The sequence below is a fragment of the Heloderma suspectum genome, chromosome 5 (assembly GCF_057233095.1).
Source record: "Heloderma suspectum isolate Gila_16-S chromosome 5, 16-S_ref, whole genome shotgun sequence".
Taxonomy (NCBI): Eukaryota; Metazoa; Chordata; class Lepidosauria; order Squamata; family Helodermatidae; genus Heloderma; species Heloderma suspectum.
Genome location: NC_139462.1, coordinates 221,420,904 through 221,481,851, shown reverse-complemented (window position 1 = coordinate 221,481,851; position 60,948 = coordinate 221,420,904). Strand labels below are relative to the sequence as shown.

Below are 60,948 nucleotides of genomic sequence, written 5' to 3'. Positions count from 1 at the left end.
AGCTGGAAAGAGGTTCATCCCCAGGTCAAGAAGCTCAGCTGACCAAGAAACAAGAAGTCTTCCAAAGCTTCATGCTAGACTCCTTCCTTCCTCCCTCTCTCTCTCGAGCAGGAAAGTGCTCCTCACAGCTGCCTCTCCACTTCCACCCCCACAAGCCCCATCTCAAAGCCCAGACCGTTCCTGGTCACTCTGCTGGGTTTGGACGCAGCTTAACCCTTATTTCAAACATTCCAGACAGTGCAATACTCGGCTGCAAAAGTTCATGTCTAGAGAAAAGGTTGGATCCAGACCACTTAGTTATGCATAGAGTAGACCCATTGAAATTAATGGGACAGTCAGTCATGACTAACCTAAGTCCCCATTGATTTTAATGGGGCTACTCAAAGTATGACTAAATCTGCATCCAACCCAAGGTCACAAGGGACATGTCCCTGATTCCTCTCCACCAAGGAAACTGCCTACATCCCTTCGACGTCTTCAGAAAGAGTTTAACTCTTTTATTTATAATAAAATAAACTAGTTTGGCCTTATTCAGAACAATCCAGCTTCTGCCTTTAACGGAAGTTTAAATCAGCCTGTGAAGCTTCTCATGGTCACAAGCTGGATGGGGCTCATAGACCAGTTGCTGCAGCTAAAACTGTTTAAGAGGCAACTAGAGGGGCCAGATCAGAACCTTGCAACCCGAGACCCTCCGCAATCTCGTCCTGCTTCAAACTCTTCCCCTCTTCTGGGCCTTCTCTCCAGCCTCTAACAGAGAGGTATTGTGGGAGGGGCTGGCATTCAAACACTCCCCCCACACACACTGGTGCAGACACCAGTAGAGGCTGGGGGCTCCGATGTCAGTGGGGCAGTGAATCCACTCCGGGTTTCAGTCAGAACCAGTCAGAACTCTAAAGGAGCTATCCAAGGTGCACCTTGGATAGCTCCTTTAGAGTTCTAACTGAAACCCGGAGCAGATTCCACTGACATCGGAGCCACCAGCCTCCACTGGCAGACAGACCTTTTATCCTGCTATTGAGACCGCTCACTCACAGAAGGTTGCAGTTCCTTTTCATGACATTGTCAGCCTCCAGGGCACATCCAGAGGTATTTCCTGGTTATTCCATCTCAAAAAGATCCGGAAATAATGAACTTTTATTTAAGCCAGATTGTTATGCCATTAAAACAGCCACTAGATGGCACCGTTTCATTGATCTCTATGGAACCTTGAAAATTAAAAATGTCCTCTCACAGCAATCATGTGGCGCTGTCTGGGAGCCTGCTGTAAATGCAGAAAGGCTCCACAACGGGGGGACTGCAGGTTTTTTCTTTAGTGTAAAGGCAGCCTACATCAGGATGGAAAGCACATCTGCACCCTATCAATGAAATGGTGGGAAGATCAAAAGCAAAAGGATACTGAGCCAGACAGGTTGCTGGGAGAAGAGCCTATAAGCAGCACTTCATTTGTAGGACGTGAAGAGCAGTTGCCCAGACCTGCCTAGATACCATGTTAGGCCTGAGCACACTCCAGGAGAGAGCGGAGGACAGGAAGGCCTGGCGTGCTATGGTCCATGGGGTCACGAAGAGTGGGACACGACTTAACGACTGAACAACAACAACAACAACTGCCCTTTGCTCCCAGATATGTGTAGCTCTGCTAATGAATGGAGAGGGAAGACACTTTAGACATGTTCAGAGGTACCTTTTAAGATCTCTTTTCACATTCTAGGGTAGAAACTTGTTGAAAATAGGTTCCAGCATCAAACCTCAAATTAAATTCTGAATTTAGGCCTGCTTTGAGAACAGGGCTGCATATTTGTTTGTGGTATTTGTTTTACAGCACACTGTGTCTGCTTCTTCTCTGGTGTCTGAAGTCCCAGACAAGACTCTTTGTCTTAGAGTAAACCCACTGGGTGCTTCACACACACACTCCTTCCTGTATTCAGGCCAATCTAGGGGGGAAAGAGATTAACCCCAGGCCACCAAGCTGAGAAAAATGGAATGGGGAGTCACTAGCCTGAAATGCAGCTTTCACTAGGCGTGTCCTGCTGATGAACTGTGCAATGCCAAGAGGGAGATGTTTGCTTACAGAAGGGGCTGGAAGGATCCCAGGTTCCCAGCTGAATGTGTGCCTAAAAATTGAGTGACAGTGCCAAGGAATTCAAAATATTTTTTAATCCCGCTGTAGGCCACGACCTAAAAATCTGAAGGTGGCACCTAGTGATTTTAGGGTCCATACTGACACACCTTGAAACAGCAGTCATGATGGTATTGTTGTCTCCTGCAGAATCTCACCACGCTTTCTCCAGCCTTCTGTGGGTTTCTCAACAGAGGTGGCTGTGCAAAGTGTTGATTGCTGGAAAGCTTTGATCCTTTCTGGGAGTAATAATATGTTTTGCATATGGATCCTGCTTTTATGGGGGGGGGGGTGTTTCAAAAGTGCCACATCAATGTTTATGCACATCTGTTCATTTAATTACCTGGTTTGCACCATTGCAGGATAGTTAACAAGCCATGGTGGCGTATGAACCACCCTGCGCGTGCCAGTCATGTGCTGGCTGGATTTACCTAATTAACAAAAACAGTCCACAGGTTCTGGGTGGTTTGTTAACCACCCCAACCACCCACCCTTGGTGGGTTTGAACGTCACAAGGCATGCTGACAAGGATAATTAATGACAAGCCACCTGCGATCGTGCAAACTGGCCCCACTTGCAAAACTCCATAAAATTGCTCTGAGAAGAGGGAGGAGGGATTACAGACTATTATCTCCTCAATGCTCTGCACAGCCACCCATCAGCCAATCAGGGTTTTGCACAGCAGGTTCTGCTGCAAAACCCACAGAAACAGTTTCCTGATGCTCAATCTTGGAAAGGAAATAAGTCAGGATTAATTCCAGTGCGTTGCAATTGATTTTTTCCCATGTGTGTGTCTGTATGCAGCCTGAAATACTTTCCCAATCTGGGCACGAAGCAATTTTGGGGGGGGACATACTGTTATCATATAACTCCGTTCCCCAAGACACCACTTGAGCACCACATCAGGCTCCCCAAACTTCACTGCGTGAGGCTCTGCCTTCCCCCACCCCAGCCCCGACATCTCAGTGGTCCCCTGCCTTTCTCTGCTGCTCCCACTGCTGCTGGCTCTGCAAGCCCAGACGCTACATTTGCTTAGAACATTGCAGATGTGCAGTAGCCAGGGTGCTGGTAGTTTCCTGGAGCAGACAGTGCAAAGGATGTCATGAATCAGCCCTGTGGGCAGCAAAGCAGGAAGCATTGTGCTTGGCCAACGGCACTGTAATGTTCCAGTTGGCTTACAAGATCTGAGATGCCTTCATTCAAGAGCGTGAAGAGTTACTGCCAGAGTTCGCTCCCAGAGGGCAGCAAGAAAGCCGATGCATCAGCATCTGTTGGCCCTATCTCAGGCCTCCGCAATTGGTGACCTACCATGCTGAATGCGGCCCACCAGCCATGCACAGTGGCCTGCCAGGTGCTTGATGATGCCATGCAGGCCCCAAAACACCAGGCTGGACTGAACGGATAGACATGCCCCTTTATACCAAGCTGTATATTGGCTGGGCAGGTCACAAATTGTTCAGGCATGTACGGTGTAAATGACAGAGAGCTTCCCGTCCTCTCGCCTCTGCCCAGTCGTCACACAAGCTCCACGGCCTCCTGCTCTCCTCCATTTTCCTGGTGTAACATGCAGCCCACTTTGTTGTTGAAGAGACGAGACAGGCTTCCCTTCTGAGCGCGCCTGCCCTGGAGAGTCCTGTCCTTCAAGCGACGCTTGTTCCGCTTGCAGATCTGCCGTATGTCCCAGATCCTTAGCGTGCCATCGTGGGAAGCGGTGTACAATAATTCATTGTGAATCTGGAACAACAGGGCCATACTTAAAGGCTGTAGCAGACAGATTGGCATCACAACAATCACAACGCAGCACAGAAGCAGAGGCCACTCTTTTTTTCTTGCTTTTGCTAAATGCTTTCGTAGAGAGGGGCTTTTCCCTCCCTCCTATACCCAATCCCAGATGTGTGTGTGGGCTGGTTAAAGTGATGGAGAGGTACTCTCTCCTGTAACCAAACACCCCAATATTCTGCTATTTTTTGACATGGAAAAGGAGGCCTCGTTCCAGCGTGGGAGAGCATAGGAGAAGTCTGTTGCCATCTTAAAAGCCAGGTCTAGCAATCAAAGCAGAACTGTGTATGTGACACAAGGCCATCACCCCTCTGGCATGCCTATGGGTCTCCAGACTGAATCCTTTAACCTGACCCTGGATACCCCTTCCAAAATTGCCGTTATGCTCCAGACACCAGCCCTAGAAGAGTCAACAGGTAAATGCATTCAGCAGCCTGTTAATGTCAACCTTTCTGCTTAAGCCAGAAGGAAGAATTGTCAGTCCAGTTTACCCCAAACTCACACCTTTTAAGCCATTCATCTTGGTTTCCGATGAGCCACCAGAGGCCAGATTTTCCCCACTGTTTGAATTTTAATACATAAACTCAGATTTGGGGCATATAAACAGCATCCTGTCAGTCCAATAGCTAGGACTCTTTTGACCAACGAAGCCTCATTCTCATCCACAAGAGGAATCTTGTAGAAACCTGCCTGCTTTTCCCTCTCCTTCATTTATTACATTAAAATACAATACAGTAATGTAATATAAAAAAACATTTCTATGTAATATAAAAAAACCATTCTATACTATATACAGATACAATTTTAACAATCAGTAGTTAAGAAATTCCGGGACCCATAAAAAACTGTCATATGGTGCCAAATGCCTTGGGGTAGAGGAAGGTCTTAGCCTGGTGCCAAAAAACAACAATGCTGGTGCCAGACAGACCTCGTTGGGGGGAGTGTTCTATAATTAGGGCCCATCACTTGTTGCCATCCCTCTCCCTTGTTGCCATCCTCCAAACCTCCCTCAGGGGAAGCACTTGGAGAAGGTGTTGCTGAAGAGAAACCACACTGCCTCCAACTTCATTGCACGCAAAACTGTGCAGATAAAGGACAAGCAGCCCCCACTTACTAAACTCTCCCCAGCAGCTTTTCCCTGCGCCTTCTTCTACCTTTTGCCAAGTTCCTGTGCGACCCCAGGGAGGTGAGCAGCTTGCTGGCTGCCTCTCTTTGCTGACAAGCTCAGCTAGGTCCATTGCTGATCTCTTTCCCTTCCCATGCAATTTCCCACATCCATCTCTCTCCTTCTCTTTGCTGCCAGGACCTCTTCCCCCCCCACCGCCCCCCACTGCCACATGCTAATCAGTTACACCAAACCATTGCCTTTTAACATGTCTGTCTTCATAATTTGAACAATCAGTCTGTATGAATGAATTTTAACCTTATAAATGCCTGTTGCCTTAATCTTCAGCCCGAGGACCAAATTCAGTTTCAGAGAAGCTGTGGAGGGGTGCATTCCAGTGGGGTGAGTGGGCAAAGGGATGAGGCCAAAACACCAGCATATTCTAGCTTCAAGGGTAACTAAGGATAAGAGGCATTTCAACCTTTTAGAATGATGGGGGGGAAGCAAATGTTGGGAAACCATCGAACACTCAGTAAGAATATAAGAAGAGCCCTGCTGGGTCAGACCAAGGGTCCATCTAGACCAGCATTCTGTTCACACAGTGGCCAACTAGTGCCAGGGTGGGAGGAGCAGGGATCGCCCGGTGATGTGGGGAAGGGGGCATGGCCATCTGGGAAACCCCAGGGGGCTGGATTGGGACCACAGGTGGGATGGATTGGGACTAAGGTTCAACGCTCCTGCTTTGGTCTGACGTTTGGAATGTATGTTTTAATTCCTTTCAATAAATTACTCCTTGGTTAAGCAACTGTGGCTTTCATTCCTAAAGGTGTCAAGGTTTGGGACGCTCAGTGCTCAACCTTTAAAAGATCCCTTCAGGGTTGTATGTGTCAGGTTCCTACGCCCTCTCCCTTCACAATCCCAGGAAACAAGGCTTCAGGCTAACTCTACTTTATTAGTTAATGACTCGCTTCTTTACAAATGCAGATTCTAGGAAACTCTCAGACTGCAAAAAACCTCCACACATCAACGAACATGAACAGAAAGTTAGAGAAATTGCCAGCAGTCTGGGCCAGACTTGCTTCGCAGGGATGCCCCTCCCTTAGGGTGGCTCCCTCCTATGCTGGCTTCCACGGAGTGGCTAATCTGGCCGAGCCCTGCTCCTAACTTTTCCCACTTCGCTCTGCAACAGACCCTAGCATCCCTCAAGTCACACCCGTCACCCTCCTCCTCCAAAACTTGAGTTCTCATGGTGGAGGAGTGGGGAAGTAGTTCAGGCTGGGCCACCTGTGTGTCAAGGTCTTGGGAAGAAAATCTCGCCGTATCTGGGCTCACTAAGGAGCATGCCTCCCCCTGTTCTTGCTGTTCCCATTCTGATTCCGAACTTGAGCTTCCAGACATCTCCACATGCTCAGACTCATTCCTGACAGTATGTCTGAAGGTGCACACTCAGGCGTACATCCATGTATCTGGTAACTATCCTGCACTGTTGCACGCCCTGAAGCCTGGTCTACTCATGAGGCACTATGAGGTGACAGTCCAGGAGTCCTTCCAGATGTGGCTTTCAATCATGCAGTCACCCTGCCTCAATCAGCAAATTTTACATGGGGTCCAAAGAATGTCATCTTCCTCTTGTAACCCTCACATGTCTTCCCACCACTTCTGCCTTTTTTCTTTCCACAAGAAATCCATTCAGGAGGAAAAGACAGAGTAGCTGCACAATGTCTTTGATTAGTAGTGCTAGGAGCCCTCTGTACGGAAGCCCCCCAGGTGATGGAGTGAACTGAATCACTTCAGACTTTGGCACGAGCGGGTGGCTCACCGTTTTCAGTGCTTACCTACATTAAAAAAAATGCTCCTTGCAAACTAAAACTTGCACAGCAGAGAGAGGACTGGGCTAGAACCTTTCTCCCTGGTGTGATGGGGTGTGTGTTTAATTATATGGAAGTCAGGGGTGGGGGTGTCTTTATTTTAACTTGGAGAGGATTCCAATATGGTATTCTCCCACCTGCAATCTGAAGTGATACTGTCCAACTTTCTCCTACCTTAGTCTCCTGCATGTATAGACTAGGCCTGAGTTCCAACACTGAAAACGAGTTCCATTGCTCAGGCCTGGCTCAAATTAAACCCTGTGGCCGCTCCACACACCCAGTCCTAGATAGGAATCAAGGCCAGGAATTCCAAGGCTTGGTGGGTTGCAAACAGCTGCTCTCTGCAAACTGAATGAGGCAAACTAAAGCTTTCAATACGATGGGGTGCTTTGTGGGTTTCCTTTCTTTCCTTTATCCTCCTCTTCTCATAACAAGCCCCCTGCACGCTTCCACACTTCTTCCCCATAAAAATAAAGGCAGCTTCTCTTCCCAGAGTATAATGAATGTATGGCACACAAACACTATGGTTTCACTCTCTTGCCAGTATTAATAGAGCTGAAATGTCTCTCTCACTTATACATGACTGGCTGACGAGACACCCACAAGGTGGTTGGTGGGCAAAGGATCTGTTCATGCAGAGACTAAGCACAAACTGTTCCTTCTATTCTCCCAGGTATGAAGCCATGAGAAGCACGGAATTAACACCGAGTGCACAATCCTATTGTGCACAATCCTATATATGTCTACTCAGAAGTAAACACTAAGCTCAGTGGGATTTACTCCTAAGCAAAGGTGTATAGGATTGCATCCTGAGTCGGTGAACCTGGCTTTAAAGCCAACAGCAACAGCAGATACAATCCTAATTTTATTTATACTGGGTTGAATCCAGACTTTGTCATGCTTAGACCCATTGAAATCAAAGGGACAGGTCAGTGCTAACCAACTCAAACCCCATTGATTTCAATGGGTCTACTCTGAGCATGATTAAATCTGGATCCAACCCACTAAAAACCTTCTGTCTAAGCTCAGAAATGCAAGCGTGTAATGGAATAATTCTGCCAATGCGTCATTGCCTGCTCGCTCTGATGGGAGCAGAGAACTAAAGAGCCCATGGCTAGCATTTCAGAGTCTGTAGTTGAGGTGCAAAATAAGGGGTTGTTGTTGTTCAGTTGTTAAGTCGTGTCTGACTCTTCGTGACCCCATGGACCACAGCACGCCAGGCCTTCCTGTCCTCCGCTCTCTCCCGGAATGTGCTCAAGTTCATATTCATTGCATCGGTGATGCTATCTAGCCATCTCATCCTCTGCCGTCCCCTTCTCCTTTTGCCTTCAATCTTTCCCAGCATCAGGGTCTTTTCCAGGGAGTTTCCTCTTCGCAGTAGGTGGCCAAAATATTTGAGCTTCAGCTTCAGTATCTGTTCTTCCAATGAGCACTCAGGGTTGATTTCCTTTAGGATTGACTGATTTGACCTCCTTGCAGTCCAGGGGACTCGTAAGAGTCTTCTCCAGCACCACAGTTCGAAAGCATCAATTCTTCGGCACTCAGCCTTCCTTATAGTCCAGCTCTCACAGCCATACGTCGCTACTGGGAAAACCATAGCTTTGATTATACGAATCTTTGTCGGCAAGGTGATGTCTCTGCTTCTTACTATGCTGTCTAGGTTTGCCATAGCTTTCCTCCCAAGGAGCAAGCGTCTTTTAATTTCATGGCTACAGTCACCGTCTGCGGTGATCTTGGAGCCCAAGAAAATAAAATCTGTCACTGCTTCCATTTCTTCCCCTTCTATATGCCAGGAAGTGATGGGGCCAGATGCCATGATCTTAATTTTTTTAATGTTGAGTTTCAAACCAGCTTTTGCACTCTCCACTTTCACCGTCAACAAGAGGCTCTTTAGATCCTCTTCGCTTTCTGCCATTAGGGTGGTATCGTCTGTGTATCTGAGGTTGTTAATTCTCCCGGCAGTCTTAATTCCGATCTGTGATTCATCTAACCCGGCGTTTCTCATGATGTACTCTGCATATAAGTTAAATAAGCAGGGCGACAGTATACAGCCTTGTCGTACTCCTTTCCCAATTTGGAACCAATCGGTTGTTCCATGTCCTGTCCTTACTGTTGCTTCTTGACCCTCGTACAGGTTTCTCAGGAGACAGGTAAGGTGGTCTGGTACTCCCATCTCTTTAAGAATTTGCCACAGTTTGTTGTGATCCACACAATCAAAGGCTTTAGCATAGTCAATGAAGCAGAAATATACGTTTTTCTGGAATTCTCTTGCTTTCTCCATGATCCAGCGAATGTTGGCGATTTGATCTCTAGTGCCTCTGCCTCTTCGAAACCCCGCTTGTACTTCCGGTAATTCTCGGTTCACATGCTGCTGAAGCCTAGCTTGTAGGATTTTGAGCATCACCTTGCTGGCATGTGAAGTGAGCGCAATTGTACGGTAGTTTGAACACTCTTTGGCATTGCCCTTCTTTGGAATTGGAATGTAAACTGACCTTTTCCAGTCTTGTGGCCACTGTGGAGTGTTCCAAATTTGTTGGCATATTGAGTGCAGCACTTTAACAGCATCATCTTTTAGGATTTTAAATAGCTCAGCTGGAATACTGTCATCTCCGCTAGCTTTGTTGTTACTAATGCTTCCTAAGGCCCACTTGACTTCACTCTCTAGGATGTCCAGCTCAAGTTCAGTAACCGCACTGTCATGGCTATCAGGGACATTAAGATCTTTCCTGTATAGTTCTTCTGTGTATTCTTTCCACCTCTTCTTAATCTCACCTGCTTCTGTTAGGTCCCTGCCTTCTTTGTCCTTTATCATGCCCGTCTTTGCATAAAATGTTCCCTTGAGATCTCCGATTTTCTTGAAGAGATCTCTAGTCTTTCCCATTCTATTGTTTTCCTTGATTTCTTTGCATTGTTCATTTAAGAAGGCCTTCTTGTCTCTCCTTGCTATTATCTGGAACTCTGCATTCAGCTGGATATATCTTCCCCTTTCTCCCAAGCTTTTCGCTTCCCTTCTTCCCTCAGCTACTTGTAAAGCCTCATCAGACAGCCACTTGGCTTTCTTGCATTTTCTTTTCTTTGGGATGGATTGAGTTGCTGCCTCCTGAACAATGTTACGGACCTCCGTCCATAGTTCCTCAGGCACTCTGTCTATCAGGTCTAATCCCTGAAATCTATTCCTCACCTCCATTGTATATTCAGAAGGGATATGATTTAGGTCATACCTGAATGGTTTAGTGGTTTTCCCTACGTTCTTCAAATTAAGCCAAAATTTTGCAACAAGAAGCTCATGATCTGAGCCACAGTCAGCTCCAGGTCTTGTTTTTACTGACTGTATGGAGCTTCTCCATCTTTGGCTGCAAAGGACATAATCAATCTGATTTCGATATTGACCGTCTGGTGATGTCCATGTGTAGAGTCGCCTCTTGTGCTGTTGGAAAAGAGTGTTTGCTATGATCAGCGTGTTCTCTAGGCAAACCTCTATTAGCCTTTGTCCTGCTTCATTTTGTAAACCAAGGCCATGCTTGCCTGTTATCCCGGTGATTTCTTGACTTCCTACTTTAGCATTCCAATCCCCTATGATGAAGAGGACATCTTTTTTTGCTGTAAGTTCTAGAAGGTGTTGTAGGTCTTCATAGAACCGATCAACCTCAGCTTCTTCGGCCTCAGTGGTTGGGGCATAGACTTGAATTACTGTGATGTTGAATGGTTTGCCTTGGATTCGTACTGAGATCATTCTGTCATTTTTGAGACTGTACCCCAGTACTGCTTTTCCCACCCTTTTGTTGACTATGAGTGCTACTCCATTTCTTCTAAGGGATTCTTGCCCACAGTAGTAGATATAATGGTCACCTGAATTAAATTCGCCCATGCTTGTCCATTTTAGTTCACTGATTCCCAAGATGTCGATGTTCAGTCTTGCCATCTCTTGTTTGACCACCTCCAGCTTACCTTGATTCACTGACCTTACATTCCAGGTTCCTAAACAATATTGTTCTTTACAGCATCACATTTTGTCAGAACTCTCCACCATGAACTGTCCATCTTGGGTGGCCCTGCTCGGCATAGCTTATGGCTTCACTGAGTTACTCAAGCCCCTTTGCCACAACAAGGCAGTGATTCATGAAGGGGGCAAAATAAGGGGAGGGCTCAGCAAAAGAGTATGTTTATGTTTACACCAGGGAAGGGTGAGAATTTCATTTCAATATGTGGGAGAAACCGAAACTGAAAGTTTTGTCCATCCAGACCCAAGGCTTTGAGTGTTTTGCCCTTAAAAGTCTGGGTTTGAATCCCTGTGTATTCAATCGCGTTACTATTTATTTATTGGATTTATTAGCCGCGCATCTGGCTGGCTACGCGGCCAGACCTCCTCTTGTCTCCCACAAAAAGTACTTCGGTTTTGTCAGGGTTCAGTTTCAGCGCAGTCCTTTCCATCCAGCCACTCACCGACTCCAGCCACCCGGACAGGGTTTCTACAGCCAGCCTCGGTGAGGATTTAAATGAGAGGTTCAGCTGTGTGTCATCCGCATATTGGTGACACTGCACCCCAAACCTGCTGAGGAGAAGCCCCAGCAGCTTCGCATAGGTGTTAAATAACACCGGGGAGAGAACAGAGCCCCGTGGCAGGCAGGCACATCATGGCCCTCTCCGCGCTGGGAACAGCTGCACCAGCTGCATTTGGCCACTGGAGATGGGTGAGCGTTTTGCTTCAGCTAATTTTGATAAGAATTCACCAAAATTCGCAAAGTTCTTTATATGCAGGAGAGAAAGAACTTGAGATTTAAAACATGTGAATGTGGGAGAAAGTGAAATTTACAGATTTGCCCATCTCTAGTTTGCACTGGGAAGGAAGGACGGAAAGCGCCTTTTGCCTATGCCTTAGCTCACTGAGGACTTATGGATTGGGGATTATAACGAACAGCCAGCTAGGAAGTCCCAGAGGGCTGGACTGAACTCCTAGACTGCCAGTTGCCCATTTCTAACCATTTGGCTGGTTATTGCGAATCAACCTAGGACTTAACTTCCACGGATGGGCCCTGTAGAGGTTGCTGGCTCCAATTTCAGTGGGGTGGTGAATCCATTCCAGGTTTCATTCAGAACTAGTCAGAACTCTAAAGAAGCTATCCAGGGTGCTCCGCACCTTGCCACTGGTTCTGACTGAAATCTGGAGCAGATTTACCTCCCCACTGACATTGGAGCCACCAGCCCCCACTAAATGGGCCTGAAACTTATTTTAAAGCCATCTAAGCAAATCAGCTTCTTCAGTTACTTTTTTCATCTACCACTTTCACTATTGCACAGCAATCTACCCTCAGTAGCTAACAGAGGGAGCCCCTTAGTAAAGTGCTTGTGATAGAAGTAGCATTCAACCATTCCTACCATTGCTGTAGCCAAATGCTTCCCATCTGCAGATGATGAAGTTCAAAAAGCAGGCGCTCACCTGGATGCAGTTAATAACCAGCTTATGTCCTCGAAACACTTTTTGAAGGATGCCGGACTTTGTATTAAAAGCTCGGGCACAGGCATCGCCACTTCCTGTAAACACTGTAACAAAAACAAGGTGGTGGTGGAACTTTTTCAGAATATCTTCTTTAATTTATTTATTAAAATATTTCTATACTGCCATTTTGAATCAAAAGGCTCTACCTGCCAGCTAAAAGAGAGAAATAGACAAGAAAAACAACAATGAACACTTATATGTAATTTAGTTCCCTTTTCAATCTATTGGAACATCAAGATTGGGGTCTTAAAAAATATTATTGGGAAGATCAGCAAGGATCCAAGTTGGACTTACAAGGGGAAAGGAAAGACCAGTGCAAGCGACTGGGGTGTTAAGTAATTTGGAATGATGCTCCTATGGGAAGTATTGTCAGTTGTTTAAACTGGCAATCCTTCCTTAGGGTAGAGCAGAATAGCGCTCTCAATAAAGAACAATACATTTCAGGCAAGCTATAATATATTCTTTTTCTTCTTTACCTTCACAGCAATCCTGTGAGGTAAGCTAAAACAGGCACTTTTATGAGGAGAGGAAACTAAACCTATGACATCCAAGCCCAAGCCCCTGCTAGGGGTGGCAAGTTGTGGCCCTCCAGATGTTTTGGCCTACAGCTCCCATGATCCCTCGCCATTGGCTATGCTGGCTAGAACTGATGAGAATTGTAGTCCAAAACATCTGGCAGGCCACAAGTTGCCCACTGATGTTCTATCCCCTGCACCACCCAACTTTTCACTTTTTAAATTTACAATGTTCACCGAATACCAAAAATACAAACATGCACATGCAAAATAAACCTTAGAATTATGACACAGATTATAAATCGATGGTGCAATCCTATACATGTCTACTCAGAAGCAAGCCCAACTGAGTTCAATAGGACTTACTTCCAGTTAGTGAGAATAGGATTGCAAGCTAGGTCAAAAATAAAGACAATATCTACCTACCTACCTACCTACCTACCTAATTCACTTTCCTATCTTTTAGGCACATAGAGCAAATATAGCACTGGATGTAACACAAATGATGAATCACTACTTCGCAAGCAGGATGATATTTCCTCTTCCGACCACAAGTTTAATTGTTTGGATAACAGAGCAAGTCATTTTTAATCTTAACGTCCTCCAAAAAGAGGCAATTGGAATGTTTTAGTTATTCTTTTTCGTTCAATGGACACAGGCCATTGTCTACATTGAAAAGCATTCTGTTACAGTGACCTAAAATTATTACAGGTGCACGTGACAAACATAACTGAGCTGTTCTTGCCTTTAGAATCCAAACAGCTGTAACCCCTCCCTACCCCGCCCCCGCCCCCACGCTTCCAAATAATTTGAAATGGTGCTATGCACATCAGATGTAAAACTGCCAAATCATTCCAAGTACTGATATCAGTAAACCATTAATTTATTTCCATCTTCTAATCTGGGTGTGGGAACTGAGTCACCCTTCGTAATCTCTCCAAGGCCATTTATCCAGAGCTGTAATATAACCACTCAGAGTTTTGGACTGGGTTTTGTTTTGTTTTGTTGTATCCAATTGATTTACCAAGCAGATGGCCAAAGTATTGGTTAAGTTTTATCCAATACTTAAAACTTCTCAATTGCGCTTAAATACATTTTTATGTATGTATTTAAATAGCATAGGAACATAGGAAGCTGCCTTATAGTGGGTCAGACCATTCATGCACTATCATTGTATGCATGTTTGGGGGGAATTACATTTAGAGTGGAGAAATACCTGGTGGGAAAGGGCTAAGGAGACACACACAAACACACAGCCCGCTGCTTCTTATCAATCCCTACCAAAGCACCCACCTAGAAAGTTCCAGGCTGCAGATAGGGGGCTCTGCAACTTCAGGGATGGATGGAACCCCCAGGAGCAACTGAGAAAGAACATTAGGGGTGAGTTATACATGTTTACATGTGGTATCTAATCCAGTGCATCCTTAAGCTCCTGTTTTCTGTCTTTGTAACTAAAAACTTAACACAGTGGGCTCAAGGCTCATTGCTCAGTGCTGCAAAAAGTCCCACGTATTTCCCTGGCATTTCCAGAAAAGTTTTGGAAAGACTCTTGTCTGAAACCCTGGAGAGCAGCTGCCAGTTAGTGTTGGGAGCACTGAGCTAGATGAACTGATGGTCCAACTCAGCATTAGGCAGTTTCCTATTTGTTTCCTACTAGCCACAATCTTTAGATGACAATACATGAAGAAGCCTATTACTGAAGAGGTCTAGAGCCAGTCAGCTTTACAGCCCAGCCTGTTAAGGGCAGACTCCTCTTTTTATTTATAGAGGACCCTCAGTCAGTCTTTGAGAGTGGTCACACCTCAGGATCACAAACACCATCTCTGCACTTCCAGATGCACATCCATGCGAGGTGGGAGGAAGGGGAGCTGTTGGTACAGGATGGACATCAGAACGAAAATGCAAATCATGTCAGTTGGGCTATATATTGCTGTGCATATAATGTGCATCCATTTTACAAGTAACCCATGGGTTTGTTAGAGTCAACGTAACCTGAAAGGTTATAAAATTGGGTATACAAAAAGAATATACCCGATTTTGAGAAGGAGAAACAAATAAGCCCCCTGAGAACGTTTATGCCTTTATGTTCAATTACTAAGGTGTGTGTTTTTTTCAGCCAGAAGGAAAACAGCCCAAGTTTGCCAACTGCTGGGATGATTTGGTACCATCTGGAAACATTTATTCCTTTAATGCAAAGGCCTTTGTCTGCTGCTACAGAAGAGGAGAGAGTGACTCTCTGCATGAACAACTGCCCATTCTGCCTTCTACCAAGGGCAAGTGCATTTCAAGGGCAAGGGGAAAACCCCCCAACCCCAAACACCTCTGCATTTATGGCCTGGGACTGCCTGAAAGTACCCTCAGCATTCACACTTAGTGAGGAGCGGGGGAAATAGTCAACAGCACAATTTGCGCTGTGGTTGTGTAGCTTAACATTTTGAACTGACACGGTAGAGAGTCCTGCCAGCAAGGGAAAAGCTCGGATCTGCCACTTGGCAGTGTAAGTGTACCAAGGGCATAGTCTGCCAACTACACCTGCAGTGGAAGCCCCATTGCAAAGAATGAGTCCATTTCCAAAGCAGAGGCACCTGAGCCTGCAGGCAGCAGGAGCTTGGGAAGAAGAAAGATGCTGGCAAGATTCCCTGAAACCACTACCCAAGATGCCTGTTACCTACCCCGCACCTGGCAGGGGTTCCATCCCTCTCTGCAGCCTAGAACCATGGGCCATCCGGATCCATTCCAGGGAGTTCATATCTGGGCAGGGGTTATCTGACCCCAAGGCAGCCCTCTGGGGCTGCAGTACTGGCAACGAGGCAACACCAAACTGGTCAGGTCTTTTGAGGGTAGTTATCCCTGACAGTGCCCCTTTGGAAGCTTCTCAAGGTGGGTAGTCCTTTCAAGAGTGGAATAAGGACAAGGGTCTCTGGTGGTCTTTTCCTAGCTCTGCTATTGTAGGACCATTTTATGAAAGTGAAAAGACATTCATGTCCAAGAATGTGGGCAATTAGATCTGTGCAGTGACTTTCCCACTATTATTGTATTGCTGGTTTACATTATATGTGATTGTTTCACCAAGTGTTTCTGTTACTGCAATGCCTTTTGGCATAAAGCAGTTCATTACTTCCGTACATGGATAATGGATGCTTGAAGGTTTTGTGGCAAAGGCACTGGGCAAGCAGGCAGATCTAAGATGAGGCCATAGCTTTGCCAGCCAACCTATCAGTCAGATGTAGACACGTGCCCACCTATCAGTCAGATGTGGATACCTGCCAACCTATCAGTCAGATGTAGATAAGGGCTTGTTCTGATATCATGGATTACTTTAAATGTAAAAAAAATCAATTTAATTATTCACGGGCCGTCTTGGGAGGTAGGATCCAACAGGAATGGGACCTTCCACGGAATGGGACCATCCCCACTAAGTTACAGGGATAACCCATTCTGATGCAACTCTCCCATGTGGATTTCCTCATCACACAAATGCCACGCTTCTGGTTCTTCTAGGTGGTGGGCTCCTAGCACTACAAATCAAAAGGCATTGTGCACCTATTCTGTCTTTTTCTCCTTAATGGATTTTTTCTAGTAAGAAAAAAAGACAGAAGAAGTGATGGAAAAACACAGGAGGGTTACTGAGGAAGACATCATCATTGGACTCCCCCTCCCCTGTAAAATTCCACGTTTGAGGCAGGATGATTGCAGAATGAAAGCTTCATCAGGAAGTACCCTTGGAAATGGCCACATGTTTTCTAGGGCAAAATTCTGCCATATTTCATGTTTCTACTAACACAAGTTCTGTATGTTACCATAATGTAAATCATAATCAAATGTATGATTTACAGAACCAGTTTTCTTCCAAGCACCACAACCACCACTACAAGTTCATTACATTTATTCCTCATCTCTTTGATCCCCATTTGGGATATTATGGGCTTGTGCACACCAGGCTTTTTATCCCACAACTTTACCAGGGCTCTTGCTTCTGGATTCTTTGCAGGATTAAGATTGGCTCCTTCACATACACTTCCTCCCCCGCTCCCCCAGATTGCCTTTATCTGCAAGCTCTATGTTTAATTATACAGCCACTAGATGGTGCTGTTGTTACACAGACAAATTCAAATCGCATTTTTTATTAGCTAATTATTTCTGTCTCAAGTAAAGCTGCGGAAATGGTTGGAAAGCATGGGAGAGGCCATGGAGGGTGACGACATTATGCAAAGGGCCTGCAAACTTCTGTGAGGAACCAATCTTGATCGCAGGATAAAAACCCTGTGTGAGGAAGCCCTATGTCTGTATATAAACAGATTATTTCTGCAGAGCAATGGGAGCAGCTTCCTTCTTGCCAGCACTGGCTCCTACCCCGAAAGGTGGCTAAGAAATATTTTAAATACATAAATGAATGAAAATAATTAGTAGCAATGGAGAAAGAGGGACAGGGAGAGCCACACTTCAAGGAGGGGGTCTTATTGCACTATGTTTTAAATTCCCAATTGTATCCTCTTTCCCAAGTCCTCCTTCCTCTTATCCTCTTTCCCAAGTCCTATGCAAGCAAACAGAAAAGTGAAATTTACTAAACCCCATTACAGTAGGTTCTGATATAATCAATTTCACTTTAAGCAGGGTGAGGAATTAAAGAAAATATTTTTAAATGGCAGGAACTTTTTGAAAGGGAGATGTAGACTTTTGTTTATGGATATGCACCCAAAATATTTTTAACACCCCCCCCCCAACTGCTCCAGGCATGCAGATGACAGGAGGAAAGGGTACTATCCAATAGGTGCTGCTGACAGTCACAACAAAATGTACATGCTTCTTTTGTGGCAGCATTTGACATGCTTCTTGGGGGTTGTTTTGGCTTTTCCACAATACAGCAATATAGCGTGAATGCCTGGAAAAGTGGTTTGACCATGGTGGGACACAAAAATGAAGTTGTAAAGCAATAACAGGAGATGTAATCTTTCCTTGTTTGACATATTTAACTACAGTATTAACTTTCAATATTTGGGGGTACACTTTTGTAACATATACAAGATCCATTCCACAGATTTGTCTTAATGTGTTTTCTACCTGGACGCAGGAAAAGCATGCCATGTGAGCAAAATGGTGAAGGGGATGGGAGGAGAGGAAGTGAAGGATCTGACAAAGGCGAAGTAGTGCCTTTACAAGAGCATTTACCTGGCTGTGTATTGCTGACTGGCTGTACAAAAGAAGAAGAGTAGCAAGAGATTCTTGTCTCCTTCACACTCAGGGTTTGTCACCATAACTCCGGGCCTCTCCAAACAATTTACAAAGCAATAAATGGACGCTTTTGACAAAATACTAGTCTGCTGTAAGGAGAATACACAAGATGGCCACTCCTGGATTAATGATTTATTCTTATTTAAGCTATTTTTATCCCCCCTTCAGCGCAAGTGCTCTCAGGACGGCTAACAAATCCTGGTGGTTCCACATGGACCTATGGCCCAATTGGAGTCCACCAAGGGAAGAGCCTTCAGTGTGGCAGCCCCCTTTCTTTGGAACTCCCTGCCCCTGGAGGTCAGTCAGGCACCAACACTGTGTTGTTTCCTGCGCCTCCTGAAAACAGCACTGTTCCAGGAGGCATGTCTTAATTGACCAGTTACGATTTTTTTGGCATTATGTTTTGTAAACAAGTATAATTTTAATGTGGTGTTTTAATCTTGTTATTCTTTTACTGTTTTTCTGTTGTGTTCACCACTCCAACAGTTCACACAATCACTGCAGCCTACTGTGATGGCTGGGGAATGCTGGAGTGGTATCTGTTCTGGATATCCATCTGTTCTGGATATGGAGCGGTATATAAATATTGTAAATAAAATGAATGAATGAATGAATGAATGAATGAATGACGAATCCAAAGACTCTTCCCCACCTCTTTTATTCTCACAACAACCGTGTGAGGTAGGTGAGGGTGACAGATAGCAACTTACCCAGTGAGCTTCATGGCTGAGTGGGGACTTGAACCAGGGTCTCCCCGGTCTTAGTCTCAGAGGAAGCACGATGGGGGTGCGGGGGAAATATTGGGGAATCTGTTGGAACTTACATATCCCAGCATGGTATTTCAAAGTGCTGACGCTGTGTTTGTGAGGCTTGTATGTCCTGACTCGCTCCCCAGTATCAGCCAACCAGCATTTCACCGTCCGGTCTGCACTCCCTGAATATAACCATCGATTCACAAGCTAAAAAGAGAAAAAAGAGCACTTTCGTGAGGGACTATCACGGGAAGCCACTGTCATCTTCAATCCCATCTTTCTTCTGGAAAAGAAGATGCAAACAATAATTCCAAGGTTGTAAGTTACACAGCCATCAGAGCTGTAATGCAAACCTCTAAACTTATGTTCCTCATGCAGCCAAGACTCCCAATGGGCCAACAAATGGCTCTGAGATGGCAAAGGGGAGCAGACATGCTCTCTGCTAGTGTAATTATGAGCAGGGATGCTTTAAAGCAAGGATGGGGAACCGCAGGCCTGGGGACCAAATCTGGCTCTCCTGCGGTTCTCATTCCATCCAGCCCTCACTAGATGGACCCTCCCTGTTTCCCCCAACCATCATTCGATCGTTTCCTGGCTTTTGTGTAGTTTCCCCCCCATTCTAAAAGTTTGAAATGCCTCTCCTAAGGCTTTGTTACTGACAATAAGAGCTTGATGCTACAAAATGCTGGTAGTTTTTGTATGTTTAGCTCCACCCCCCTTGCCTTCAGCCCCACCTACCACTGCGATGCAGCCCCAGAGAGCTTCTCTGAAATTGAATTCAGCCCTCTGGCTCAAAGACGGTCCCCGTCCCTTCTTTAAAGTTAGAGAAGCTCTGTTTAGGGATGTTGGAGAAATCCACAACGGAACTAAAAGTGTTCAGAGTTTTATGAATCCATCCTGCAAATTCCGCAGCAGGCTGGCTTTTCCCATTGGGTGGGTTCCGCAGACTGTTTTTCTAACCTTCAGGAATTTTACACAAATTTAATCGTAATAAAAATATGCAAAAATAAAAAAACGGCTGAAAATGCACATTTTTCCCATAGGCTGCAGTGTGAAAATGCACATTTTGGAGGGATTTGTGCATTTTTGCACATGTGAATTTGTGCAAATTCGGAAACAGACCCCCCCCCCAATTCTGTCAATTGTCAGACAATACAACGAAAGGCACCTGACAACCCACCAAACACAGACAGAATGGTTTTTACATAATCCATACATCTCTAGCTCTGTCTCTTTGAACCAGCAGATCTGTTGGTCCAGAGGTTGCATTTATCAGCCCAGACACTGCAGTAGATTAGAGCAGGTGTAGTGTATCTCAGTGGCTAATGAGCATAACCCGAGAAGTGGAACTCCCCAGTGCATATCTCACTTCTGCCATGAAATCAGTCGGTGGCCCCAGGCAAGCCACTCTCTCTCAAGCTCATCTGCAAGATATTTACTTGCTACATTTGCATTCCTTCTTTCTTCCACAGAATTCAAGATGGCATAGAGCTCCCAGATGTCCTCCCATCGAAGCACTGACCAGATCCACACCTGCTTAGCTTCAGCAAGCAGGTGTGCCTTGCTGCATCATGTGCCTTGAGACACTAGGAATGGTAGCGGGACGGCAAACTGATTTTTGGTAGAGATTGTCTCAGTAATATTTGTAATAATGTATGTGGGCCACTTTGAACTTTCTTAATAGGGCTGTGCACCGCTTCATCACAAAGCCTGAGCCCTGAGTTGAAGCAGGGAGCTTTGGGCCACCTCCAAGGCGAGGCAGAGGGAGCACAAAGCGGCCCAAAGAGAATCGGGTCACTCCGTAGCACTTTGGCACAATTGGGAAGCCCAACCACCACGCCGCCACCAATGCCACTGCCCAGTCCCCAGCTCCTTACCTGGGTCCTATGGACATGCGCCAGCAGCTGTCTTGTTGTTCTGGAGGGGGAGCCATTTTTAAAATGGCTCCCACCATCCCCCGGAACAAGATACCTGCTGGCATGCATCCAGAGGGCCTAGGAGCTGGCAGCAGCAGTGGCTGCCCTGGCAGCACCAGTGGTGGCAGGAGCGGCTCCCCCCGGCAGCACTGACAGCAGGCCCCCCACCAGTGGCTGCAGTGGCAGGCCCCCCACATGGAACAAGTGTAAGGGTCCAGGTAAGGAACTGGGGGCTAGGTGGGGCGAGTCTGGGGCCCCCCAAGTCAGCCAAAACCAAATCAGGCCCACCTCAGAAACCCTGAAGCAGCCTCCAAGTTGGATCGGGGTGCAATGCACAGCCCTACTTCTTAAGTGCTCTGTTAACTGTCGATTAATAATAATAATGAAAGATGCAATGTGGGTGGTAACACAAATCTACCTTTTTAATGCAAATGGATAAGACACCAGGTTCAGTTTCAGATGCTTGTGAGGGACAAGTGAATGTAAGAACATAGGAAGAACCCTGCTGGACCACACCAAAGGGTTACCTAGTCCAGCATCCTGTTGCCCACAGTGGCCAACCAGATGCTTATGGGAAGCCCCAAAGCCAGACATTAGTGCATCTGGAGGGATAAAGAATCTTCTCTGGATATACTTCTAATGTAAAAGGCACTAGATTGGAGATACTAACTCATGGCTGACCTGTGTAAACCTGGACTGGAGAAGGCAATTCAGTTCAGGCTAGGAAATTAGCAGAATAGTGTATTCACTTTACATGAATCAATTTTAAAAGTGTACAAAACTCTAAGAAGCTGTATATCCCATTGCCAAAGTCTTGCATTATCAGTTTCTCCCACCAACTGGTGTTTTTAAGATATTTTCCTCTATAGAAAACTTACATGGGCAAAAAAAAAAAAAAGTTAACTTCCTTGTTCATAAAGCCTGTTTGTTTCCCCCCCCCCTCCACTGCCCCCATCCTCCTGAAGGAATGCTTGCCTCCAGAAGTGATCCATTATTTTAAATAAAAAAATGTTTCCCACTACATTCATTTGGCTAATGGAATGGAAAAACAACTGCAGCCTTAGGCTTAAGGTATCCTATATCATGAGGCACATACCAAGTTCGCTACAGGAAAGCCTATACAATATCTTTCCTGTATTTATATCGAGATAAAATGAAGTAGTCAATCACTGCAAAACATGCTTTTAATTTCTTTCATTAGAAAGACAGGCGTGCCTTTCATCAACAAGAGCAGAGATTAATTTTCCATAATTAGGAAAGGCAGGGGGAGGGAAGAGTGGGGAAAAACCCTTTGGACAATAGTTTTTCCAAACATATCCAAACCCCGACAATAGCTGGTTTAAAAAATAACTGTGGAGACACAATTCCCAATTATAATTTGCCTGTGGCTTAAAGAAGCAGCAAGGGCTTTGTTGCTGTGTTTTTCTTGGCTGGCTTTGGAAAAGGCTTTGTTCACTCTGGCTAATTTCCCAACAGAGCGGCTGTTTGAGAAAAGCACAGAGGATCACGGAAAGCAGAGAGTACAATTGAGCTCGGACCTCTTAGGGCATACTTGCACGGTGGCAATTGCCAAGGCTCTCAGCTAGGAGCTAAACCAGAAATGTCCCTGGAAAAGACAGATACCTATTCTTCTGGGACATTCCCTTAGTGCCATCACAAAACCAGCTGCAGACCATGAAGCCCAAAGTGGTCCTACCATCACTGCTTCTGTCATATGGATGGGATGACCAGCATGGGGGTGTTCATCCTTTGCACCAAACAATCAAGTGGACTTTGAAGCAATTCGTTCAATGGTGCTGAGAATATCTTTGCATCACAAAGAGAGGGGGGAAATCATGGACGTCCACATGACAAATTTGTTAGTCAATACTACATGAGGTGATAGCTAGCATTTGCTTCACCCAGCCCCAAAATATATGGAATAAGAACCTTCTCCACTTCAATTCTGATGCATTAGGGCAGCTTTTCCTCCCACCTGTTTCTGCCATGTTCGCATATGCAGACAAAAATGATATGTTCCACCCATGGAATAGCACACCCAGAATAACCCTGTTCGCATGATTGTTTCAGCCTTGGAAAGCTTAAATTGTCACCTACTCATTTCCACCGTAGGAGAAGCAGCCACAATAACAGTAACTTGTAAGAGAAGATTCCACCTGTTACTTGTTCCGGACCTTTTGCATGGAACAAGTAACAATTTCTTCTGGACCAACAGCGTGCAAGAACCACCACTCAAACTGCCCTGTCTGTGATATATGCAGGCAGGTAAAATCCTTGTACTTATCCTTAGTTATCCCAGCCTTTCTTGAAGACATCAGAGAATCCGTTTACCTCTACAACAATGTTGTAAAGTAGGCCGAAGAGACTTAGGGCCAGTTTACCAAGACATGTACCTCAAGCAATTACTCAGCACCATGACCTGATGAGCCAGGGCTGCAAGTGTGAAATCATTCCATTGAAAGGCAAAGTGTTGTGCTTTAGGCGACATGAGGTGATAAGTTCTGCCCATGCTATTTGATCTGTGACAACTCTCTCTCACACACAGAAATCACCAGCTGATGCTGCAGTCACTGAATGCTGAGCATCATGTGTGAACTGGCACAGTAATTTTTTCAAGGCCATTCAGGGAGCTTTGTTTCAAAGATTTCAAGGTGGACTTTTACGTCCAAGATCAGCACCATACAGCACCATGACTCTCTACTTATCTGCAAACTATAATGTTGAAAAGTGGCCTCTTCTTTTCCAGTTATACAAATCTCTTTTTCAGGGAGTTGGATGGCTTCTCACAAACAGCTTCCCCCATGGGACCATGTGGAATGCTCTCCCTCCTGGTATTTGGGAAGCTCCAACTGTAGCATGTTTGAAGCATTTGTTAAACACCCATCTCTTCACCCAAGCTCTTCCCTGAATGATTATTTAGTACTTATGTTTTTTGTTTTGTTTTTAAACATCTTAAACTTTTTAACTAATGAGCTTTTGCACTTATGATGTATATTAATTTTTGATTCTGTAAACTGCTTAGGGATTTTTTAAAAATATGGTAAGCAGTATATAAATTGATTAAAGGAGGGAGCAATCCTATGGCCGCTAGACAGCGGCTAGACGGCCATAGGATATGGTGTCTTCCAGGAAATGACCTCGGAGCCCGCACTCCAAGGTTGCTTCCCAGAGAACCATCCTTCCCCCAATTTCGCGCTACCTCAGAGGCAGCACAGAAGAGCCCCATCCCCCAAGCTCGCAAGACGAGCACAGAGCAGCCAGGAAGGGGCATGGCTGGGGGTGTTCCAGCGCAGGGAAAGCGTAGCTGCCTGTACGACACATCCAACGTGTCATACAGAAGCCTTCTTCTCTCCTCCGTCCTCCCGCAGCTAGACAGCTGCAATCGGCTGTCTAGTCAAAAAGGCAAGGCAGGAGAAGTGTGGAGGGAACAATCCCCTCTGTGTTTCTCCTGCCCTGCTTTGGATAGACAGTCGCCTCCAATTTCGGAGGCGGCTGCCTCTCTAGTTAGGATTGCACCCTTAATTAAGTAACTAATTAATTAAATAAATAAATAAAAACATGCCAGCTGGGATGCTCCTGCCTTGGGTGCTACCTTCTCCAGCTTCCACCTGATGAAACTGAGAAGAAAACCTGCTTGGGAACATCTGCCTCTGCTGGGTCAGTTGTCCTCACTGATACACACAGCTTTGGCCCCTTTTACTCTCTGGGATGAGGAGACACCCAATAAGCCTAACTGGTTCCCTCTACCTAATACAGGAGAAGTAACAAAGAAATGTTTTCGAATGGTAGCTCAATAACACAAACCAACACGTAGAATTTTGTAGTTAAAACAAACAAAAATTTATTTAATATAAGAGTTATATATAATTAGTAATCAATCTATGCTTGGTCCTAACCTACCTTCTCTATCCCGTCTAAATCCCAATCCCCAAACCCCACTAACTAGATGTACCTTCTTCAATCCCTAAGGCCCTATCTTCTGTCTGTTCATTCCTTTTATAACCTCAGAATCCCCCCACACACACCTGTGTGCACACACACAAGCCCCTCCCACCTTTCACTCACTCTCTAACAATCTGTTAACCCTATCTTACTTGGGTCGCATCTAACAATGCGAACACAGACATTAATATAACAGGCACACCGTATGTTGCACCCACGCTGTTCCATTTTTCAATGGCTACCGCACCACAGAGGTACTAACAAGAGTCAGCCCTTACTCTTCGGGATACACACACACACACACACACACACTCAGCCTTATACTGAGCTGGGCCATTGGTCTATCCAACCAGTAATCTGCATCCCCAGCAGGGGTCTTTCCTAGGACTGCACCTGAGATCCTTCCTCTTACCTGGAGATATCGAGGCTCAAACCTAGGACCTTGTATGGAACACCTATCCACCACCACTAAACAGTGCCCCCCCCAACTTATAATAATATAAGTTGTATAATATATACAATAATAATATAAGTTATATAATATAAGCAAATAATAGAGCTGTCCAGGAAACCCAGAGCAGTTGACAGGCAGTGGTGTAGCATAGCCAGGGCTCGCAGGGTGGCCATGCTGGCACTTTTTTATTAGCAGGGATGCTAACATCATCTGCCACCCCCCTCGGGCTTCACAACAAGGCACCATGGGTTAATTCACCCTTGTGACTTCATGACGTGCAACGGCCAGCATTTTCCATATGCAAGCCATCACAGCAGTGCACCGTGACTTGTCATGTCATATGCGCTCAACGAGATTGTTCTGCTGGTGTAGTTAACAAACCACTCACAACCCTAAAACAGGCCATGGGTTGTAGGTGGTTTGCTAACCATGCCAACAACACAACCTTGCCAGGTTCGGATGACACAACAAGTCACAGCACACCCCTGCTGCAGCTTGCATATGGAAAATGGCAGTTGCTGCACAACACGGAGTCCACATGGATAAATTAACCCATGCTGGCTTGTCATGATGTGTGAACAGGCCCATTGTTGCTGGGAAAATCCATTTCTACCCAGCTAGTGTAAGGATTGCAGCTAAGCTCAGAGGAAGAGGGAAGCCCGAGGGGGGTGGCAGATGATGTTAGCATCCCTGCTAATAAAAAAGTGCCAGCACGGCTGCCCTGCAACTACACCACTGCCTGTCAACTGCTCTGGGTTTCCTGGACAGCTCCATTACTTGTTGTTCACACATGTCATGTGAACCATGTCAATACATTGTCCCATGTTATAATGCAAAGAATTTTGGGGTCGCTTGCTCTTGGATGGGCAATTAAGGCCCCTTAGCTTTACAGAAGATCTGCTCCTAGCAGATGAAAATTCCTTGAACTGGTTTGTTAATATGAATCAGCACAGCTGCCTGCAATTTTTGGACTCTCCTTGGGGGCATCGCTATGGAGGCTGTCATAATGAGCCCTGCACTTCAAAATGTACCTCTACGCCACTGCTAACAGATATCGTCTGCATATATGCAGCGGTTCATGGTTATTTCTGTACCTCTCTGTACATGTACCAAAGACATCTGGAGCAGAACTGCTCAGCAGATCTTTCTGCCCATAACTCACAGGAATGTGCTCCACTCACAGCCAACTGCAGAACTCAATTCTACTTCTCCTCTTTGCTTTGGTCAATTGTTTAAATAATCTCATCTGTACACACATTCACAGTAGCTTTGCTTTCCCCAGATCTCTCCACACTTCTGTTGGCAGCAATCCAGCAATCTGTCAGCAAAGCCTTCATTTATACCTATGGCACTGTCAAGTTAACCGCCGCCACTTGGACCACTTCCTTACAGCATAATCCTTTACATGCCTACTCTGATGTTAAGCTCTACTGAGCTCAATGGGACTTGCTCCCAGGTAAGATTGTGTATAAGACTGCAGCTTTAATCTCTGAATCATGTGGTGTCCAATAGAGCCGTAATTTGGGCACTGCACTACAAGCCCATTAATCTTCATGGTGTCAACTTCTCTTTCTACAGCAAGAGGTTTGTTTTGTGACAACTAGGTTAGAGCCATTACATTCTCCAGAGCAGCTATTCTTAACTGGGGCCATATAGCCTACCAGGGAATGATTTACAAATCTTGGGTGGCACCCAGAACTTTGGGGGACAAATAGCGGCATTCGGGATTTTCGGCAGCCCCTTCTTCCCTTTTGCAATGGCTTCTGAAAGCCTGCCCAATCTACACAAGTGATTTAGTGCAGAGTGAGAGCACTTCAGGGTTGTTTGGAACACATGACGTCATCACCACCCTGCGGCTTCCCTCTCAAAAGGCGCATTTTCACAGAGACATTTTAGTGCATCTTTTTTCTTAAATGCATCTCCAGTGTGGTTCAGCTGCAGTGTGCCCCATTCCCTCAAAGTAAATCCAGCATGGTGGGCATGCCTAGGGGTGTGTCTGCGACCTGGCTGCGACCTGGTCAAAAGGTGGGGCCGTTCCTTTTTTCTCATTCCATTTTCCCCCAGCATTTGTAGTAGCCCGCTTTGGACACAAGTTAGGTTTCTCGCAGTAGGCTTCCCGCAGGCTTTAACTACGGTCCTCCTCACTTTGCTGCTCCTCTATTTATTTGGTACTGTGCAGGATATCACAGCTGCTTGACTGCGAGATACCACTACTGCAGGCTCTCACGCGCCACTTCGCTTCACTTTCAGTAACTGAAGTTTCCATTGTATCACAGTTGCATGATTGTGAGACACCACTGCTACAGGTTCTCACACCAGGGGACATTTTGAACAAAGGCTGCACAAAAACAAATCTAACACATCCAAACCAAACCAAACCATATGAAACATTAAAATTAAACAGTAAACAACAAAACAACTTTAAATTCGTGATCACACTATAGTGCGATTATACTGTCATTTCTGAGGGGAAACAGGAATGGCAGCAAGAGGTCTTCCTTGTATACATCAAATGGGTGGGATGACTCATTCACCAATGTAGGGAAATTTCTGGGGGGAAAGCTACTGTTGGGGGGGGGGTATGTGATTTCGGAGAATTCCTGCGTTGCGGTCCTGTAATTGCACAGCAGCAAAATAACACACTAGCGTTATACCCATAATAGCTTTGTACTGGGTAGTAGTAACTCATCTGGTGCATCTTTGGTGCTATGCTATGGCAGTTTATCTGCAGTGAACAAAACAGTCAATGAAATTACTGGGAAAGAAACTGATCACTGTAAACATTCTAGAAGTGGAGCACACTTCTAAAGACAAGTGGTGTATGGGAGGGGAGAGATGTGGGGTTATGGTAATTCATCTCTTGCAGTAAACGTCCCAGGACAGGGGAGCATAGGGGGCAGAGAACAAGCCTCTCATTTGCTCAGCAGCGTCTATGTAGTTGATGATGTTCAGTTCAAGTGGCAAGACTCTGCCCACCTGACCACAAAGTAAGGCAGATTAAAGTACAGTGTGACCTGTGCAAGTGCATTTTTAGGTACGGTATACTCCGCTTTTCCTGCTTCGTGTGCCGCTAATGGGTCAAAGCCTAGTGCGCCAGCTGGGCCCATTCCTTGAGATGTCTGACTTGGCCACAGTGACTCATGCCTTGGTTACATCCCGTTTGGATTACTGTAATGCGCTCTACGTGGGGCTGCCTTTGAAGATTGTTCCGAAACTTCAACTGGTTCAAACAGCTGCCGCCAGACTGTTGACTGCGGCTGGCAACAGGGAGCATACAACTCCCCTGCTGAAACAGCTCCACTGTCTCCTACTCTGTTTCTGGGCACAATGCAAAGTGCTGGTCATGACCTATGAAGCCCTATACAGCTCGGGTCCAGGTTATCTGAAAGACAGTATTCTCCCCTATGAGCCTGCTCGTGCCCTGAGATCTTCAGGGGAGGCCCTTCTTGCAGTCCCGCCACCATCACATGCTCGCCTGGTGGGAACGCAGGAGAGGGCCTTCTCGGTGGCTGCCCCAAGGTTTTGGAACTCCCTTCCCAGAGAGGCAAGAGTGGCACCCTCCTCAGTATGTTTCTGCAGGCAAGCAAAAACGTTTTTGTTCCAGCAGGCCTTTGGGGATAGATAGTCTGGACTTGTGAGAATATGATGGATTGATACTATTGTTTATATTGTTGTTGGCTTTTTAAATTCTAAAATTTTATACAATTGTAATATTTAATGATGATTAAATCATCAATTCAATGATGATTTAATTATATTTTTAACTTTTGTATATTTCTATTTATATGTTTTAACTGTACAGGTTTTTAATGTTGTAAAGCCGCCTTGAGTCCCAGTACTGGGAAAAAGGTGGGATATAAATAAATAAATAAATGCTGATTTCATGAAAATCAGAAAGTGCTCTCATTCTGTTTCCATGTAGATTGGGCCTCAGCCCACCCTCAGGATAAAATCCCAGATCCTGGTTTTCTCTCCCCAGGCTCTTAAAAAAACGGCACACAGCTAAGACGTATCAAACAGGAATCCCCCCCACCCCCCCGCTTGGGGCAAAACCCAGCAGAAAATAATGCTCCTACGGTGAGACTGCGCGATGAAATTCCAGAAAGAAAACAGTGGCAGGAACAATCTAATACCAATAAAGACAAGGGAGAATCGGGTTCTCAAAAAAGTGCCAATGAGGTTGAGGAATGGTGACCTGATAGGATCAGAAAATGCTTTAGAAGGAACACTAAAGGTCCTGTGCAGATTCCACTAGGGATATCTGTGAACAGCCAGAAGGCTGTGCACACCACTCCCTTAAGAAAAACTCAGACAGGATTTCCCTCATAAACAGGATGGAAAGAATATTTTTCTCCCTCTCTCACAATCTAGAACCTGGGGGTTATCCCATGAAGCTGACTGGTGAGAGATTCAGGACAGATAAAAGGACGTACTTCTTCACACAGTGCATAGCTAAACTATGGAATTTGCTACCACAAGATGTCGTGATGACCACTTTAAAGCCAATCTGGATGGCTTTAAATGGGATTACACAAATTCCTGGAGGAAAAGGCTATCAATGGCTACTAATCCTGATGGAAATATGCTACCGCCTGTATCAGAGTCAGTATGTCTATGTACACCTGTTGCTGGAGAACATGGACAGGAGGGTGCTGTTGCACTCATGTACTGCTTGTGGGTTTCCCACGAGCAGCTCATTGGCTACTGTGTGAACAGAATGCTGGACTAGATGGGCTCTTGGTCTGATACAGCATGGTCTTCTTATGTTCTTATGTCTCCGATGTATCCTGAGATTGGAGAGATTGAAAAGAAGGGAAGGATTTCCCTAGCTAGTGCTAGAAAGGAAAACAGTTCCCTTATCTCCAGTCCCTTGGGAGATGTCAGAGATAAGGAAAGGGTTTCCCTCCTTAGTGTTAGTGCTAAGAAAGGAAACCCTTTCCTCACCTCTGAACATTCAGGCTTTCCCTAGCTAGCACTAGCAAGTATCCTCCAGATGTTGTTAGACTCCAACTCCTATCAGCCCCAGCCAGCATAGCCAATGGGCAGGGATGATGGGAACTGTAGCCCGAAAACATCTGGAGAGCTAGAGGTTCCTCACCCTTGCACTAGTGGATAGTCATGTAACTACACTATTCCCTGGGACTGCGATTCCACAGTAGGGGATATAATTGGGTTTTTTTCCCCCAGACAAGGCTTTCATTGTGCAGTTGCCCTGCCTTCTTCACCAAATTTTATAGGGGGTCCAGACAACGTTATCTTCCACTGGTAAACCTCCTGTGTTTTCCCACTGCTTCTTCCTTTGGCCTAAGGAACTTCTGGAATGTGCACCTCAGCAGAACTCAATTCTCTGTACAGTTTGGGGAAATTAGCCAAAGCTTCTACCCACGATGGTAGATACCCACTTAGAAGCTTTGCATTTTTCTGCCTGCTCCTGGCAGCAAATACGATCAGACTAAAATGTACTGTTTGTAATATATGGAGTGTATACTTCAAGTCTTTGGCAGGTACTCCTTTTGGCAAGTCTTTGAAGATGTTTTGATAGAATCAAAGGACAAGAAGAAGCTTCTTCCTCTAATACTTAGATAAGTCAGTAAAATCCTCAGCTAGGAGAGAATTCCCTCATCTTTGCCAAGACTGCTCATAACCCCTTCTTTTCTGAGGGGGTGGGTTTATAAAACTCTCCACAGAAAAAGGGTTCTGGGTTTTATTTTATTTTTGTAGTTTCTTCACCAGACAGCTTAACTCTCCTTGTTTCTGCAGGAGGAGGGGGTCTAATAATCTCCACTGGAGAAAAAACTACTGGAACTCTTTGGATTCTTTACCAGAAACTTTGCTGCCCCTTCTGTCTCTGAGGTGGGAGAGGTCTGGCACTGTTAACGTACTGACATAGAGCCACCTCAGGTTGTACCAACATGGGGTATCTTGGATTGACTGACAAGTTTTGAGGGAATTTCCTTGTATCTCCCCAACATTGTGGGAACATTACAGACAGGTTGGACTGGGGAGAGGATGGGGGAAGAGAGAAATTTCCCACCTTTTCTCCTGACAGACCTCTATCTGGGGCCCCTCAAACCAAATATCCAATGTAATTACTACACCTTAATTACATTAGAGAGATGGTTATTTTCTGAGCTTTTTCTCTAAAAGTATGTTTCTGCATGGTAACGCTATGGTCTAAATGCTGTTTCTAAGCCTAGATAACAACAACAACAGCAACAACGGAATGCAATGCCATGAAATGACACCAAGACATAACATTTGTAGTCCTTAGTTCCACCCACCAGACACTCAGGAAGTTGCTGTCAGCCCCTCCCTCATACTGAGTTTGGTCACACCCACTCTGGGATCTGCTGGAGCCTGAATACACACCACCAGGGCCGGCCCCTAGGATAAACAGCACCCTGGGCAAGGAGTGGCTTTGGTGCCCCTGCCCCAAAGTCAGTTTTGCAGGGCCACCCAAAGGATTTATGGGGCCTGGTGTAGATGCAATGTCCATCAAGAACAACATTACTCAAAACCTTGATCTCTCAGCCCCTGTGCTTCAGTTTGCACAAGCCAAAGTTCGAAAAGCTACAGTCTGAGCAGTGGCAGCACGCTATGCAACACAGCAGAACTATCACGGGTTTTACTTTTAATATCTTTTGTTTTGTAGAAGTTCCTATCTTTTGGTAAGCATTCTTTATTTTAGAATATCCATTATTTTAAATATAATAAAGAAAATAATAAAGAAAAGGAATAAATAAAAAATGTATCCAGCTAACCTCTTACAGCTTAAGGCTTTATTATTATTTATATAGTGCTTATAGTGTTTACAAGTATTTGAAGTGCTAAGTGCTTGGTAATGTTGCCTCCAAGTAAAGCTGTGTTCCACTGATTTTTACCTAGTGCAAGTGACATCAATGTAGAAATTGATAAAGAAACATACTATAAAGCTAATTGAAGGAAGACATACTGAAGCTGAAGCTCAAATACTTTGGCCACATAATGCGAAGAGAAAAGTCACTGGAAAAGACCCTGATGCTGGGAAAGATTGAAGGCAAAAGGAGAAGGGGACGGCAGAGGATGAGATGGCTAGATAGCATCACCGATGCAATGAATATGGACTTGAGCACACTCCGGGAGAAAGCGGAGGACAGGAAGGCCTGGCGTGCTACGATCCATGAGGTCATGAAGAGTCGGACACGACTGAACAACAACAACACCCAAATAACCTGTAGTACCTTGAAAGAAAGGTTACAGATGCTTGCTTTTTGCCACCCTAGCTCACTGCAGACAGTACATTAAAAAAAAACACACACACACAGCCACTGAGCTCAGCTTGGCAGCCCCCCTTCAGCTCAGCTTGGTGCCCTCCCACGCCCCTGCAGCTCAGCTTGGCACTTGTCATGGATTTTAGGAAATAGCTGACTTTGCTTTATTGAACACGCTGGGAAGATTATTGAAAAAATGCTAACCCACCTCTCTTAAAACAATATGTCTTATTTTGAAATGCAAATGCTAAATATTATAAATAATTAAGAATCTGAAAATGTAAATAAGTAAGGAGTATTGTAAGATACTGTATTAAAGATACAGATTTATAAGCAGGTTCACAATGAATGGGTGACTGGCATAAAACTAATGATCAAGATGAGGTGGATGGTATCTAAAGATAAAATGCTGATTTAAAGCCCTATCACGTGGGCCAAAAAGTTATTTGAGTAATGAACAGGTGCAAGACTGTAATATTCCAGGTCAAAAAATGTACCTAAAGTTTTTGCTTATCAATTAATGAGCAAAAAATATTGTATAAAGTATACATATCAAAATGTTTGATATATAGATGTCTAGAAAAATTTATGTACTCAGGTTTAATAGGCAAATTTTGGGTAAAGAGTTATCTTCTCAAAGGTATAATTCAGAATTGATTTTATTTCGCCTGAAAGGTGTACGTGCAAGTCTTTTACGTATGTTCCAATTTTTAAGTAATGTTTAATAACAATGAAATAATTAAGACTGTGAGGCCTAATTTATGGGACAGTACATAATATTAGTTACAAGGTAATTTCTATACAAAAAAGGTGTAAATATATGCTGATTTTAGAATGCAGGAGCTTCTTCTTAGAAGCTTGCTACACCTGTGCACCTGTCAGCTGAATAACCTATTCAGGATTGAATAGGGAACTTTGTACTTAGAATAAGATCTCTCCTTTTTAAGCTATTAATATCTAAGGATCTTAGTAAAGCTGTTTAACAAAAATGTTTTATATGCACAATATATTTTGATATGATGTTATAAGCATATTTCTAATAAAAATAAATGGATCAAAAAGATTTTCCTGTACTAATTCTTGTTAGTACAAAATCTGGATTGCAACCCACAAAACAATCGTAGGTGTACACTTTGTTTAGAAGTACTGGATCTGCTATTAGGGGGTAAAAAAAAAAAAAAGGAAAGGTTCCTCCTGTGCTAGCACCGAGTCATTGCTGACTCCTAGAGGGACGCAGACAGCCAAATGCTCTCAAAGTACTGAACCATAGACAGATAACTCAAACAAAGTCCCTAAACCGTAACACACACCCCTCAGCTAAGCGCCCTGGGTGACCACCCAGCTCGCCCACCCCTAAGGCCAGCCCTGCACACCACACATACTGCAGTTTTCAACTATTCTCTCTTATGATGGATGTAATATAGTGGCATTAGGATCATACTGCAGTCACCTTAAGTTTTTTTTAAAAAGATCCCTATTCCTTCCCACCTGCAACCATGCCCACTAGTCCATCCCTTATTACCCTTCATATTGTAGTTCCTTATCCACATTGGTGTCTTCTATGTTTTCTCTTCTCAGAAAAGGCCACCCTAAGTAGTCGCCCAGGTGTTCTAAGCAGCAACACGACATTTGGTATAAACATGACTGATGTCTTACCTCTAGGCAAATGACAGATCCTTGATGCTCTTTGAACACCCTCAGCTGCTCACCAGTCACAATGTTCCATGTCCGAATGGTGTAATCAGTGCTTCCTGAAAAGAGCTCCCTGTTCGGAGCATCAAGTATTAGGCATAAGACAGCCCCAGTGTGCCCCAGCAGGGTCTGGTGACAACGCCCGCTGGACACCCACCAGACTTTGACAGTGCAGTCTGTGCTCCCTGTCACCAGGAAGTCCCTGCTCAGTTTCTCCTCCTCCAACTCTTCCTCTTCTGAATCCTCAAGAACATCCCTTGAGGAGTAGAGAGCCAAAGTCAGGACACAGTTCCGGTGGCCCCGGAACTCCTGGATGGGCTTCTCCTTATCCACACTCCAACAACGTGCTGTCCTGTCATAGGAGCCACTGAAGAGATAATCCTTGGAAACCAGGATCCTGTTGGTAAAACAGCCACATGTCAACATGTCCCCTTATCATCCTTGCTTAAGTATTGAGAGAAACCTAGGGTGCAATCCTACGCATGTTTAGACCCCCCCAAAAGCCTACAATTCCCAGCATGCTCCAGCCAGCCATGCTGGCTGGAGCATGTTGGGAGTTGTAGGCTTTTTTTCTGTCTAAACAATAGCCTATGGCATGGCCTATACTTAAAAAAACATCCCCAGCCATAGATTGCTGAAGGCTCCAAGGAGGAAGTAGAGTCCACATTCATCCTCCTGAGGCAGCTTTTCCATTGCCAAATTGCTTTTACCACTAGTATCTCTTTGTGATGTTTCACCTGACTCAATTGTATGTGACCCAAAACCATTGCTTCTTACCCTGTCTATGGTGATGGTGATGACAAACAGATTCCCATCCTTTGAAATTGTTTAAAACATTTAAATATTGTCAGTGGGTACAAACACACACATACACACACATGAACACGCAGTGTGATCTTCTTTTCTCTATTCAAAGGTTTTTCAGCTCCTTCAGCTCCTCCTATTCTTACCGGATTTGCTTTTTAGACCCTTACAGTGCAATACTATGCATGACCACTCAGAAGTAACTCTCACTGAATTAAATGAGGCTTACTCTCAAGTAAAGGTGTATACAACTCCAGTCTTAATCTTCTTTGTAGGTTTCCTCTCAGATTTTTTAATCAAACTGTTACCTCCACAGGAAAATTGTGCTAGTTCCTTGAATTTGTCACTGTTTTACTAGGGAATTCACCTATGTTACTAGATTAGGAAGAGGGCAAATTCTGGGGCAGATATGCCTGCCCTGAAGTCTCAGCCTATGAGCTAATACCAATGGTTATACACAGGCAATGATTTCCCACATAGTGGCTATTTGCGTTATACATGGGGCTGCCTTAGAAAATGGTCCGGAAACTTCAGCTGGTCCAAAATAGGGCAGCAAATTTGTTAACAGGGACTGGCCAACGAGATCACATTATGCCAGTACTTTTCCAGCTGCACTGGCTGCCAGTCCATGTTCGGGCCCAATTCAAGGTGCTGGTATTAACATTCAAAGCCCTAAACAGCTTGAGGCCAGATTAGCCGAAGGAACGGCTCCTCCCATATATGCCTGCCAGGACCCTAAGATTGTCTTCCGGGGTCCTTCTCTGGGAGCCCCTGTCAAAGGAAGTGAGGCAGGTAGCTACCAGGAAGAAGGCCTTTTCTGCTGTGGCACCCCAGCTGTGGAATGAGCTCCCTAGAGAGGTTCGCCTGGCACCTACGTTGTACTCCTTTCGGCACCAGGTGAAGACCTTTTTATTTTTCAAGCATTTTAGCACTCTAGCCTTTTAGCTCTGCTGTTTTAAATCTATATTTTAAATCTCTGCATTGCTGCTAGGTTTTATTCTGGTTGTACTTTTATATTGTAGTTTTAAGCTTTCATATTTTATACTTTGTGGTTTTAATTTTTGTGAACCACCCAGAGAGCTTCAGCTACTGGGTAATATAGAAATAAATAAAGAAATAAAATTTGTGAACTCGTGATTGTACAACCATATGGGAAGCCAGTCAGAGCACTTGGCCACAAGGCAAAGCAAGTTTTATCATAGCTCTACAACTCCAATTGTGATAACATTCAACTCACTGAAGAAGACAGATCCCCAAAGAGAATACTCTAGCCCTAGGGTGAGTTTACAAGTGGTCATCACACAGCAGTGATCATCTGTATCCAGCAAATGTTGCCAATTTATCTAGAAAGTTTGTTTTTTAAAAATACATTTGGCAGCAGACACCCCAAAAGGATCACTTACGGCTTACGCATAAAGTGCATGTTCAGTATAATGAAAATAAGCTCTAGCTTTAAGCTTCTCTGGAGGTAATCAGCAGAAAGGCAGAACTCCAACTCTTTAAACAAACCCTTGGCTGTGTCCTTTTTTTTTTACTACTAAGACGCATGCTTAACACAATGCTTTTTAATCTCTTTATCAGGTGCATCTGTTACCAATTGAGCTGGAATCTGATTCCCAGCAGTGGATTCGGTTCAGTTCCTCTTTGCTTTTCTGCTGGTCTCTTGTCCCCAGATTGTAGCTGTGTCAGCATTGTTGCTAGAGTAAACTAATCGTGTAGCCAAGAGCACATGTAGCAGAAATTCAGACAGTCCATTTGTGCGATACAACACAGGGGGAAACTCATAGTTTTAAGAAGAACAATAAATGGGGGTCTGGGAGCTGGTTTGAGGAGAAATCAACCACTGTCAGATGGAGGGGTGGGGTGATAGAGGGAGAAAAGCTAGGCAACTCTAAATGAAGACTCCGTAGTACCTACCTGTTCACAATGGACGTGTGACCTCTGTAAACAGCCAGGCACTGACCTGTCATCACATCCCACTTTCTGATGGTGTGATCTGCACTGCACGTGAAGGCGACTTCATTTTCTAAGTGGCAAAAGGTGATGTAGCTTTCATGCCCTAGAAAAAATATATAGAACTAAAAATGGTCAGTACAAGTCACTAATAATTACACACTGGGATTTTTTCAAGTGTATAAAACAAAGGTTTTAAGCCTGATGACTGACACAGATCTGAAAGGGCTCTTAGGGCATATATACACTAAAATGGTATATCAGTTCTATAACGTTCTGTCTGTCATGGCTTCCATGAATGAATTCCTGGGAACTGTAGTTAAGTGTGAGTGCTAGAAAATCTCTTCAGATTCCTAACCATCCAACTTACTTGGATGAACTGCAGTACACCAGGAAGGGGGAATGATTATTAATCCTGTTTTAAGTCTGGGGTATACATATTTATTCAGTTTCTTCTTAAAGAAATGAGTAATAACATCACTGGTCTCTTTTTAGAACATTTTTCCTACTGTCTAACATAAACTCACCACAATCCTGTATCTCACACACTAGCAACCCGGCCCTATGCATTTCTGAAGAGTAAGTCCTACAGGGATCAATGGGAGCTACTTCTAGGCTGCAATTTTATGGTCACTTAGAAGAGGTAAAGATTAAGTCTTCCTATTCATGTTCTCTGTATTTAAGGGTGTGTGGGAAGAATGCAATCTATGTGAAAGATGACTAACGCTTTGAAAATTCAAGATTTTTCTGACTCAGGAAAGGGAATGCTTTATTTGTTTCAATTATGATTTCTTTTTTTAAGCCCACAAGTTCCTTGCAAAATGTGTATTTCCTTCTATGTAGTAGGCCTCCTCATACTTTAATCATTTTGAGGTTAATATGGGAATTATCCTCAAAATGATTAAAGAATGAGGAGGCCTACTACATAGAAGGAAATACACATTTAGCAAGGAATATGGGAATTATCCCCTTCATAGATCACTGCCTTGTTGTGGCAAAGGGGCTTGCGTAACTCAGTGAAGCCATAAGCTATGCCGTGCAGGGCCACCCAAGACGGACAGGTCATGGCAGAGAGTTCTGACAAAATGTGGTCCACTGGAGAAGGAAATGGCAACCCACTCCAGGATTCTTGCTAAGAAAACCCCATGGAACGTATCACAAGGCTAAAAGATATGACGCCGAAAGATGAGCCCCACAGGTCGGAAGGTGTCCAATATACTACTGGGGAAGAGCAGAGGGTATTTCCAAGTAGCACCAGAAAGAGTGACGTGGCTGGGCCAAAGCCGAAAGGGCACTCAGCTGTGGATGTGTCTGGGGTGAAAAGAAAATCTGATGCTGTAAAGAACAATATTGTTTAGGAACCTGGAATGTCAGATCAATGAATCAAGGTAAGCTGGAGGTGGTCAAACATGAGATGGCAAGATTGAACATCGACATCTCGGGAATCAGCAAACTAAAATGGACAAGCATGGGTGAATTTAATTCAGGTGACCATCATATCTACTACTGTGGGCAAGAATCCCTTAGAAGAAATGGAGTAGCACTCATAGAAAACAAAAGGGTGGGAAAAGCAGTACTGGGGTACAATCTCAAAAATGACAGAATGATCTCAGTACGAATCCAAGGCAAACCATTCAACATCACAGTAATTCAAGTCTATGCCCCAACCACTGAGGCCGAAGAAGCTGAGGTTGATCGGTTCTATGAAGACCTACAACACCTTCTAGAACTAACACCAAAAAAAGATATCCCCTTCATCATAGGGGATTGGAATGCCAAAGCAGGAAGTCAAGAAATCACCGGGATAACAGGCAAGCATGGCCTTGGTGTACAAAATGAAGCAGGACAAAGGCTAATAGAATTTTGCCAAGAGAACACGCTGATCATAGCAAACACTCTTTTCCAACAGCACAAGAGGCGACTCTACACATGGACATCACCAGATGGTCAATATCGAAATCAAATTGATTATGTACTTTGCAGCCAAAGATGGAGAAGCTCTATACAGTCAGTCAAAACAAGACCTGGAGCTGACTGTGGCTCAGATCATGAGCTGCTTCTTGCAAAATTTCAGCTTAAATTGAAGAACGTAGGGAAAACCACTAAACCATACAGGTATGACCTAAATCATATCCCTTATGAATATACAGTGGAGGTGAGGAATAGATTTAAGGGATTAGACCTGATAGACAGAGTGCCTGAGGAACTATGGACGGAGGTCCGTAATGTTGTTCAGGAGGCAGCAACTCAATCCATCCCAAAGAAAAAGAAATGCAAGAAAGCAAAGAGGCTGTCTGATGAGGCTTTACAAGTGGTTGAGGAAAGAAGGGAAGCGAAAAGCAAGGGAGAAAGGGGAAGATATATCCAGCTGAATGAAGAGTTCCAGAGAATAGCAAGGAGAGACAAGAAGGTCTTCTTAAATGAACAATGCAAAGAAATCGAGGAAAACAACAGAATGGGAAAGACTAGAGATCTTTTCAAGAAAATCGGAGATCTCAAGGGAACGTTTTGTGCAAGGACGGGCATCATAAAGGACAAAGAAGGCAGGGACCTAACAGAAGCAGGTGAGATTAAGAAGAGGTGGCAAGAATACACAGAAGAACTATACAGGAAAGATCTGAATGTCCCTGATAGCCATGATAGTGCGGTCACTGAACTGGAGCCGGACATCCTAGAGAGTGAAGTTAACTGGGCCTTAGGAAGCTTTACTAACTACAAAGCTAGCGGAGATGACAGTATTCCAGCTGAGCTATTTAAAATCCTAAAAGATGATGCTGTTAAAGTGCTGCACTCATTATGCCAACAAATTTGGAACACTCCACAGTGGCCACAAGACTGGAAAAGGTCAATTTACATTCCAATTCCAAAGAAGGGCAACGCCAAAGAGTGTTCAAACTACCGTACAATTGCGCTCATTTCACATGCCAGCAAGGTGATGCTCAAAATCCTACAAGCTAGGCTTCAGCAGTATGCGAACCGAGAACTACTGGAAGTACAAGCTGGGTTTCAAAGAGGCAGAGGCACTAGAGATCAAATCGCCAACATTCGCTGGATCATGGAGAAAGCAAGAGAATTCCAGAAAAACGTCTATTTCTGCTTCATTGACTACGCTAAAGCCTTTGATTGTGTGGATCACAACAAACTGTGGCAAATTCTTAAAGAGATGGGAGTACCAGACCACCTTACCTGTCTCCTGAGAAACCTGTACGAGGGTCAAGAAGCAACAGTAAGAACCGGACATGGAACAACCGATTGGCTCAAAATTGGGAAAGGAGTACGACAAGGCTGCATACTGTCGCCCTGCTTATTTAACTTATATGCAGAGTACATCATGAGAAACGCCGGGTGGGATGAATCACAGGTCAGAATTAAGATTGCCGGGAGAATTATCAACAACCTCAGATACGCAGATGATAACACCCTAGTGGCAGAAAGCAAAGAGGATCTAAAGAGCCTCTTGTTGAGGGTGAAAGAGGAGAGTGCAAAAGCTGGTTTGAAACTCAACATTAAAAAAAACGAAGATCATGGCATCTGGCCCCATCACTTCCTGGCATATAGAAGGGGAAGAAATGGAAGGAGTGACAGATTTTATTTTCTTGGGCTCCAAGATCACCGCAGACGGTGGCTGTAGCCATGAAATTAAAAGACGCTTGCTCCTTGGGAGGAAAGCTATGGCAAACCTAGACAGCATAGTAAGAAGCAGAGACATCACCTTGCCGACAAAGGTCCGTCTAATCAAAGCTATGGTTTTCCCAGTGGTAATGTATGGCCATGAGAGCTGGACTATAAGGAAGGCTGAGCGCTGAAGAATCGATGCTTTCGAACTGTGGTGCTGGAGAAGACTCTTACGAGTCCCCTGGATGGCAAGGAGGTCAAATCAGTCAATCCTAAAGGAAATCAACCCTGAGTGCTCATTGGAAGGACAGATACTGAAGCTGAAGCTCAAATATTTTGGCCACTTAATGCGATGAAAAAAACTCTGGAAAAGACCCTGATGCTGGGAAAGACTAAAGGCAAAAGGAGAAGGGGACGGCAGAGGATGAGATGGCTAGATAGCATCATTGATGCAATGAATATGGACTTGAGCATGCTCTGGGAGAGAGCGCAGGACAGGAAGGTCCATGGGGTCATGAAGAGTCGGACACGACTGAACAACAACAACAACAGGAATTATATTTAAAGCAGTATCTCTCATTCTAAAGATGACAACAATTTGAGAATCAGCAATCAAGCTGTTTGCACCAGCCCAGTGGGGTGGTATTTATTCAGCTGCATAAACTCCTGTTGTTCAGTGAAACAATTTCTTTGATCGACTGAGGTATCAAGAAACTCCAGGAGGACAAAAATAAATAAACACTTTTGATGAAAAACTAAAACATACAACAAACCACAAGAAAAGAGCTGCCACCTCTCGTACTAAGGGGTGAAAGCAAAGGCACAATTTCCCACACACCTAGTCACCTGGGGCAAGTCACAATGTCCCACGGCAAGCCGCAGGTAGCAGTAACCATCTTGCTGCATATGTCCCCCATTTGCTCTTTTCCAGAGGTAGAAGGACCATCACAGGACCAATACAACATAGTTTCTTGGCCTTCCAAGATGAGAAGAGTAGCCCCATTAGCTCCTTCTAAGAGCAAAATTAGACATGACATTTGTCACTTAGTTTGCCCACGCGTGGGTTGATTTTCTTTAGTAAACAGCTGAATCAAGACTGTGGAGAGAGGGGAGGGGGCTTTAACCCTTTGCTCCCACTGTGGTCCTGATCAGGTCCAGTGTGCCTGCTATTTGCAGTGGGAGGAAAGCTCCCATTGTCACCAATTGCTATTGCATTCATGTCCTACTTATGGGTTTCGCATAGGAACCTGTTGACCACTCTTGGGAAAATGTGCTGGGCTAGGCAGGCCTTTGGCCTGATCCAACATGGCTTATCTTACGTTCTGAAGATGTTTGGATCGACCGCAACTGAATCTTCCAACAATCAGCTTCATGGGATTCTAGGGTTATGAGAATGGGGTTCTAATCTTATGAGAGAGGGATAAAAAAGTCTCCCTATCCACATTCTCCACACCATGCATAATTCTGTACACCTCTATCATGTCTCCCCTTACCCTCCTTTTTTCCCAAGCTAAACAATCCCAGCTGTTGTAACCTTCCCTCATAGGGGAGATGCTCTAGCCCCTTGATCATTTTAGTTGCCCTTTTCTGCACTTTTTCCACTTCTCTTCTTTCTCTGTATACTCGTCCCCAGAACATATCTGTCTCCAAGATTATTCTCTCTGTGTTGTATTTGGGCACACCAAATTAACCCTTAGGGACAATCCTACCTCCATACTCTTCCAGTCTTCTTTTGGCTTTTGGCCTACAACTCCCATCAGCCCTAGCCAACATAGCCAATGGTGAGGGATCAAGTGAGCTGCAGGCCAAAATATTTGGAGGGCAACAAGTTGCCCACCCCTAGCCTAGTGGAAACCTGATGCAGGCCTGTGTTTTAGCTCTACGTAACCCTGTTTAGTAGACCTTTTATGAAACCAAAACCTGTCTGGAACCTGAAACACACACTCCATTCCCCTCCCACACCCCTTTTCCTTTGCTGCTCCCTACCACTGGAATGTCCTTCCTCCAACATCTAACTCTCTTCCTTCATTACTACATTCAAGCACCTCTTTAGGACACATTTTCACTCTACTTTTCCTGATGGACCCACCCTTTCTTATATTTTTTCTTTTCTTTCCTCACTAATGTATCTTGCATTCTATTAGAATATATGCCCAATTTTTGTATACCATCTAGTGGTTTCAGATGCTTTGTAGTTTATCTTCATCATTCTCCCTTCTGAACCCACGAGGCCTCAATTTCTGAGCTTCAGGTATTTCAAGGCACCTTGCAGGGATCCTAGAAGGGCAGAAACTTCCAATTATAGAAGTTTTACTCTTAAGACTCTGACAAAAGAGCCATCTTGCAGCAGGCTAGGTTCTATGATAAGGCTACCACAGCCATACTGACATCACTATCATCTGACCAGAATTTGGAAGGGGCTGTATCCCAGCATTAGGACTGGATGGCGAAGGGCAGTTCCACCTCCAGGGTTTTGAGGGTCCTTGGGCAAGACACTCTCAATGGGCCCCCTCCCTTAGTGAGTGTACCTTCTCACCGCCGCTATCACCAGCTCGTATTGCTCCTCACTCTTTCTCATCATTGCTACCACTTACTTGCTTGACAGGCAGAGAGCCAGTAAGAGGTAGGCAATGGCATCTACTTCTCCTCCTTCTCACTACCACAATTACCTGGGCCAGACAACTCCAGGGGGCTCTTACCAGTGGGCCCCTGCTCGAGTATGGGCCCTGGGCAGGTGCCTGACTATGCCCACCCTTGACACCAGAAAAGGGCACGTTTATCATACCTTGAAAATGGGCCCGACACTGACTGTCAGCAGTGCTCCAGAGCCGGGCAGTACCATCTTCACTGCCGGTCAGCAACCACTGCCCATCTGGACTGAGGCTGAGCCAGTTGATGCCTCCCTGGTGATCAGTGCAAACTTTCAGTGCTGAACTACTGCTCCCCATTCTGCAGAATCCACCACAAGGCTAGGCTAGGGAGGCTCATAAACTCCAAGCCTTAGTAGGGATGGAAATAGGCCTTGCAACAGCAGGCTGCATCTTGCCAACTTCAGCCATCATGTTTGGTGCAAACAAACAGCAGGGGACAGTTGACCTCTGCAAAAAAGGAAAGCAAAGCATAATGCTCAAATACGATGGGATTCCTAAATTACTCAAGCACGTAGCGTTATTACACCCCACCGCTGAGCTTGCCAACACCTGTGCCTTCCTGTGAATAATACATATGAAATCTATTTATTTATTGTATTTCTATACCACCCCTTAGCCAAAAAATCTCTGGGCAGTTCACAAAACAGAACTTTAAACTATAAAATGCAATAACATAGTAAAACATAATATAAAAACCTTGAGTTTAAAATAGAAAAAAACAAAGTAAAAACCAAGATGAAAGCCAGCAGCAGTGCATAGATCTAAAAACACATGAACACACTTTTTAAAAATGAAGGACTAAAAAGCCTGGGAAAATAAAAAAGCTTTTTGGCTGGTGCCGAAAAGACCACAATATGGGTGCCAGGTGAGCCTCTCTGGGAAGCTCATTCCACAACCCGGTTGCCATAACTGAAAAGTCCCTCTCCTTAGTGAAACATGTATTATTGCTTATTGTATCATGAGGCTGACCTTGCAAAATGTTTGAAAACTTCTGTTGGTTCAAAACATGGCAGCTTGACTGTGGACTGGGGCCTATTGGAGTGACTATCTCCAGTTATCTAAGAGCTTCACTGGCTCATAAGGATTTTTAAAGCATAATTCAAGAGGCAGGTTCTTATCTTCAAAGCTCAAAACAGTCTGGGACCAACGAAATGAAAGGATGGCCTTCTCCCAAATGAACTCGCCAATCACTGAATATCTGCATCTGAGGCTCTTATCTGGGTTTGCCTGCCATTCAGTGTTAGATAGCTACCAGGAAGAGGGCCTTCTCTGTCATGGCAACCCAGCTTTGGAACTTCCTTCCTAGGAAAGTTTCCCTGGCATCTTCATTAACATCTTTAGATAACCAGGCCAAGACCATCCTGTTTCCCCAAGCTTTGAACAGAGCGTTTACTTTAGCCGTTAATTGTCATTGTGTTTTTATGCCCTCTCTGAGGTTGATGGTTTTAGTTTGCTAGGATGGCCATGTGTCCTATTTTACAGAGAACAGGCCTCTATTTGAAGGCATCCTCTTTTCAGTCCAAGTTGAGTTTAGTGATAAAGAACCATAAGAAGGCAGAGCAGGGAGGGGCCTTGAAGTGGCCCATCAACAGTTAGCCAGGGACAGCAGACTAAGCATTCACACTGGTCACCCAGTCACTGTCTTCCTCGCAAAGGTGAGATGTAATCTATTTTTAGTTGAATTATAGTAATTATTTTCACATTCCCATCTATACATATAAATTAGCATATGCACATTTTATGCAGATCTTCTTTAGTCCTCTTTTTTCATGATCCATTTCCTCTTTGGGGGTTGATGCACAAGTGGCCACCCTCGTTTGCACTGCTGTTTGCAGATTTCTGTTTGCAGATAAATTCTGGGTTACAAAAGGAAAGTGTGCTCCAGTGCTCCTTAGCAATCGGAAAACTGCAAAACACTGCCTCGCTGACTTTAAGCAAAAACCTCACCCATATGTTATGATACACCCACATTTCATGCCACCATTTGGAGAGGAGAGGAGAAGGAAGGGTATCGCTATGGTTAAGAGTTTGTAGCTTCATCTGTAGTTTCGTCTATATTTTGTTCTTATTTATTTTATTTCTAAGATTTATATCATGTTCTACATCCAATAAAATATCCAAGCAGCGTTTCTTGATCCCCCCACCCAAAACAATGTCTGCTAATTACAAGTGCCCAGAAGCACTTTGCTACTAAAGGGAAGGCAAATGATTTTGACTCTAGCCAAGGTAATTCCAATGAAAATTGAGGCTCTGTGAATTCTGTGCCAAAAAAAATGAAATTGTGTGACCAGAATAGAAATTGCAAATATTACATATATCCTTCGTCTGCATAAATTTATCCTGCTTCAAAAATCTGGGTTTTCAAAACATTTGGAATTCTTTGGCAAAAACTAAAGGAGCAAAGGAGGAAAGAGTAAGGGTACGGAGACTATGTAGGATATGAGGGTACAGAGCTGCTTCGCATTAGAAAATGTTGTTCAGTCGTTAAGTCGCGTCCGACTCTTCGTGACCCCATGGACCATAGCACGCCAGGCCTTCCTGTCCTCTGCTCTCTCCCGGAGTGTGCTCAAGTTCATATTCATTGCATCGGTGATGCTATCTAGTCATCTCATCCTCTGCCGTCCCCTTCTCCTTTTGCCTTCAATCTTTCCCAGCATCAGGGTCTTTTCCAGGGAGTTTTCTCTTCGCATTAGGTGGCCAAAATATTTGAGCTTCAGTATCTGTCCTTCCAAGGAGCACTCAGGGTTGATTTCCTTTAGGATGGACTGATTTGACCTCCTTGCAGTCCGGATGGACTGATTTGACCTCCTTGCAGTCCAGGGGACTCGTAAGAGTCTTCTCCAGCACCACAGTTCGAAAGCATCAATTATTCGGCGCTCAGCCTTCCTTATAGTCCAGCTCTCACAGCCATACATTGTTGTTGTTGTTCAGTCGTTCAGTCGTGTCTGACTCTTCGTGACCCCATGGACCATAGCACGCTGCCTTCCTGTCCTGCACTCTCTCCCGGAGCGTGCTCAAGTTCATATTCATTGCATCGGTGATGCTATCTAGCCATCTCATCCTCTGCCGTCCCCTTCTCCTTTTGCCTTCAGTCTTTCCCAGCATCAGGGTCTTTTCCAGAGAGTTTTCTCTTCGCATTAGGTGGCCAAAATATTTCAGCTTCAGCTTCAGTATCTGTCCTTCCAATGAGCACTCAGGGTTGATTTCCTTTAGGATGGAGTGATCTGACCTCCTTGCAGTCCAGGGGACTCGTAAGAGTCTTCTCCAGCACCACAGTTCGAAAGCATCAATTCTTTGGCGCTCAGCCTTCCTTATAGTCCAGCTCTCACAGACATACATTACTACTGGGAAAACCATAGCTTTGATTAGACGGACCTTTGTCGGTAAGGTGACGTCTCTGCTTCTTACTATGCTGTCTAGGTTTGCCATAGCTTTCCTCCCAAGGAGCAAGCGTCTTTTAATTTCATGGCTACAGTCACCATCTGCGGTGATCTTGGAGCCCAAGAAAATAAAATCTGTCACTGCTTCCATTTCTTCCCCTTCCATATGCCAGGAAGTGATGGGGCCAGATGCCATGATCTGAGTTTTTTTAATGTTGAGTTTCAAACCAGCTTTTGCACTCTCCTCTTTCACCCTCAACAAGAGGATCTTTAAATCATCGATTTCTGTCATTAGGGTGGTATCATCTGCGTATCTGAGGTTGTCGATACTTCTCCAAGCAATCTTAATTCCGACCTGTGATTCATCCCACCCGGCGTTTCTCATGATGTACTCTGCATATAAGTTAAATAAGCAGGGCAACAATATACAGCCTTGTCGTACTCCTTTCCCAATTTTGAGCCAATCGGTTGTTCCATGTCCGGTTCTTACTGTTGCTTCTTGACCCTCGTACAGGTTTCTCAGGAGACAGGTAAGGTGGTCTGGTACTCCCATCTCTTTAAGAATTTGCCACAGTTTGTTGTGATCCACACAATCAAAGGCGTTAGCGTAGTCAATGAAGCAGAAATAGACGTTTCTCTGGAATTCTCTTGCTTTCTCCATGATCCAGCGAATGTTGGTGATTTGATCTCTAGTTCCTCTGCCTCTTCGAAACCCAGCTTGTACTTCCGGTAGTTCTCGGTTCACATGCTGCTGAAGCCTAGCTTGTAGGATTTTGAGCATCACCTTGCCGGCATGTGAAATGAGCGCAATTGTACGGTAGTTTGAACACTCTTTGGCGTTGCCCTTCTTTGGAATTGGAATGTAAACTGACCTTTTCCAGTCTTGTGGCCACTGTGGAGTGTTCCAAATGTGTTGGCATATTGAGTGCAGCACTTTAACAGCATCATCTTTTAGGATCTTAAACAGCTCAGCTGGAATACCGTCATCTCCGCTAGCTTTGTTGTTACTAATGCTTCCTAAGGCCCACTTGACTTCACTCTCGAGGATGTCCAGCTCAAGTTCAGTGACCGCACTGTCATGGCTATCAGGGACATTCAGATCTTTCCTGTATAGTTCTTCTGTGTATTCTTGCCACCTCTTCTTAATCTCATCTGCTTCTGTGAGGTCCCTGCCTTCTTTGTCCTTTATCATGCCCGTCTTTGCACAAAACGTTCCCTTGAGATCTCCGATTTTCTTGAAAAGATCTCTAGTCTTTCCCATTCTGTTGTTTTCCTCGATTTCTTTGCATTGTTCATTTAAGATGATCTTCTTGTCCCTCCTTGCTAATCTCTGGACCTCTGCATTCAGCTGGATATATCTTCCCCTTTCTCCCTTGCTTTTCGCTTCCTTTCTTTCCTCAGCCACTTGTAAAGCCTCATCAGACAGCCACTTGGCTTTCTTGCGTTTCTTTTTCTTTGGGATGGATTGAGTTGCTGCCTCCTGAACAATGTTACGGACCTCCATCCATAGTTCCTCAGGCACTCTATCAGGTCTAATCCCTTAAATCTATTCATCACCTCCACTGTGTATTCATAAGGGATATGATTTAGGTCATACCTGTATGGTTTAGTGGTTTTCGCTACGTTCTTCAATTTAAGTCGAGATTTTGCAAGAAGCAGCTCATGATCTGAGCCACAGTCAGCTCCAGGTCTTGTTTTTACTGACTGTATAGAGCTTCTCCATCTTTGGCTACAAAGGACATAATCAATCTGATTTTGATATTGACCATCTGGTGATGTCCATGTGTAGAGTCGCCTCTTGTGCTGTTGGAAAAGAGTGTTTGCTATGATCAGCATGTTCTCTTGGCAAAACTCTATTAGCCTTTGTCCTGCTTCATTTTGTACACCAAGGCCATGCTTGCCTGTTATCCCAGTGATTTCTGGACTTCCTACTTTGGCATTCCAATCCCCTATGATGAAGAGGACATCTTTTTTTGGTGTTAGTTCTAGAAGGTGTTGTAGGTCTTCATAGAACCGATCAACCTCAGCTTCTTCAGCCTCAGTGGTTGGGGCATAGACTTGAATTACTGTGATGTTGGTTTGCCTTGGATTCGTACTGAGATCATTCTATCATTTTTGAGATTGTACCCCAGTACTGCTTTTCTCACCCTTTTGTTGACTATGAGTGCTACTCCATTTCTTCTAAGGGATTCTTGCCCACGGTAGTAGATATAATGGGCCACCCAAATTAAATTCGCCCATGCTTGTCCATTTTAGTTTGCTGATTCCCAAGATGTCGATGTTCAGTCTTGCCATCTCATGTTTGACCACCTCCAGCTTACCTTGATTCATTGATCTGACATTCCAGGTTCCTAAACAATATTGTTCTTTACAGCATCGGATTTTCTTTTCACCACCAGACACATCCACAGCTGAGTGTCCTTTCGGCTTTGGCCCAGCCACTTCACTCTTTCTGGCGCTACTTGGAAATGCCCTCTGCTCTTCCCCAGTAGTATATTGGACACCTTGACCTGAAGGGCTCATCTTCTGGCATCATCTCTTTTAGCCTTGTGATACGTTCCATGGGGTTTTCTTGGAAAGAATACTGGAGTGGGTTTCCATGTCCTTTTCCAGTGGACCACATTTTGTCAGAACTCTCTGCCATGACCTGTCCGTCTTGGGTGGCCCTGCACGGCATAGCTTATGGCTTCACTGAGTTACGCAAGCCCCTTCGCCACAACAAGGCAGTGATCCACACATACAAAACCACTTCTGCTGTAAATTGGGGGTAGGGAGAGCAGTGATGACAGGCACCTATCCCTGTCCAACCTAGAACCTCTCAGTATCAAAAGAGAGCAATCCTGGTATACCAACCGGTGTTGTTCTTTTCTCTGCACAAGGCTACCTGGGCTACTAGCTCCAAGCAGAGGGAGAAAAGTCATGTCAAAACCTGCATAACTGGAGACCCAGCAAACCAAACACAGCTCCCGCCCTATTAGCATATCTGTCAGCCTACGAGGCGCTCAGTAAACTTCCTAGTTTTGCTCCCTACACAGGACAGCCGAATAATAGTAATAATTATTACAGCAGCAGCAACAGGGATTTGTGAAGCACCTGGCTGACCACAATACATAGCTGGGAAGTTGCATTCGACTTGGCAGGTCACAAGCTGTGCAAGTCTGGTTTTTACAACTGGACAGTTTCCCCAGAGCAACAATGCTGCCTGCAACCTGTTGTGGGTGCAGGGAGAAGACAATCTGATCTTTGCACTGTGTGAGGGTATACAACTGGGCTCTCCAACATGGTGCCTATGGACACCTGTCTTGGCATCCACCAGTCTCCCTGTCCCTCCTAGTTTTTATTTTATTTTCTAAGATTTTTTTTTAAAAAAAAGTGTTTTGGAACTCAGACCTGCCTCTGCCTTGTACTTAGGTTCTTGGGCAAGTTACTCTTTCTTTGGTCTCACCATGTTGCCTTCTGGGAAATGTTTTATGGCAGCCATTTTGTGAGAGTACCTATGACACTCTCAAAATTCCAGATATGCTCACCAAGCCATAACAGATGGGCATCACGGGATACAATCTGCCCTGTTCCAACAGCTGGGGAAGTGACAGGAGGGCATAAGATATGGGTGGGCAATTTGAGGCCTTCCAGATGTTTTGGATTACAACTTCCACTATCCCACACCACTGGCTACGCTGGTTAGGGCTGATGAAGGTTGTAGACCAAAACTTCTGGAGGGCCACAACTTGCCCACCCCTGGCATAAGGCATGGTCTATCTTTCCCCTCCATCATATGACAGCAATTTACTTCCTTAGTGCAAATGCAGGAGTAAATTGCTCCTGTTATGGTAAATGCAGCCTGGGTCAATATGGAAGCTAGGCAGAAGGTGAAGCTTCACCACATGTTCAACTTTGTATTGTCTCTCTCAAGCCAGGGATGCACTAAAACTAAGGACAAGAATGTCCATTGGAAACAATGGGAGCTATGTGAAGGTTCATAGGAGATAATGGGATCTGAGGGTCTACAGGAAATGGGTCCATAGCAAACAATGGACAGGACTACCCTCTATTGCAGTCAATATAAGCTACAAATAAAGCAAGGAATGGATCCTGAGAGGAATGGAATGAAGCAGGGACAGAAATGAAATGAGATGGTACATTGCTCACATTTATTTAAGGCGCAATCGTATGCATGTTTAGACGGAAAAAAAGTCCTATAACTCCCAGCATTCCCCAGCCAGCTATGGGGACTTTGTAGGACTTCTTTCTGTCTAAACATGCATAGGATTGCGCCCTTACAGTATTTGTATAGCACTTTCAGTTAAAGAAACAACCCACAAGGTGATTTACTTAAGAAATTTTAAAGCCATTTAAAATGTACAAACCCCAAATATCTAAAATTATAAACTACCTCCCATTGTCTCAATCATTAGCTCTTGCATTCAGCATCGTAACAGAAACTGGGAAAATGTGTATATTTGAACAGCATTTTCACGTGCAATGCCAAAACTGCCTTTCTCTTGCACGGTGTGTGTGTATGTGTGTGTGTATGATAGAGAGATCTTTATTTATCACATTTGGATATCCAGCTTTACCCGCACAACAACCCTGTGAGGTGGGTTAGGCCGAGAGAGACTTTCCCAGGTCCACCCTGTGGAATGAATATGGAGGAACCCAAGTCCACATACTGTCATCTACACACCACGCTGAGTTTTGTCTTAAAATAAAAATTCTTTTGAAACTGAACACGCGTGGAGGTCGCGAGGATAGGAAATGCCCCCCTCGCCCCACAGCCGATTTAACAGCCGAATACGACCATGGGGTGCCCTCCGAGGTAAATGGGTGACAGCCCAAGCCCCAGGCGTGGAAGGGCCTTTATGGTCTGGCGCTGCCAGTCCAGTCCAGTCCAGTCCAGTCCAGAACAGGCAAGGCAAGGCAAGGCAAGGCAAGGCAAGGCATCGCTGGGGCTGGCGCGGGGGCCAGAGGGGTCCCGCGGCAGCGCCCCCCCGTCACCTTGGCCTCCCACGGGACGCGGGGCGGCGCCCCTCCGAGGGCGGGAAAGCTGAGGCGCGGCCAAGAGGGCCCTCGCCGGCCTCGCGCGGGAAGGGCGCGCAGGCCCCGCCCCACCCCCTGTCTGCGCGGCTTCCCTCACGCCTCCGCCCGCCCGCGCCCCGCGTCTGGCTGGGCCGCGGCTCTCTTCGCCTCCCTCAGGAAGGAAACAAAAAGGCCCCCTTCGCAGGGGCGAGGGTGCGCCGGGCCCGGCCCGGCCCGTTCCCCACCCCCTTCCCTCCACACACTAGGAGGAAAGCGGCGGCAGCAGCAGCAGTAGTAGTGGTAGTAGTAGTGCCCCCCCCCCGCGCCGGCCCTTGCCTAGGCCGCCGCCGCTCCCCTCCCCACCCCGCGCCTCCCCTGCTTCCTTTACGCGCGCACAGTGGGTCCGTGTGCGCGCGGTGCCCCTGGCTTTGTCTCCTCCCCCCCTCGCGTGCCCCTCGCCTTTATCCCCCCCCCCGGGCAACATTCCTATTTTCTTAAACGCTCTGCACGAGTCCCCCCCCCCACAACGAGAACCTCGCCCACCACCCCGAACGCGCCCGCCCAGACGCCTCTTCCCGACCGCTCCTCCTCTCCTGCCGCTCGGGAGAGACCCGCTCGGAGAAGCCGAGACGGCGCACAGGCGCGAAACGGGCGCTCCCCCCTCTGCGCGGCCGCTGGGCGGCCCGCTCCTTCCCCTCGGTGCCGCTCCCCTCGTGCACGCAGGGCGCATTCCCTCCCAGGACCCCTTCCGTGGGGAAGTGCTGACCCCCAGTGCCCTTCAGTCACAGCCCTGTTGCGTCCTCTTGCAGTGCCTTTTTGTGGGCGTAAAGAGGGTTTCTTAACCCATCTTCCTGAAGATGGGACGGTCACTGCACACGAGGGTGTGAGCCGGGCACGCACAGCGGTTCCCATCACCCGAGCTGCCTGCCTCTCTCTTCTCCCCGCAGAAACTTTCCCCCAGCGACCCTGCTTCCTATCCCAGGGCAGCATTTGTGAATGCTCATCCCCAGAGAGAAGCAGCCATCCCGAAGGTGCACGTTTCTCACCCCCAGTTAGTCACTGAATCCCTCCACATTTCTGCGTCGCCTCCAAATACGCTTGATTTCATTTTGTTCATTTTCAAATAATGTGCACATAAAGACGGCACCCCCACCTCTGCCGCACAGCACACAATTTCCATGTTGCCTCCTCAGCAGTCTCTCAGAATTTAAAATTATTACAAGACACACACACCGTTGCTTACTTCCTTTCAGCCCCCCATCCCAAGGGGTGATCCTCTGTTGCTCGCAGTCTCTGGTGGGGGGCCCGCTGTAATTGGAGAGCAGCCAAATCAGCAAACGCGCACACCCTTTTCACCTCCAAAGAAGCAGCATCTGGAAGTTTTACCCCTTTAAACACGAGCTTTGTCCGGGCACACCAAAACATAAAAAAGAGAAAGTGCGGGGATTCACATTGTAAGCTCAGGATCCTTCTTCACATTGTTGCAGGGTGGGGGGAAAGAAAAATCCTCGTGGACACACACTCCAGAGAGGAAACCAATCTAGTAACGGCAAAACTTACTTCCAGGCAGATCTCATTTCGTTCCATGATAAGGGGAAGAAAAAGAAACGAGAGTGAGGGGACACAGCATTTTGCTGGGCTGGCTGAGACAAATGTCTTTTGCCCCACTCCCTGCAGTTCCTAAATCTTAACTTTCTCCAGTGGTTTTTTGCATCCCAAAAAAGAAGATGCTGATATTGATCTTCAGTCTGAGTTTTGTATAATTCATTGTGGTGGCTGATGCAGCATTGCAAAAAAAAAGCTGAATTTTAAAAGTCTTCCTGTTTAGAGAGCCTAGCTGCCTTTTGTCTCCTGTTCTTACCCCCTTCGGTTGTGTATGAAGGAGATTCATCTGAACAGCATGTCGACATCCCTCCAAGAATCCAATCCTCTCCTTACCCAGTTCTTCCTCAAACCTTTTTTTCACTGTTTCTTACATTAATACAGTTGTTGCAGAGCATAACTTGTCCGGCTATTCACGCTCTGCGGGGGATCAAATACCACCCCTCAGATTTCTACAAGGTCCTAAAGAAAGCTGAATTAAATAGCAGAAATAACAGTGAAGGCTTTAAGCGTCATGGTTTCTCCGTGATATAAAAAGTTTCATATCCCATGTGCTAAGTAAGGGGCTGCTGTCGGACTACAGCCCTGTACCAGTACTGGGACTCTGAGCAGGCAGAGGAAAGGGCAACTGGGAAGTATGACTTGGGTGAGTGAAGTCTTAGCAGGATCAGGACTAGGTATGATTGGGCCCAGAGTAGAGGCTAGCCAGGATTGGGAAATTACCTTAAACCATGTCAGATTTTTTGGCCATCTAGTTCATTATTGTCTACACTGATTGCCAATGGCTCTCCAAGATTTTGTAGGACTCTTTCCCAGTTCTACCTGGAGATGTCTGGGACTGAACCTGAGAGCTTTTGCATGCCAGCACTGTGTTCTCTACCACTGAGCTAAGACTTTTCCCCAAATACCAGTAAGTGGGCAAGACTGAGAAAAGCAGCAAAGTCAATGGAAAGGTTTTTGCTGTTTACAAATTGAGCAGAAACAAATGGTTGGTTGACATATGCACATGCATCACTTGAATTCTCTGCATGTCTGTTACTGTAAACTCAGCTGGGAATGTGTAAATTCACAACTGAAAAGAATTGTGTCTGAGGTTATACAAAACTTCTGTCTGTGATGACCCAACTGACACATGAACATGCAGGTGTGAATCAGCCCAAAGATTTCAAGCCAGCTGGGTAGGCAAGGCTAAATAAGGGAGCAAGCAGGTTGCTGACTTTCTGTGAGCCATAGTCCAGCTGTTCTTCCATAGTCTCTGAGGGATGATGAAGAGTAAGCTGCTTTGGACTAGTTATTCTTAGGATTTAGGTTCCTGGTTAGCCTTGGCTAGCTAATTCTGTGCAGACTCCCATTTGACACAATGGGGAAGGAGGCAAGAACCTGATTGTTGTTCATTCGTTCAGTCGTGTCCGACTCTTCGTGACCCCATGGACCATAGCACGCCAGGCCTTCCTGTCCTGCGCTCTCTCCCCGAGCGTGCTCAAGTCCATATTCATTGCATCGGTGATGCTATCTAGTCATCTCATCCTCTGCCGTCCCCTTCTCCTTTTGCCTTCAGTCTTTCCCAGCATCAGGGTCTTTTCCAGGGAGTTTTCTCTTCGCATTAGGTGGCCAAAATATTTCAGCTTCAGCTTCAGTATCTGTCCTTCCAAGGAGCACTCAGGGTTGATTTCCTTTAGGATGGAGTGATCTGACCTCCTTGCAGTCCAGGGGACTCGTAAGAGTCTTCTCCAGCACCACAGTTCGAAAGCATCAATTCTTCGGCGCTCAGCCTTCCTTATAGTCCAGCTCTCACAGACATACATTACTACTGGGAAAACCATAGCTTTGATTAGACAGACCTTTGTCGGTAAGGTGATGTCTCTGCTTCTTACTATGCTGTCTAGGTTTGCCATAGCTTTCCTCCCAAGGAGCAAGCGTCTTTTAATTTCATGGCTACAGTCACCGTCTGCGGTGATCTTGGAGCCCAAGAAAATAAAATCTGTCACTGCTTCCATTTCTTCCCCTTCCATATGCCAGGAAGTGATGGGACCAGATGCCATGATCTGAGTTTTTTTAATGTTGAGTTTCAAACCAGCTTTTGCACTCTCCTCTTTCACCCTCAACAAGAGGCTCTTTAGATCCTCTTCGCTTTCTGCCATTAGGGTGGTATCGTCTGCATATCTGAGGTTGTTGATAATTCTCCCAGAAATCTTAATTCCGACCTGTGATTCATCCAACCTGGCATTTCTCATGATGTACTCTGCATATAAGTTAAATAAGCAGGGCGACAATATGCAGCCTTGTTGTACTCCTTTCCCAATTTTGAACCAATCGGTTGTTCCATGTCTGGCTCTTACTGTTGCTTCTTGACCCTCGTACAGGTTTCTCAGGAGACAGGTAAGGTGGTCTGGTATTCCCATCTCTTTAAGAATTTGCCACAGTTTGCTGTGATCAACAAAATCAAAGGCTTTAGTGTAGTCAATGAAGCAGAAATAGACGTTTTTCTGGAATTCTCTTGCTTTCTCCATGATCCAGCGAAAGTTGGCGATTTGATCTCTAGTTCCTCTGCCTCTTCAAAACCCAGCTTGTACTTCCAGTAGTTCTCGGTTCGCATACTGCTGAAGCCTAGCTTGTAGGATTTTGAGCATCACCTTGCTGGCATATGAAATGAGCGCAATTGTACAGTAGTTTGAACACTCTTTGGCGTTGCCCTTCTTTGGAATTGGAATGTAAACTGACCTTTTCCAGTCTTGTGGCCACTGTGGAGTGTTCCAAATGTGTTGGCATATTGAGTGCAGCACTTTAACAGCATCATCTTTTAGGATTTTAAATAGCTCAGCTGGAATACTGTCATCTCCGCTAGCTTTGTTGTTACTAATGCTTCCTAAGGCCCACTTGACTTCACTCTCGAGGATGTCCGGCTCAAGTTCAGTGACCGCACTATCATGGCTATCAGGGACATTCAGATCTTTCCTGTATAGTTCTTCTGTGTATTCTTGCCACCTCTTCTTAATCTCATCTGCTTCTGTTAGGTCCCTGCCTTCTTTGTCCTTTATCATGCCCGTCTTTGCACAAAACGTTCCCCTGAGATCTCCGATTTTCTTGAAGAGTTCTCTAGTCTTTCCCATTCTGTTGTTTTCCTCGATTTCTTTGCATTGTTCATTGAAGAAGGCCTTCTTGTCTCTCCTTGCTATTCTCTGGAACTCTGCATTCAGTTGGATATATCTTCCCCTTTTTCCATTGCTTTTCGCTTCCCTTCTTTCCTCAGTTACTTGTAAAGCCTCATCAGACAGCCACTTGGCTTTCTTGCATTTCCTTTCTTTGGTATGGATTGAGTTGCTGCTTCCTGAAGAATGTTACGGACCTCCGTCCATAATTCCTCAGGCACTCCGTCTATCAGGTCTAATCCCTTAAATCTATTCCGCACCTCCACTGTATATTCATCAGGGATATGATTTAGGTCATACCTGAATGGTTTAGTTGTTTTCCCTACGTTCTTCAATTTAAGCTGAAATTTTGCAAGAAGCAGCTCATGATCTGAGCCACAGTCAGCTCCAGGTCTTGTTTTTACTGACTGTATGGAGCTTCTCCATCTTTGGCTGCAAAGGACATAATCAATCTGATTTCGATATTGACCATCTGGTGACGTCCATGTGTAGAGTCGCCTCTTGTGCTGGTGGAAAAGAGTGTTTGCTATGATCAGCGTGTTCTCTTAGCAAAACTCTACTAGCCTTTGTCCTGCTTCATTTTGTACACCAAGGCCATGCTTGTCTGTTATCCCGGTGATTTCTTGACTTCCTACTTTAGCATTCCAATCCCCTATGATGAAGAGGACATCTTTTTTTGGTGTTAGTTCTAGAAGGTGTTGTAGGTCTTCATAGAACTGATCAACCCCAGCTTCTTCGGCATCAGTGGTTGGGGCATAAAAGAACCTGATAGTACTACTCTTAAAAGCCACAGCAATTCCCTACAAAGCAAAAATAATGAATGCTCTTTGAACTCGTTCCATAGCCACAAGGCTCTTTCCCATTTAGCTGCAAGACACACAGACAAAAACCAAAAAACAGATTCCAGCTTCCTTCACTGGCCACATTGCAGCTGCTAAACTGTTTTGCTCAAATTTCCACCCAAAAACATACGGTGTTTCCTGTAGGTAGCAGCCACCAGTCATCAAAAGCTATCAATACTCATTTATACAAGCACGTCCCAGCCAACAATGCTCATTGAAGAAACATGTTTAGATATTGACATACAAGAGACTAGAAAATATTATCCCCTCACTTGACAGCCATAGCAACAGTATTAAGGGCGCAATCCTATGCATGTTTAAACAGCGAAAAGGCCTACAACAAGATTGTAGGCCTTTTCTCTGTCTAAACATGCATAGGATTGCGCCCTAAGAGTAGTTGACTTGTATCTGAAGTTTTCATGGCGCAAGCATCACCCCTGGCTAATCTGGCTTCTCTTTAACTTGGGGAATAAGCATCCAGATTCCCAGGGCAAGCTTCAATTGTGGTTGGAACGAAATAAAAGCAAAACATGGCATTTGATCCTGTGTTGTTTCGTTTCCAAGATGCAAAAGATTTTAGACAATATATATATATTTAATAACAAAATAAACAACTGCATTAGTTTTAAATAGAGAGGGGATCAAACTGCCTCTGATCCCTGTTTTATGAGGCCAAATCCAAATTATTAGAACTGCTATAAGGCTCTTTTGTTCTTTCTAGAAAGTGGGGCAAACAGTGCCCTAAACCTAAAGGTTAAGGGTCAAGCTCAAGGCCCTTCTTCTCCAAATGAAATACAACTAAGTGTCCAGCCATACAAGTTGACTGTCCTAGAGGATTAACCTCTGTGTGCTCTAGCTCTATCCCATGCTGGCAAGGGATTATGGGAATTGCAGGCCAACACATCTGGAGGGCCCCAGCTTGGGAAAGACTGATCTAGATTTCATTTCATATATTACATTTCTATACTGCACAGTAGCTGAAACACTCTGGGCAGTTTACAAAGATTAAAAACCCTCAAACATACATTATACATAGTATCATTTTTTTACATACAAACGTATAAACAGACAGCACAGTTACACATATATCTAAACCATTTTTAAACAATAAATAAGAAGAATCCAGGACATGACTAGAACCTCATCATATGCTGCTTAATTTCTGAGAGAAGAGGAAGGTCCTAACCTGGTTCCAAAAAGATAACAATGTTGGTGCCAGTCAGGCCTCATCAGGAAGATAATTCCATAATTGGGGGGGGGATACCACCGAGAAGGCCCTCTCCCCTGTTCCTACCTTCTGACTCTCCCTCAGAGGAGGCACCTGGAGGAGGGCCTTAGATGATGAACATAGTGTACAGGTAGGTTCCTGCCAGGAGAAGCATGCTGATGGAGGCCCTAATGCTACCTTAATGTTTCTCCATGATGGGGAAGACTTGTCTGTAAGCATCCTGTATGCCTAGTAGCCCTGATCTAGGTTGATCCCACATATGTTCTACAGTATATGAAAATTCCCCCTGCTTCTATTGAACACATGATCAGCACTTTTCAGGCCTAACTATGCTGGTCACCTGTTAGAGGGAGAGGAAAGAGAAGAAAGAGGAAGGAAATTGCCTGGACTTGCCCCCCCCCCCCCGCTTCCCACATTATCAGTACACAGAATTAACAATCTGGAGAAAGTGGATAGGGAGACAGTTTTCTCCCTCTCTCATCATACTAGAACCCAAAGGGGTCATCCCATGAAGCTGATTGGTGGGAGATTCAGGACAGATAAAAGGAAGGGCTTCTTCACATAGCGCAGAGTTAAATGATAGAATTCTCTACCACAAGACATAGTGATGACCACCAATTTGGATGGATTTAAAGATTGGACAAATTCCTAGAGGAGAAGGCTATCAATGGCTACTAGACCTGATGGCTATGTGCTACCTCCAGTACCAGAGGCAATATGCCTATGTACACCTTTTGCTGGGGAACATGGGTGGGAGGGTCCTTTTGCACTCACATCCTGCTTGTGGGTTTCCTGTGGGCAGCTGGTTGGCCACTGTGTGAACAGAATGCTGGACTAGATGGACCCTTGGTCTGATCCAGCAGGGCTCTTCTTATGTTCTTAATGTCTTTAACAGAGTAGATGCTGTGTTAGAGAACCCCTCCTGGACCTATGGGCACTGGGGTGCCTCTTCTCTAGAGCATCTATTCTTGTACCATTTAGATGAATGGAAACTGTTTCAATGCATGCATCTTCCTCGCTGGATTGGGAGAATACATTTGATACCTCCACTTAGAAGACGCCCTTTTCAGCAACACATCCATTGCTGCTGGTACAGCTGTTGTAGGAAAGAGTTACTGGGAGCAGCCAATTCCAGTCGAGCCAGGAAATTTCTCTTGAATGTTATTGTACAGTTGAGATTAAACATACACACACAGAGACACTTGTTCTAACCCATTCCCTACTTGGTGGAAGCCCTTACTTCACTTCCAAGCAGGGAATTGGTCTCTTGCCCAGCTTGTATATCTTTGCAATACATTCCCAAAGGAAATGTATTGCAAAAGGACATGTGTAAAACAGGGGTATGTGTAACAATGTGTAACAAAGTTATATGTAAAACGAGGGTATTGTTATGGGTTGGGGGCTGGTCTGAATGATTTTTCAGGGGTTCCTTATAGCCCAGTGTCTATGATTTCAAAGAGCTCCAGGAACTCTCTTAAGATCTTCAGGACCTCTTAAAGGACAGTTGATCACTGGTAGCATTCTGGTGATGTATTTCAATGGGAGCTAAGATGGTCCAAGGTGAGGGGCAGAGGTGACTCATCTTTCTTCCCTCCACTAGACAAGGGGAGGGGATGAGTGAGGTCTCTGTGTGTAGCAGGAAATCAATCTGTGCTGGGACCGGACCTGAAAAGGAGGCAGAGAGCTGACTCTCTGCAGGAATTCTGTGGCACTAGAAATTTGTCTTAGAAATCTGGTGGAGAACAGGAATCTGTTGGAGTGTTAATGCTGTGAATCCTCTTCTTATGCTCAGCCTATATATCTGTGTAAATAAAAACTTTATATCGCAGAAACACTATAGGTCTCCAGTGACTTCCTTTAACAAAATTGAATCATGGGTAAGCACAGGAACCCCTGAAATTTCTCACCACTCAGAACTGGAGGAGGAGGACATACACGTAACAGTATAAACAGATCTTGGTTGACGTCACTTTTATTTACACCAGGAAGAAATGGGAAAATGGGACCCACAATTGTGAAATTTGAGACAGAATAAAGGAACAAATAAATGAAACCTGCTGTGGCCGTTCCTGTCTCTAAAAGCAGTCTTCCCCACCCTTTGAATTCTGTTAAGTAAATTCGCAAATTTAAGGTGGACTCTAAAACATTGTCTTTATCCCCCATCAGAGCGATGTTGGCTGAGTTCCTTCTATTCATGAAGAGGAGGGAAACGAAATCAGTCCCCAGGTTGAGCGCATGCAGATGGCTCATTAACATACCTGTCAGCTTTTGAAAATCCAGAAATGGGAAACTCGCCCTCCAATTTTGAAATCCCTAAGCCCCCCCCCCCATAACTTTAGCCAAGAAACGAAAGTTACACTAAGGTCAGTTACTTTCACATTTACATTGATTAAATCACATTCTTGAATCAAAATCCTTAATCAAAATCAATAGCATTAGGAGTTTTTTCATTTTGCCAAACTTATATTGGAGAGCATTTTCATAAGCAAGGCTTACATCACAGTTCAGCCCCCTAGTGATGTTTATGTTGACACGTGGTCATTGTTCATCTAGAAAGAAAGGGGCAGATTGAGGTGATTGCCTGAATCTG

General features: G+C 45.1%; 1 protein-coding gene across 1 annotated transcript; it reads right to left on the bottom strand.

Moving 5' to 3' along the window:
* Positions 1-3,566: 3,566 nt before the first annotated feature.
* Positions 3,567-52,850, bottom strand: WDR86 (WD repeat domain 86). Its single transcript, XM_084855094.1, has 7 exons — positions 52,781-52,850; positions 43,276-43,588; positions 36,840-36,981; positions 34,083-34,515; positions 18,936-19,071; positions 12,306-12,409; positions 3,567-3,850 (listed from the first exon to the last, which is right to left on the bottom strand). Exons 2-7 carry the CDS (start codon positions 43,436-43,438, stop codon positions 3,632-3,634), a joined length of 1,197 nt encoding a protein of 398 aa, XP_084711220.1. The 5' UTR covers positions 43,439-43,588; positions 52,781-52,850; the 3' UTR covers positions 3,567-3,631.
* Positions 52,851-60,948: the final 8,098 nt, after the last annotated feature.

Bases quoted from the DNA above. Each gene is read 5' to 3' on its own strand.
- WDR86 (XM_084855094.1), bottom strand. From the start codon at position 43,438: ATGGGGAGCAGTAGTTCAGCACTGAAAGTTTGCACTGATCACCAGGGA. The intron at 34,516-36,839 runs GTAGGTACTACG...TTTTACCAACAG, and splicing joins CACACGTCCATTGTGAACAG to GATCCTGGTTTCCAAGGATT. The intron at 12,410-18,935 runs GTAAGTTCCAAC...TTTTTGTTACAG, and splicing joins GAAATACCATGCTGGGATAT to TGTTTACAGGAAGTGGCGAT.